Here is a 72089-nt window from a genome sequence, read left to right as displayed (position 1 = left end):
GAGAGCTATTTTAGCCAACTTTTGGCTTGTGCCTATGCGGATGGTCATTTTGCTTGCGCCCTCATTGCGTATGGTGACGATTTATGCATGATTGGTTCTTGGTTTGGTAGAGGGTTATGCGTTTCATGCGATGCTTGCCATAGTTTTGGTGGTCGGTGTTGATCAACTGGTTTTCTTTTGCATTGTGTGGACAATGCATTTTACATTGTGTGGGATGATCCATAGACTCATTTTGCACTCAAATAAGGCATCTTGCACTGGCAGTTTGTCATTGGTTACACAGGTTGGTGCATCAGGAAGATCTCAGAGGTGCATACATGTGGTTTGTTGGCATTGTGGTAGGCTAGGGCACATGAGGAGACATTGTTTCAGGCATTGGAGACAACAGAGGATTCCATTGGCTGTTGTTGAGAGTACAAGTGTGGTAGAAAATCCTACTTCTACAGGTTCACCTAGAAATGCATGGACTTTGTCTCATGGTTGGAAGCTAGACAACAGTGCTTACGTCATGTTACTCCTTGCAGAGAGTGGTTTAACACGTTTTTTGCTCTGAGATACAATGGTGTTCATGGCGTGGGTGGCATTCCTTTGCATTTTGTCAATGGGATGATGCTTGTGCTCCATGATGTTTAATATGTACATGGTACTCATAGAGTTTGATCTCCATCTCGTAGCTTAAAGATCATGGATGTCATGCTCAATTGAATGAAAAATCTTACTTGATGAGGATAGGTTTTCTTGTGATAGCATGAGGTCATCGTGGTACTTGTTTGACTCTTCTCTACATTCTTGGTGTCAGATATGCCATAGTCTCTGTGCTTATGTTGCCATGTAGACGTTTGCAATCTAGCCGAGTACACTTTACCAATGAGTAGTGTGACAGTTCGCTCATTCTGCATGCAGGGTTTGAGGACAGACATGTAGAGTAGGAGAGCTCTTTGATGCACAACTATAGCATACATTGGTGGTGGTGATAGATTTTGATTGTTTCCAAGTCAGGGAGTAGAGCAGTGAGTCTATGTACGAGACGATGCAGTCTTAGTGACTTTGTAGACATGTACTCCTGTGGATGAACTCCAGAGTGTTGTGCATGACATGTCTATAGATGCAGAGTTAGAGCAGACATGCTCTAACGAGACACAGTGGATTGATCCTCTTAGGACAAAGATGCTTCCTACTACGGAGATGAGTGATATGGAGTTCTTTGACATGCTCATGCTAGAGGCTGATATGGTGATGCTAGGACTATAAGACCTAGGAGACTGAGATGTCGGATCCACCGCCCTACCACCCTATATATAGACCGGCTCCTAGCCCTAGCCATAATACGGATCCTGAGTCCACACTTGTCCAGTACGAGCAGCTGGCTCAGGTCCCTGACCCCCTAGGTCGAGCCTTGCTCCTTAGGATCCTTGTCCTTACATTACTCCCCCCTTGGAGAAGCGTTTTTGTCCTCGAAAACAAGAGTGGTGATACACTAATATTTTCCACCATGGCATCCTTCATGGATCCAATTGTTCGCTTGATCGAAATACGGTTTTAGTAGGAGGTTCAATGAAACCAAGAATAACATCTAGATTTTCCACATTGTTGTCCATTTGCAACCATCATGTGTTACAGGCTCCTATCTTACATAGTGTGTAGACTCCATTTAGAACACATCCAAGCATGCTAAACGAGTTATCACAACAAAGATGTACCCAAAAGAGTACCTCTTTTCACTTTCCATGAAAGTAACTAGCTGATGTAACTTATCAGCAAAATATAAGTCATTGACTTGTTCTCAATTTTATCAGTAAACAACCCCACCATAACTAGTTTTCAAGGTTGAGAACCTGAATTATACATGAAGAGACTAAACCTAGTCGCAAACATGCTTTAACTTATGGTAAGAAAACTCCAGCTAGAGCAATACATGCTTTCTAATTGAATTGCTTGATGCTAACGTACGCAATCACATATCCTTTAGCACAAGATTACACTTTGTAATTTGTCTATCCTATGTGGAAGCATTAACAATATTGAGGTGTGTTTCCTCGTCGCGGTTTACAAACAGTCTTCCCAAATGACTCGTAATCGAGGATCACAATGTCATACAACATTACTGAGGAAATGCAACAATGTTGTGAATAACCATCTTGGTTAACTTGAAAGATCCACAAGCACCCAAACTGAGCCATGACCTCTATTGGTGAATGGTAGATTCAAAAGCAATCTCATAGAGATATACACATAGAGTGAAAAATGCTTCATAAGCAACTACTATGATGAATACGCATGCCACTCCAAATTAGCCTTTGCTAAACGCTAGGGCCCATAACACCTAGTGTGCATGCATTTAGCAAAAAAAAATTTGAACCTGCATATCCATGATCATACTATGGTGAATGTGATGCTCCTAGCACACATTAAAGAGTAGTGTAAAGAGTTTTGACAAGAAACTAAATACTTTTGGCTGCAATCATTTGCAAGCCTTGTTGAAATGTTTGAACCATAATAGAAGGTGAAACATTAATCACTTCTAGGTACAAACAATGAAACCTTTTCATAACAACTCGTATCTTTCCTATATGCACAAACAACCATCCATTAATGTTGTTTAGCCACTCTTGTAACCTTAACAAGTCGTTCTACGTATCCAGCAATTTCTAGCCACTGAAATTGTTCCTGATACGACGTGCTGAAAATGGCCTAGAAAACAGATTCGACCAGCACCTACCAGCACCTAGGGACATCTTCGTGACACATAATTGAAGTAGCAGTGCCAATGTCAATCCCAGAGACTCATATTCTCCACAAGTGGAATATGTCTCAACTAAGGATGTCTAGAAAAAGATATCCTTCAAATACGAGATGTACTAGTGTGGAGAGGTAACTGCAAACATGTGCGACGTGCGTGAGAGGGACCCTCATGAATCTTGCTCCATACTGGCTAAACCAAAATCCTTGAGTTCCTAGACCATGTTGTATCCCATGTGACAACATGTGCCAAATCAAACCCTACAAGTGGGTCCATAATTGCGTAATGTAGAAATTTATTTTGGACATTACAACCCAAATTTCTTGGCTCTTACATGACCTTGTCATCTCGCTGAAGAGCAAAAATGGATGAAAACATAGAAGTTTATGCGTCCTACTTGGAAAAGGAAACAAAAACATAGAAACAAAACCAAATCAGATGTGTACCCGGAGGTTGAACATAGCGTTCACTTATTTGTAGTGAAAGGCACCTGCCCACATTTCCCGCATGCAAAGGCCTAGAAACACTAATTGAGAATTAGTGAAATGCAAGTAGTATTGTACATGTAACCTTGGGTGTGGCCTTTGCAAGCCAAACCCTTGGTTAAAATGGACATTGTCAAACCCCTTGGTTAAACTTTGTAGGAAAACTGCTCAACTAGTAGCCGACCCTTGGCCTATGTCCATGAACCCCCTTGGGTTTGTCCTTGGCATTACATTACTTTTGAATTTGAAATTGTCCACTACCCCTTGGCAGTTTGTGGACTTCTTTCCTTAAAAGTGCAAGTGTGAAGGTTTCAAGAATTGACCATCAACCCTTAATAAGTGATGTAGTAATCACGAGCCAGGTCGTACCCCAAAACTGTACTCATATAGACACTCTCAGTGCTATAGATAAATTAGGAGATCCACTAAGTCAGAATCATATTCACAACTAGATCGTTTCTAGTTCCAAAAATCCATAATCTTGGGTTTTTGTGAACAATCGTGCTTTCTGAAACTATGGCTTCATCTATACACCTTGGTAGAGATAAGCCCTTACGAGTTTAAGACGTTGAAAAACTCAACTTGACTTTCACACTTAAAGTGTGTAGTAGTGGTAAAATAATGCCAAAAAATTGTTAATGGCAAGACTCTTGCTTGTCCATTATAATCGATGGGTACTCAACTAAATAGACTTATTCAATCTTGAAAGCAATCACCAATGGATTACAAATAGATGGCGCTTAGACCTTTGTGTTGGCTCTTAGCCCTTCCTATTATCGTATTGACATAGAAAGATGTCAATCAAATCATGCCTAGTTTCACCTTCATAGAAGTTGGAGAGAGAGAGAGAGAGAGAGAGAGAGAGAGAGAGAGAGAGAGAGAGAGAGAGAGAGAGAGAGAGAGAGAGAATGTTGGCCTGAGGAGAACTCCTTATTTGAATGTGTCCACGCTTTCGTAGAGAGAGGTACCATAAGTCCCATCTTGACCCACCTACCTTGTATATGGTCATCGTGATGGTACCAGAGTGACTTGAGTATGGCAGTTTGCCTGTGAATAAACATAAATAAAAAATTTTTGTAGGCATCAATAACTTACCGTGTCCTTGACAGGGTAGTTGGCAATATAGCAAAAATGTAAACAGTACTGAGGTAAGATTTTATCTACCTCATTGGCATGCCATGCATGCAAAGGTGTTTCCCTTGGCGACGATGACAACCCTATAGATTGAGTCGATACCATAAGTGCCTTACACAATCGGGCATGGATACATCACAATCCATCGTTGTCATATGTGAGTTGTGAGCTTATATCCTTATTTTGCCAAATTCTTAAACATGTGTACCAATGCCCTTGATGCCCAGTCAATGGGCAATATCTTAGCCCAAGATAGAAGCCTTGCTTCAAGTGAGACCATCAAAGCATTTTGCATTGCACGATAGGCAATCCTTGCCAACTTAAAGGTTAAAATGTTGGAAAAACAAGAAAGCTTGAAATTGTCTAACTTGGTTGCTCTGCTATGGCAAGTTGTCTCGAGTCTCCGAAATAAAAACTTGCTTGAATTTGGCTCATAGCCATATCTGATGTGCGAAAGAACGTCGTTATAGGCACCATATACGCCCTCATGTGACGTAAAAACCTGCAAACACCTTGGCAAATTTTCCCAAGGTCGTATGCTAGTAGCATATTCCAAACTTTGGAAACCGCAAGGTCGTATGCTAGTAGCATATTCCAAACTTTGGCAACCGTGATGCCAAGTGCCGAAGTGGAAGCCTTGCTTCACATAAGTACTCATGGAGTTCTAATGTTCATAGTGAATAGATACTTTTGCCAATTTACAATGTCATAGCAAAAGAAAGTTGACCTTGTTGATCATTCACAGATAATCAACCTTCTCGAACATCTTTAGTTGAAATTTGCTATTAGTGCCACATAATAAGTATTCACCGCTGAATTTTGTGTCAAATAAACGGTCATGCCGAGAAGCTTTGCACCCTTTGTGAAGTCTAGCAGCAGACCATGCCGCTCTCCTTGAGAGTTTTACGCATTGTTGTTTGGCCGTGCCTTTGCATCAAAGCGTAACCTCTGATGAGCATGCACTATCGAGGTATTGAGGAGAAGCCATGCTTCTTATCAAGACTTTTTTGTACTCAAGCCATGCTTGACTGTGGTTGTCAAGCCAACCTGGGTTCTTTGTGAGCAATGTTTTTAACAAGCTTTGATGCTTATGATAAATGTCACAAGCCGTGCATGTGTGCTCTGAGTACGTAGAGTGCACACATTTCCGTTGCATGCCATATCTCAACAAAAAATGAAAAATTGACTACGTACCTTATGAATTCCTCATGCCATCTTGCCTTTGCATTACAAGTCCTCTGACATGTTTGACTTGCTTTTACTGCTAGGCATCCTTGTGTTTGCCTATCATAGCTAAGAGTAAGCTCTGACTTTGTAGCCTACTTTGGGGAACATAAACACATGCCTTGCATGTATGCAAACCACGAACATGTCGACATTGGGTTTTTCCTCAATATGGAATGATTCATTATGTGTGCCATAATCAAAGTTTAAAGAAATTTTTCTAGCCAGTCCTTGTCTTTTTCCTTCGTCATTTTCGATTTCCAAGAGACTGCATCTTTGATTTCAAAATCATAGCCTTGCTAATTTTTGACCGTATCTATTCCCAAATTCTCGGCTTGTAGGCATGTGGAGAAAAAGACGATCAAATGTTTACAATTATCATTGATAGTTTCAAACAACTTGTGAAATACCAGAAATTATGCAGCTCTATTACTACAACGATTCTCTGCCTTCACTTTCTATGCAAAAACAGTGACAAACCTTGCTGCTCGGACGCCTGTCCATTCCTACATGGGTCTCGGCCCTTAATAGGGGAGGGTGCCCAAAACGAGGGCGCCCAACTATAACTTGGAATTGAAAAACATGTGACCCAAAGGTTGGACATTGCGAACGTCTGTGCAGAACAACAACGCTGAGGAAATGCAACTCCTAGCAACCTATCAAGTGCTCGAATCAAGAGGCTGCAAAAACGGTTTTTCATCCTTGGGCCATGGAAAAACTAGAGAGAGAGAGAAATTTTGCTTTCATGTAGATCAACTTCAATCGCCTCATGTATATAAGGGTGCTTACTCGTGCGCTTCGGCCGTGAGATTCTCGACGAGCAGACTCAGCCCATCCCAGAGATGGTTCCCGCATGTGTGTTGCCTTGAAGACCTCGACAAGCTTGAGGGAGAAAAACCCACTCGAGCAACCATGCCTCTTCCATGCTTCATATGAGAGAGAGAGAGAGAGAGAGAGAGAGAGAGAGAGAGAGAGAGAGAGAGAGAGAGAGAGAGAGAGAGAGAGAGAGAGAGAGAGAGAGAGAGAGAGAGCACATGCAAAGCCATGCAAAGTAGGTTTATCTCCTCCATAGATCTCCCTTCCCTTGAGCTTTGATACCAATATAAGACCTAGGAGACTGAGATATCGGATCCACCGTCCTACCACCCTATATATAGGCCGACTCCTAGCCCTAGCCATAATACGGATCCCCAATCCACACTGGTCTAGTCCGAGCCCCTGGCTCAAGTCCCTGACCCCCTAGGTTGAGCCTTGCTCCTTAGTATCCTTGTCCTGGAAGGACATGAGGATACAGACCCTATGGATGATGAGGGAGTGACAACTACCTTGAAGCCACGATTGACGCATCCATATGCAACTAGTTCTGGTGGTGATGCAGTGAGGTTGAGATACTAGCTATGGATAGATTGGCAGAGGTCATTGCACATGGATTTGATGGGATTTTCACGGTTATGCTAGCAAAGATTACACATTTGTCACCAGCCTTCAGGACTCTCATGTAGTGTCGAGACCCGACATAGCAGTTGTAGTGGGGTTGTCAATCATGCGATGACTGACACTAGCATGATGCATCATGGAGTGGTGCAAGTCATTACATGATACTTGCACGGTATGCATGTTGATTCTAGCAAGGATATACGCTTCTCGACACCACTAGAGCCTACATGATGGATTGCACTTGCTTTGAGAGAGACAATGGGCATAGGAGGGGCATAGGTTGAGACAAGTTTCCTCCCTTACATATTGTACATACTGCTAGGTCTTATAGTAGTACCACTTATCGGCACATTCATCTTTAAGTATGAGATTGTTGGGGTAAAGGCGGTGTACCTCTTACCCCGGTCAGACACACCAGAGACATCCAACCCCCCATTACTTGTACACACCTTATTATTTAAATGATAGAATAATAAGGGGCTCTCTCACACACATAGTGTTGAGCTACTCCACTCACATCCTGTGTTCTCTCTCTCTCTCTCTCTCTCTCTCTCTCTCTCTCTCTCTCTCTCTCTCTCTCTCTCTCTCTCTCCCCCCCCCCCCCCCCCCCCCCCCCCCCCCCCCCTTCTCATTCATCGCATTCATAGTGGATCTATAATAAACACAACTTGTTCACAATTCTATGGAAGAATACATGTTTCCCTATCATCTATCCACACCTGCCTAGAATAATTCCTCCTATCTTTGCACACAGTTTCATTGGGACCATTAGCAATAACCTTGAACCACTTCACATAAAAAAAGAAAATGTCAAACTTTCTAAAGCTAATTTTCAAGATGTGTTGGATATAGCCAAAGTATTCAAGTTGGCCAACTGTGTATTGTCATCCCTGGTCCTACTTCAAATTTCTTGAACAAAGCTTTCCCTGACACCAGACTGTCAAAGGTGACCCTTTGTTTGTCTAACCTTTGCACTCTGAAGTCTCACCCATGTGACCACAAAAGCTCCGTATTTGTGATACTAGTGGCACATAAAACAATTTTAGACTCACATTGCATATATTTTCATGTGGTTAAAAAATTGTAGGTACAATATATACATGCCAATAGCATCCCATCAACATCTCTTCCTCCTCTTCACTGATCAATACTCCGTTTTGCTTTGCCTCCAAGATTGTTGCATCGAGTCAGTGTCCAGTAAGAAAGTCTAGCATTTTTTGAAGGTGATTTGGAAAGGGAAGATTTCTAATGATACGATTGTGATTGAATCGCACCCGATCAGCCAAACATTGTTGCTTTTCCACTTCATATTTTTCAATCCACTTTTGCATGACTTCTAAGTTGAGAAGGAAAAATCTCATAGCCTTTTCACGCATTTTGACATCCATCTTCCTTATGATGCCCTGTCCTTGTGGCTCCTCCCCAGTTACCTTGGCATTTGTCTCAAAAGTCCACAATGAGGGAATCCTTGGGTCAATTGAACCCAAGAACTCATTGATAAAAAAAAGAGTCTCCACAACACAAGACATCTTTTGGCTTTGCTACCCTTAAGGCGAGCCCTTTGACAAATGAACCCTTTTAATGTCTTCATGAATGTTTACCATAAGAACATATACTTGTAATGGACCGTTCCAGCTACTACAACTTCATCAACCACATGCACAAGTAAATGCATTTGGATGGTAAGAATAATGGTTGGAAAATACTTCTCCATCATACACACTGTCTATATAGCATTTAAGTGAGCTGCATCTATGTTGTCTCTCTTGATCTCTTTTGATGAGATCCAACACACTAACTCACTAATATTGTAAATTGTGTTTCTTATGTCATCTGTCAGGCAGTCTTTGATGATAAATAGTAAGATAAACTATAAAAATTTGTGCCAATCATGAGATTTAAGACCACTTAGCTTGTCATCTTTAGTGAAAGTTGTTTTCAAGCATAGCATGCTCTTAGTAGGAGTTTTGATGACTTTCTTTACTTGTTGCTCCTCTGTCTTTCTCAAAACCCATGGAGATTTTGGAATAGCATAATTTCCATTGGGTTTAAGATGAGGCCACATCTCTGGCATTTGACCCACGACTTGTAGGTCGTCTCTTTGCACCTTGCTATCCCTTTTTCTAGTAATGATCTTCTACAGGATCTTTCCCATAAATTTTAAAATATACATTGGGTCAAGCAAATGTTTGATAAGCAATTCATTCAAATATGGAAGGTCATGAAAAATAGAGAGTCTTTTCATCCTAGGTGGCATAAACTCTCCTAATTCTTGCCACATGTTCTTCCAGTCACTCGCCTTTAATGGGTGCATGTTGTGTTTGCATATATTTGGTCCACGCAGCTCATGACCTTCAGGCAAAAATTGTCCATGCTCTTCATACACTGTCTTGCCCAAATAATTAGAGCGACGGAAGCCAAGTCAAGGATCACATAGTAGACATGCATGGTTGCCCGAGTAGCTCAAACCTTTAAACTAGAAAGAAAGAACAAAAAAAGATCAAGCATTGAACTAGCAAAGAGAATGTAAATAGATATGGGTTTTAAATTACTTATCTGAACACTCAGCGAAGCCTTGCTAATTGTGTATGGTCCACATGAGAATTCCTTGCACGTGGGCATGTTGTCAACCAACCAGTTGGGGCATGTCAACCACATCAATTCATGTCCACAAGATTTGAAGCTCTTCTATATATGGTTCCAGATAATGATCCATGTTCATTTCCTTGTACTTCCCTAGAATAAATAGTGACAATAGCAGATGGCCCTTCTTGATATCCAACCATGGTGGAAGATTATAGTTTACAAAGAAAAAAGGCCATGTGCTCCATGAGGAACTCCGAATTCCAAATGAGTTTACTCTGCCCATTGCCAAACCAAAACAAACACAACAAGGTCCTTCTTTAAATGTAGACCATCATTCCTCTATATGCTTCCATGCAAGAGAATCAGCATGCACCCGCATCACATCATCTATGAATCTAGTGTTTTGATGTCATGTCATCAAAGTTGTTGTAGACTTGCATGTGAACATACTCTTTATCTTTGGAATGATTGGAAAGTGTCATAGAATCTTTGCAGGACAAATTTTTCTTGTGTGTCTAAAAAGTTCTATAACACTTATGTCGGAACATCCATAAATAGATTGTAGGTTAAGCATTGCCAAAGCTGTACGAAGAACATAAATTTTTGCACCAGTGTAAAGCGGCATGTGGGCAAGCCTTTTCATCATCTCTCCTTCCTCTTTGTCATTCTCATGCCATCGTTGTGGATGGGATGATTGAGGTTGAGAGGTAGTGTTGCCTTGACTACTGGCACTTTCTCCACCTTGGCTTTCAATAATGGGGTCCATGTCAAAGAATACATCCAACATCTGTTCCATCTCAACTTCTTGAAAAGTAGCATCGATGGTTGATGGGATAGACTTTACCAATATTGTTTCATTTGGTGTTGAGTCTTGTGTTGAGATTGAGTATGACCATGAGATATTCTCTCTTGACCTATTGTCTCTAGACCATGAGATTGATAATGCTGCTCTATAAGGAAAAGGCCATTGTTGCATATATGTTGATCACAAATCTTTAGTTTTTGAAAGATTTGATACTTACATAGCATACAAGGTAATGCCATTCTATCATCCATAATTAATCTAAAGTTGCAAAACAAATTAACAAGTAATAGTGAGTGCACACGACCTGACTATTATTAGAGCGTATAACATGAGCTAATAGATAAATTTGGATAAATGGCTAGCTAGCCCTAAGCAGACCATAAACGTCTTTGCACAGCTAACCATGATGGCCAAACCAAAAGCCGCTATCCCTAATTGGCCAAACCATAAGCGTCTTCGCATGACTAATCGGCCAAACCATTTGTCGCTAGCCCTAATCGGCCAAACCAACAGCGTCTTTGCATGACTAGCCTTAATTAGCCAAACCAAAAGCAGATAACAATGTAACTTAACTACCTCACTATCTCTAGCCATTCTTGATCCCCGCACACCTCGATCTAGAGGTACACGAAGATCAGGACCACCAGGTATTACTTTCATCTTTATTGGTCAATGCCTATATTCATGGTCCAACATAAGTACACACCCACATCTACATGACATTGCCTGTAGATTGAGGAAAAACCCTAATACATAACAGTCTATCCTAAAACTCTTATCGGTCAAACCGTCCAAACATGGCCATCTATTAGCGGCCAAGTCAAAAGCTGCTAACCCTAAGTAGCTAGCCCTAAACATATTGAAATGGCCAAACATTGTCCTAATCCAATTTAGAGTGGCTTAGCCTAAGTGGTCTTACACATCGTACCCTAACCATCCGAACATGACAAGCCATCTATTAGCGGCCAAACCAAAATCCGCTAATCCTAAGTGGCTAGCCCTAAGTGAACTAAAATAGCCAAACACTACACTAATCCAATTTGGAGCAACCAAACCTAAGTGTCTTTACAAGGCCTACCCTAATGCTCCAAATACGGTGATCTATTAGTGGCCAAACCAAAAGTCGCTAACCCTAAGCAGAATGAAATGGCAAAATGCTTCCATAAATCCAATTTATAGCAGCTTAACCTAAGCGCCTTTACACAACATACCCTAACCGTTTGAACATGGCGCGCCATCTATTAGCAGTCAAACCAAAAGCAGCTAACCCTAAGTGGCTAGCCCTAAGAAGATTGAAATGACCAAAAGCAGCTAAGCATAAGTGGCTAGTCCTAAGCAGACTGAAATGGCCAAACGCTACACTAATCTGATTTGGAGTGTTGGGTTAAAGGCCCGTGTGCCCGGCTGCCCGTTGTTCAGCCGCCCATGTACAGCCATTCATTTACTCATTCATAATAACTATACTTACAACTACACATTGTAGTGTGAGTACCGCCCCGCCACACACTGTGTCTATCTCCTTCTTCGTGCTAGCTCTCTGTGTGTGTGCTCTTCGATCCCAACAAGTGGTATCAGAGCTTGGTAGTGAGAGCATTGAGAGCTTCATCATCATTGTTGAGTGTGTTGAAAATTGCTGCTATTTCATTGCCGTTTTTCGGTTTCGCGTACACGCGCATTTCTAAAGAGCATAAGGTTTTTCTGAGCTTGGTATTGGAAGGTTCAGCACTCCGCGAGTATTTTTAGCAGGTGTCCTGCAGTTTAACCCCCCTTTCGGAGCCATTCGTGCCATTAGAAATCCCATCCGAGCTACAAACTAGGAGCTGCGTTTTTCAGCTCTCTTTGGTAGTTTTCTGCTGCCAGAGCTTCCATAGCCATTACAGGTGCATTGTTGTAGTGTCTTCCACTTACGTGAGCCCACAGCTCATTTGAGAGTGTGTAGCCTCTTCTTGGAGTGGCCTCATACACACAAATAGAGTGGGAGTTTGGCGACATTGTCTTCTTCGACTACAGGTACAGGTACAGGTACGGGTACAGGTTACACAGGGAGCTTTCGATACAGGTTTCTTCTGTGGTTACAAAACATGTATATTGACTGTGGGACAGCCATGTATATGGTTGTGGTTTGAGTGGGAGCTTCTACTCTTCTGGGCAGTCTGTTTATGCGTGTTCTTGAGCTACAGGTTTACATCATCTATGTATGTTGATGGATGTGGATATGGCAGTTTGACAGACACTCTTTATGCATGATATTGTGGAGATTTGGTTCACTTATACATAGAGCGGGTTTGCTCTTGCTTGCAGTGTTGCGGTTTGAGTACGGACAGGTACTTGGTTGACAGTAGAGATTGGACTTCGTTGAGCTTGTGCATTGGTTATATGCTCACTTGGATCCATTTATGCTCACGGATTTGTGTAAGCTTGGTCAGCTTATGTCTCTATTGTGGTTATTCAGACATGGAGTATGTTTATGCCTCTATGACAGCTCATTTTTGATGCATTTTGTGGCACAGTTTGCCTAGGCCGGTTGAGTTACAGGTGTCACGGGTTTATGCATTTGTTTGTGGATTTCTACGTACGTTTTTTGACCATATTATGGGCTGATTTATACTATGTGCGTTTGCTCTTTGATTGAGCAGCAGCTGTTGTCAGATTTGCAACACTACTTTGTTGTGGCAGTTTGTTGGTTGGTTACAGGTTTCTCATTGTTGCATTCTTGTTGTAATGGGCACTAAAGAGGACACAGTTTTCAATATTGAGAAATTGGATGGTGCTAATTTCTCATATTGGAAAGATCAGATTTGGGATGTCTTGGTGCAGAAGAAATAGATTCGACCTCTAAAGTTGCAGGGAGTTAAGCCAGAGAACATGGAGAGGGATGATTGGGAGGAGTTGGATGAGATGTGCAGGTCTACCATTAGCCTTTCCCTTTTAAAGTCTGTTTATTACAATGTGAAAGATGCACAGGGTGGAGCTTATGAGCTATGGCAACGGATTTGCGATATGTATGATAAGCATTCGGCTGCTTCTATGGTGTATTGGATTAAAAAGCTTCTTGATTTGCGAATGGAGGAAGGTGCTTCCATGAATGCGCATTTGAATGAGTTCAATACAATTTTCAGCCAACTTGCTACGCAGAAAATTACGTTTGAGGACAATGTAAAAGCCATGTTTTTACTTGTCACGTTGCCTGAGTCATGGGACACATTTAGGACAGCCATAAGTAACTCGGTTCTTGCGGATGAGTTGACAAGTACTAATGTGGAGTCTAGTCTTCTCACGGAAGAGATTAATCGAAAGAATAATGCAGGTAGTAAGTCTTCTAGTGCAATGGTTGTCAGAGGCAGGACTATGGACAAGTATAAGTCCAATCTAGAAGCAAGTCCCGTGCAGGCACAATTAAAAAGGATGTGGAATGTTTTCATTGTGGTAGAAAAGGCCATTTCAAAAAGGATTGCTACAAGTGGAAAAGGGAAAATGGAGATGGGAAGAAGAAAGACCATGATGCTAAGGACAAGCCTACGTCCAATGTCAAGATTGAGGAGTTAAATGCAACACAGGGAGAGTGTAGCTCTCAAGATGACCATGTATGTGCTCCGACTAGTGCTACTAGTGAAGAGCTTGGTGATGTGTTGCTTGCATCCTATTTTGATGACGCTTTTCTTCTCACTCATGAGAGTAGTATGCCTATGGATTGGGTCATTGACAGTGGTGCTTCTTTTCACGTTACACCTCATAGGTCGTGGTTTCATGACTATGATGCTTCGAGCACAGGTACTGTCAGGATTGCCGATGGGCGTTCTATGCAGATTCATGGCATTGGGGATATTCATTTGGCTATGCCAAACTCTACTACGTTTGTCTTTCAGCGTGTGCATCATGTGCCGGCTCTTGCAAAAAGCTTGATTAGTGTGGGTCAGTTGGATTCACTTGGTTTCAATGTATCTTTTGGTGATGGAGGTTGGAAAATCACTAAGGGCAGCCTTGTTTTGGTTAAAGGTGCTAAGAGGAATACGTTGTATTCCCTTTGTGTAGCTAGTGTGGCTGATCACATTGTGGGGATCACTGAGCAACCTCCTGCTTCTTTATGGCATCAGCGTTTTGGGCATATGTCACTGAAAGGTTTGAAGTTTTTGGCACGTGCGGATTACATTCCCGTTTCAGATTTTGGTGGTTTTGAGTTTTGTGAGCATTGCCTTTATGGTCGACATGCTCGGTCTTCTCATAAGAAAAGTGTTCCACACAGATCTTTGGAAAAGCTAGCTTTGGTGCATAGTGATGTATGTGGGCCGATGCCCAATGCTTCTCTTGGAGGTGCTATGTACTTTGTTACGTTCATTGATGATGCTAGCAGGAAGGTATGGGCATACCCCATTCGTAAGAAGGATATGGTGTTTGATATATTTAAGCAATGGTTGGCTCTTGTTGAGAACCAATCAGGTTGTAAGTTGAAGTGCTTACGTACGGACAATGGGGGTGAATTTATGTCTCATGCTTTCACAACATTATGTGTTGAGAAGGGTATATGGTGCGAGCTTAGTGCTCCCTATACACCTCCTCAAAATGGTGTGGCAGAGCGCATGAACAGGACAATACAAGAAAAAGTCCGTAGTATGCTTTCTATGGCTGGTTTGTCAAATGGATTTTGGGCTGAAGCTGTTGCCACTTCTGTGCATTTGATAAATCGTTCACCTAGTGTTCCTTTGGGCTTCAAAGTGCCTGAAGAGGTATGGACAGGTTTGCCACCTTCGTATGGTCACCTTCGTGTTTTTGGCTGTGAAGCTTATGTACATGTACCTAAGGCAAAACGCAGCAAATTGGATCCAAAGAGCAAGAGATGTATCTTCTTGGGTTATGGTAGCTCTGGTGAGATGGGTTATCGATCGTGGGATCCTATTGACAGGAAGATTGTGCGCAGCCATGATGTTGTTTTTCATGAGGACTCTATGTATAGAGCATCACCGCGAACGGTTGAGGTTCGGCGTGTGATATTTGAGGAGGATGGTCATCGGTATGATGGTCCCATGGCTGCTCTTGGGCAGCCCATTGACCCTCAAGTGGGAGATCAGCCCTTGTTGGGAGATCATGTAGATGTTGGACAGCCAGATGCACCTCCTGCACAGTCTTTGAGGCGTTCAGAGCGGTGTGCAAGACAGCCTCAGCGTTTTGTGGCTTCTATGTATTATGTATTGTTGACTGATTGCGGGGAGCCATCATGTTATGATGAGGCCATGTCTAGTGTTGACAAGCTCAAGTGGGAGCAGGCTATGCAGTCAGAGATGGATTCGTTGATCCAAAATGAAACGTGGGAGCTTACTTCATTGCCAAAGGGTAAGAAGGCACTACCATGCAAGTGGGTTTACAAGATAAAATTGTGTTCAATGGATGCAAAGCCTAGGTACAAAGCAAGGCTTGTGGCTAAAGGATTCAAGCAACAGAAGGGCATTGATTTTGACGAGATCTTCTCCCCAGTGGTGAAGATGTCTACTTTGCGTATGTTGTTTGCTTTGGTAGCTACAGAAGACATGGAGTTGAAGCAAATGGATGTAAAGACAGCTTTCTTACATCCGGACTTGCACGAGGATTTGTACATGGAGCAACCAAGTGGGTTTGTTATTCATGGTTCAAAGAAGATGGTATGCTGGCTTCTTAAGACCTTGTATGGGCTGAAGCAATCATCTCGTGAATGGTATCGTAAGTTTGATGCATTCATGAGTTCATTGGGCTATGTACGCAGTTATGAGGACCCATGCCTCTATACTCGCAAGGCTGCAGATGGTAGTCTTATTGTTTTGGTTTTGTATGTGGATGACATGCTGATCGCAGGGAAGTGTATTTCTGAATTGGATGCCTTGAAACATAGGCTACATGAGACCTTTGCCATGAAGGATCTTGGGGATGCCAGTCATATTTTGGGTATGCGGATCACTCGTGATCGTTCTCTCAAGATGCTCTTTCTTAGTCAGAAAGAGTACATTGACAAGGTGCTTGAGCGTTTTCATATGGAAGGGGGGAAGGCCATTAGTACCCCGTTGCCTCCATATGTAAAACTCAGCCATGATGACTGCCCTCAGACAGATTTGGAGACTACAGAGATGTCTCAGATTCCCTATGCGTCAGTTGTTGGTTCCTTGATGTATGCCATGGTGGCTACGCATCCAGACCTTGCTCATGCAGTTGGTGTGGTTAGCAGGTACATGTCTAACCCGGGCAAGCGTCATTGGGATGTAGTGAGAGGTATTCTCAGATACTTGAGAGGGACTTCAGAGTTGTCCCTATGTTATGGCGAGAAGGATATGTATGTTTGTGGATATACAGATTCAGACTATGCAGGGTCAGTGGACTCAAGGAAGTCTACTAGCGGCTATGTGTTCACAGTTGCAGGTGGACCGGTTTCGTGGGCATCACGTTTACAGCCATGCGTTGCTTTGAGCACTACAGAGGCTGAATATATGGCTGCCACTGAGGCTGCCAAGGAGGCCGTATGGCTCTCACGACTAGTGGGAGATCTTGGTATGGCTGGTGATGCTCCGATTCTACATTGTGATAGCCAGAGTGCCATAGCGTTGGCACGGAATCCTGTCTTCCATGCAAAGACAAAGCACATTGAGGTGAGGTATCACTTCATACGAGAGGTGCTAGAGGACAAGCGCATAGAGCTTGTCAAGGTACACACTGACGATAACCCTGCTGATCTACTCACGAAGTCGTTAGCCTCACACCGGTTTGCACACTGTAGATCGCTGATGGGTATGGCTTGACTTCTTTTGCTGTACTTTGGCCACTTTAAAGGCACACTGCCTTTAAGTGGGAGATTGTTGGGTTAAAGGCCTGTGTGCCCGGCTGCCCGTTGTTCAGCCGCCCATGTACAGCCATTCATTTACTCATTCATAATAACTATACTTACAACTACACATTGTAGTGTGAGTACCGCCCCGCCACACACTGTGTCTATCTCCTTCTTCGTGCTGGTTCTCTGTGTGTGTGCTCTTCGATCCCAACATGGAGTTAAGCGGCTTTACATGGCGCATCCTAACGCTCCAGAGTCCAAATACGGCTATCAATTAGCGGCGAAACCAAAAGTCGCTAACCCTAAGCCACTAACTCTAAGCTGCTAATCCTTAACGGCTAGCCCTAAGTAGATTGAAATGGCCAAATTCTCTCCTAATCCGATTTAGAGTGGCTTAACCTAAGCGACTTTACACAACACACCCTAATCGTTCAAACACGATGCCCATCTATTAGCATCCAAACCAAAAGCTGCTAACCCTAAGTGGCTAGCCCTAAGCAGGCTGAAATGGTGAAATGCTAAGCCAATGTGATTTAGAGCGGCCAAACCTAAGCGGTTTTACATGGCCTACCATAACACTCCAAATACAACTATCTATTAGCAGCCATACCAAAAGTCGCTAACCCTAAGCGGCTAGCCCTAAGTGGATTGAAATGGCTAAACGCTACCTTAATCCAATTTGGAGCGGCCTAACCTAAGCGGCTTTACACATCCTACCTTAACTATCTAAACGCTACCATCTATTAGCGATCAAACTCTAAGCTGCTGACCCTAAGCAGCTAGCTCGACCCTAAGCAGACCGAAATGGCCAAATGCTATCCTAACCCAATTTAGAGCCGCTAAACCTAAGCGACTTACATGGCCTTCCCTAACCATCCAAACACGTACATCGGCCAAACTAGAAGCCGCTAACCCTAGCGACTAGCCCTAAGCGGATTGAAATCACAAAAATTTACCCTAATCCAATTTAGAGCGGCCTAACCGAAGCGGATTTACACAACCTACCCTAATTGTTCGAACACGACCATCTATTAGCGATCAAACCCTAAGTCGCTAACCCTAAGCATGTTTACATGACCTATCCTAACCGTCCAAACACAACCATATATCCAAAAGCAGTAACTCTAAGCGGATAGCTCTAAACGAAGTAAAACGGCCCTAAACGGATTGAAACGGTCAAATGCTAAGTTTAAGCAGACTAAAACATGTAGCTAGCCAATCCTAAGTGACAAGTTCTAAACTAATTAAAATGGCCAAACCCTAACAATTTAACCTAAGCATTTATGATATAGGTCTATAAGGATTAAAATGGTCAAACATATTAAACAAACTAAGTTTTACTTTAAACATGAACAAAGTAAAAAGATAAATTTGTTTAAGTATAAATTGATTAAAATCAAATCAAAATAACTCACGAATGATTCTTTTTCAAACTTCTTCGTATTATCATTTTTTTAAATTGAAAATTTTGAATGATAATATTTAATCAAAATTTGAAAATAACGAATTTAGTTTTAAATTTTTTTAATTTTTTATTTAATATAATTATTTTAACTTCTTTGTGTGTGTGTGTGTGTGTGTGTGCACACGCACACACAATTATGCATGTGCACACATAATTGTGTGTGTGTGTGCACACGCACAATTATGTGCATCTTTATTATTTACGTGTTTTTGTGCACGTGTGTGTGTGTGTGCACGCGTGCATGTGTGTGTATATGCAAGAAATGAAAGGGTAGTGCACTCACAAGTGGTCTAAGTGAGCACAAATGCAAGAAAACACACACACACACACACACACACACACACACACACACACACACACACACACAAACAAACAAACAAAAAAACCTACCATAAATATATAAAATAATCTCACCTTCTTGTTGTTGATGAGTGTATGAGTGCAGATCTGAAGCTCAGTAAGACCCACAACAGCAAATCTGAAGCAAGGGAGAAGAGGAGAGCAAGAGACTTTTGAAAAAATGGGGTGAAGCAGGCTCGGGGCGTCCACTAGGAAATATGTAAGATAGCTCGTGCGAACAAAACAAGGGATTTGTTATTAGGTATATTTACAAAAAAACTGTACTTACATAAAAGGTTTTCAATTGAGAAAGTGAAAATTCTCAAACATAAGGGCTAGTTTTTTTTACAAAAATGCAAACATAAGGGTACATATAATACTTGTAAATATACAAGTAAGGGATTATTTATATACCTCTTCTTTGCACGTTGGTGCAGCCAAACATTGTCGACCATGGAGAAAGCCTGAAGCAGGTACATGGAAGATACCAAGTGGGTGGTACAGTTGGTTGGCCAGCTGTTTGATGTGAGATATGGCAAGTATTGCCAAGATGTGTATGCAAGATACGGCGTGTTGCAGGTCAATGATGGTTTTATGCTATGCTCGTTGGAATGTTTAGCGATGCTTAAAATGTAGACGTCGATGAGCTTTGTGGTTCGGACTTTACGGCTTCACCTTTGAATATCTTGAGAGGAATTCAAGCGCAGTGCATCGCCGGTGAACCATCATTTGTAGGTGATGGACGCTTTTGGTTGTCCAGTGCGGTCGTCATCCGTGATCGTGTGCAAGGGGGCCAAGCCCAAAAGCTTTTTAAAAGCTCTTAATATAAAAAAAACCGTATTGCAATTGTCTGCAGTCGATGAGCATGCAAGAAAAAGGGAAGGAGGCAACATCTGGGGTTGTGCATGGTGAGAGGCGGCCACTTACAGACTGGAGGGCCGTCAGTGCATGAAGAGGAGCGCATGGAGGGCTGCCTGAAGAAGAACGCAGCCACTTGGAGCTTGCATGAGGAGGGGCCACCATGGAAGGTGTGAGGCTTGGAAGGATCGTCAGTTGAGGAAGGCGTGCTTGGGAGCATCGCAGGAGAGCCACGGGGTTGGCCATCCACAGGGAGGGGGCATGCCGTGAGGGCTGCAGCCCTAGGGCATGGAAGGAGGCTTTTGAAGAAGGGGCCATGGGCTATGGGGGGATGACACCGAGAGGGGTGGCACCAAATGGTGAGGCCGAGAATTGCTGAGGGTAACCAGTAGTGCTACAGACGAGGGGGCCTGAAGGGGCTGCCAGTTGAGATGGCAGGAAGAAGAGGGTTGCAGACAAGGGGACCGACCTTATGGGCGGCTGAATACGACAGGAGGTGAGGTGACGGGCTGGCCTAGGCCGAGAGCTACAATGGTGAAGCTCTTGGGAGCGCTAACTGAAGGGCTGGAGATCACGGTGGTGTGTCACACGCAGTAGCCGAGAACAGAGGCCAAGGAGGAGAGTGCTGTAAAGGAGGCCATCGAGTGGTTGTTTTCAGAGCAAGAGGCGGCCTGTCAGTTGCAAGATAATAAGGGTGTGCTATGAGGATACCAAAATCAAGAAAGGCCAAGAGCAATAGTTGAAGTCAGTGGCAAGGCGGCACGTTGCAGCAAATCGAAAAAGCATTGAACAAGGAGTATCAGTAACATCTTTGCAGTGCCACCATTGCGGATCCCTTATCGGGACATTTTATCAGGATATTGTGCTGGTCGTTTCCCAAACCGATGTTAGCTTTCTCTCTTGTTTCTGTGTTCAAAGGTGCATCAATGCATGTGTACTTCTAGTCAATGTTGCTTGAGGAAGTGCTTCCCATATGGTTGTGGTAGATATCTTGAGTATGATGGTTAGCGGGAAAGCTCGAGTCTACCAATAGTTTTGAGGTGTTTGAAGGGATCGAGATTGCTTGTCATGATTGCTTATTTGTAGGTGTATGGTGCTCTAAGGGATCAAACAGATTGCATGATGGGTGGCTGGGTATGGGCAGTTGAGTGTGTTCGAGTCTGAGCTTGGTCAGTAGTCTATTGCGGATTGTGTATCTGGATGTGTGTTTGCTAGGGGATAGGGGTGTTGTGAGATCACTGAGCTATATAGAGGCATCGAGTTTATGTGCTGGTGGTTTTCCCATTTCCCCCTTTCCATCTTGTGGTGCCCCCACTGAGGACCCACTGATTGCTTCCTAACAAGGTCTTCTTGAGTCAAGATGAAGCAGGACTTTGGGTCGGTGTTCAAAGGAGATGAGGATGCAGATGATTGGGTTGCCGATTTTGAGTTGTTTATGCTCTCAGTATTGCAGATGCCAGGTGATGAAGCGAAGCTCCAAACTCTACCTTTGGTGCTGCGAGGTAAAGCAAAAGGTTGGTTTGATGGCTTAGAATATGTACACAAGCAGACTTGGATCGGATTTCGAGAGCAGTTTCTACGAAGGTATCGAAAGGTGGTGTCGGCTTCGGAAGCAGATACAAAGCTCAAAGCCTTGCAGTAGGAATTAAGTGAAAATTTCGATGCTTTTGTTGATAATTTTGAAGCCTGTTGGGGGGATTTTGTGGCTGCGACCCAAGCAACCAATGCGGGATTCTTTAAGCGGGAAAAGTTTCTATCATGCTTGCATCCCTATGTTCGTGAGAGAGTGGAGTATGAAGATCCAAGCACTTATGACGAAGCGGTCAAAATTGCTAGAGCAAAGAGCCGAAAGATGAAGAAGAAGATGGAGGCAGGTTTGCTACAGTCGGCAGTCACGGTAGCCAGTGGACCTAAGTCCAGACAGATTGAAGAGCATCAAGAGGTAAAAGCTCCTTTTGTTGATATGAATGTGATCAAAGCACGTGAAGTTGATGCCAGGCTAGAAGAGCTAGAAGCAGAAGCGGAGGTATGTTCAGTTGATTTGTCTATGCAACTAGGTGAAAAGCCTCAGCCGGTCTATATAGCAAATGATTTAGAGCCTGAAGAAGAAGAACGGCTAACACAACTTCTCAAGAAGTATAAAGATGTGTTTGCATGGTCCTATAAAGACCTCAAAGGAGTTGATCCATCAATATGCCAACATACAATTCCTTTGAAATCGGATGCAAAACCTAGCAAACAACGTCCTTATACATATAATGACACATTTGCTAAACGAATCAAAAGAGGAGATTGACAAGCTCATGGAAGCTGAATTCATCTATGAAATCGAACATACAGATTGGGTGTCACCCATTGTGGTAGTCCCCAAAAAGAACGAAAAACTGCGAGTGTGTGTAAACCTCAAAAAGGTAAATGCAGCCACCATAAGGGATAATTATCCCTTGCCAATCACAAAACATGTACTTGAGCGGGTGGTCGGGAAATGGGCTTATTCCTTTCTAGACGGGTTTTCAGGATACAACCAACTGGCAATTGCAAGGGAGGATCAACACAAAACAGCGTTTGCCACAGAATGGGGAATTTATGCGTATCGAGTTATGCCGTTTGGCTTAACTAATGCCCCAGCTACCTTCCAAAGGTTAATGACGCACGCGTTCAAAGAATACTTGAGAATATTCTTAGAAATATACATGGATGATCTTTGTGTACACTCTCTTCTACGAGAGGAACATATTGACCATTTACAAAAGGTATTTGAAAAATGCAGGACATATCGAATCTGTCTTAACCCAGAAAAGTGTATTTTTATGGTTAGGCAAGGCCGCATCTTAGGACACATTGTCTCAAGAAATGGCATAACCACTGACCTAGACAAAGTCAAAGTCATAGTAGACCTACCCAGGCCTACTAATGCGAAACAGGTGCAATCCTTCATGGGATACTGCGGAGATTATCGAAGATTCATATATATGTATGCAGTCATTGCACAACCTCTGTATCGTTTGCTAGTCAACTTCGATTGGACTGAGGAGTGTGAAACTTCATTCCAAAAGCTGAAGGAAAACCTTGTATCAACACCTGTACTTAAAGCACCAGATTGGGAAAAGATATTCCATGTTCACATCGATGCTTCTGCATATGCAATCGGGAGTATTATGGCTCAACCTGGAGACGGAACAATGGATTTTCCAGTTTGTTATGCAAGCCGATAGTTAAACGGTGCGGAAAAGAACTACACAACCACCGAAAGTGAGGGGTTAGGAATGATTTATGCTGTAATTTTTTTTTGGCATGATTTGCTCGCAAACAAATTTGTGTTCTTCACAGATCATCAAGCTCTTTTGTATCTGGTAAATAAACCATGCAATACAGGGAGAATTGTACGCTGATATATTATATTGCTAGAGTTTGATTTCACAGTGGTGGTCAAAAAGGGTAAAACCCATCTACGAGCGGATCATCTTTCAAGGATACACAACGAGGAAGCTCCTGAAGGAGTAGATGATGACATACTAGATGCTTATCTTTTCAATATTGAAATGATACCCAAACGGTCTCATGAAATTGTTAGCCTTCTTTCCTTTGGAAGTAGGTTTGATAATACGGAATACGGATCCAAACAAAAAACTTCCAGTTGATTGCAGGACGGCTGTATCATGTAGGATCGGACCAAATTCTACGATTATGTATCAATCCGGAAGAATTCGAGTGTTACCTTGAAGAAGCATATATCCAGGATTGTGCATTTCATTGCTCAACAGTGAAAACACACCAGCGATTGAGACAATTAGGGGTTTATTGGCCAACTATGTATGCGGACACACATTCTTATGTGACCAATTGTACTATATGTAGTGCCAAACGACCAATGGATCACGCGACATTGTTTCAGGTAAACATTGCACTTGCATGGAGTCAATATATCATTGATTTCTTAACCACCAGGACGTTTCCTGAAAACATAACAAGAGCAAGGAAAAGGGCTATAGAGCTGGAGGCTCGCGACTTTCAGTTAATTGGAAACCAACTCTATAAGCGAGGAAAGGACAATCAACTTAGAATTTGTGTAAGTGAAAGTGAATACCTGCTGATTCTAGAACATGCACATAGCGGAATAAGTGGAGGACATTTTTCGAGCAATAAGACGGCAAAAATTGTCTTAACCGCAGGAATATGGTGGCCTACATTGCACATGGATGATGAAGAGTTTGTAAAGCGTTGTGACGTATGTCAGCGCACCAAGGTGCCGATAAAGAGAGATGAGATGCCACTACAGCCAATGATGGGAGCAAGGCATTTGCAAAATGGGGCATTGATTTTGTGGGATCTATTTCACCCCCTGCATATCTCACCCAACCCAATATATCATTGTGGCTACAGACTATCTCACAAAATGGGTGGAAACCAAGGCAACGCAGAAAACAGATGCACGGACCACTGCACAATTTTTGTATGAGAATGTTTTTGTACGATACGGTTTACCAATAGAAATTGTCAGCGATCGTGGAACACATTTTCTTAATGAAGTCATTGAACATCTGCTAGAGGAATTCATGGTCATACATAGGAAATCTGCTCCATACCATCCACAGGCAAATGGACAAGCTGAGGCCACAAATAAAACACTATGCACGGTTCTCACTAAAATTGTGTCAGAGTCAAGAACAGATTGGGATCAGCAGCTACACTCAACACTATGGGCATACAGGGTAGTTTACAAAACATCGATAGGAAGGACACCGTACAACATGGTGTTTGGCCTAAATGCTATATTACCCATAGAGTTTTTAATTCCAACTATACGAGTAGAAAAATGCTTAGAATGGACAGGGCATGAGCTCTCTTCAAGAATAGATGATCTTGAAAAGCTAGATGAACTCCGCTTGAGAGTTGTAGCTTCGATCTATGCTAAAAAAAGAAGACAAAAAGAGTTTTTTGACAAGCATGTGCGCACGAAAGAGTTCAAAACAGGTGATTATGTACTTGTTTATACTTTGAAGCAACATGCCAAGAAACTTAAAAAGCAAGGGATGGGACCCTTTGTGATTAGTGATCTATCACAAAGCGGAGCTGTCAAGCTTGCTACATTAGCAGGTGAAGAAATGCCCAATTGGATTAGTGGATGTCAATTGAAGATATATCATTTACCACTAACACAGGATATGCTTCAACAAATCCATCAAGGAAAACAATGAATGAAGGAGAAACAGAGAGTACGAGAAGAAGCCAAGTAGAAGCAAAAGAACGCATTGCAAAACAAAGACTTCTGCGACGACAACAACAAGGTGAGCACCATTGCAAATCAATGCCATTCGACTAATGACGTTGGATGAAGACACAGTGGAGCCAATAATTGCAGTCAAAGTGGGTAGCAATCAAGTTGAATTGACGGCATTGCTGGATTCTGGAGCTCAAGCAAATTTGATCTCTTACAGATTATACCAACAGCTCAAGTCCATAAGTCAACTTCATCCTACTCCACAAGTGCTAGAAAGTAGTACATCACATTCTCTGAAAACATGGGGCTGGAATGCATGTACAAGTACATCAATATATTTACCCACACAAATTTTATGTAGCCGAGGATGAAAGCACACAACACCTAATGTTGTTGAGACAACCTCGGCAAAAAGAGTACAATGTGCAGATAGATTGGAATGCGAATGCAGTCAAAATTCAACATGCACAAGAACAACAGGTAATAGCCTTTGCTCAACAATACCGGAATAATCAGCTGCCAGCACTGCAATCACTGGAAAAAGAGCCAAAAGCAAGAGTGCCACTAAAGAACAACATGATACCCAAGGCTAACAAACAGGTAAAAGCCAACCATGCTAACTACATACATACGAAGTCACCGACCGTAGTGCAAAGATCTAGGTTACCAAAACAAGGGAAACAAGTATGGATGCGGAAGGATAGAAATGACATGGCAGACCAAAAACAATACAACGGAAGAATTCAAAAGAAGCCGTTAGTTCAACCAAAAAACAAGGGCATAAAACAGATATGGATCCCAAAGAAAATGCTTAGCAATAACCCAAAGGTTACTCGCATTTGTATACCGAAACAAAAGCAAAAGGAACTCCCTTCAGTACAAGTAACATCGAAAGGCAGACAGCTGCATTTGCAACATGCAAACCAACTTATGTGGATTCCAATAAACAACCAAACAATGGAAACAAAGGTAGTAGCAAAATACCTACAACAAGCGGCAAAAACAAGCTACCAATGGAAACCAAAAGAGATATGGTCTACGGCCATTCCGGCCAAGCCAATCCTCTCCAAAGAGACAACTACGGCCATATCAATAGTAGTGGCAAAGCAAGCGACTTTTGCCCGAAAGACAATTAAACAGAGAGCAGTAGAGTTACAGATGTTACTTGCAAAGAAAACAAGAAACCTTGACGACGACTGCCAATAAGCATCTTGCTTATACCCTTCTCTTGCACAGCATTAATTTTTCCATGCATTGACCGAGTATGCATAAAATAGGGCCACATTAATCGGCCAAGCATTAGCACAACTTTTTTTAACCTATGCACGGCAAATACTCCGAGGTGATACCTTGTCGTCGGGGAGGACTCCGGCTAGGAGGGGGGGAGGCATTCTCAAATGCGGAACCAATAGCAGAAAGAGCAAGGGCATGATTTTCGACTATTTTTAAGGGTTGTTTGACCCAAATCTAGTCTCTAAGACATCGTATGCGTATGATATCTTCTGGCTCAGATTTCATTGATATTTCTACTCAAGGTACTCCTTGGTGCATACAACAAGAATATGTGATCACAACAAATTTTGGATGTCAAAATTTCTCAAAATGACTACTTTTTCACCTTTACCTTCTTGGATCTGCAAAAATTTGTTTAAATGCAAAAGTATTGTCCAAATGAGATGAAATTTTGCAAGCAAGCTTAATTCATCAGTCCCAAACCTCCTATATGTGTGGTCAAAAATGCAATTGGACCTTCAGATCTTGCCTTGAGACATCATACGCATATGATGTATCTCTGCTCAGAATTGGATGAAATTTGTTCTATAAGCTTGTTTTATGGTGTTAAACACGTTGGTAAGCTCAAATGTCAATTCTGGTCCCTAAGAATGCCCTTTAGACATCATACACATATGATGTCTAACTGGTTATTTTGAAGTGAAATTCACTCCAGAGGCCCCTCACTACACTGGCAACCCACAACAACTTTCAGGATTGAAATCGAGCACTTTTTGTGCAAGTTATGATCACTTCAAGCAATCAACTCTCCTAGATCTATCTTTTGGCCTTTACCATGCCAAAAATGCTTCAAATTGAATGGAATTTGTCCAATCTGCTTCCTTAATGCTCTAGATCACAAGGGTTCACTCGAATGTAACTTTTGACCTCAAATATGGACTCTAAGACATCATACGTGTATGATGTCTAGGTGTTCAGAATGGACTTTTGCTTCTACACGAGGTGCCCCTTGGTATGTAGATCCTGATTATGTGTTCACAACAAATTTTGGATATCAAAATTGCACAAAATCATCACTTTAATCTCCTAAAAGAGTAAAATCCTCCCAATTCTCAATCTATTTGTCCAACTGAAATGAAACTTGGTGTATGTGTGCAAGCAGAAGATGGGTGTAAAGTCAAAAGTTTAAATTTGCTACCAGAAGACATCATACGGGTATGATGTCTGCTCATGAATTTTTGGACAGAATTCATCTCTAACACTGATTTTCAAACACTTCTACCAATTTTCATGCAAAAATGTGCTCAGAATCACAAGTTTTTTTTCTTCCGTTTTCGACACTCCGTCTTTTGTCTTTTGGGTGTCAAGAGTTGGTCAAAACTCTAGTCTCAATATGTACCTAGGGTAAAACCCCCCTTCTGAACAGTCTAGTACAGTTAGATTTTTCAAATCTGGTCTCCAAATGCCTCTTGAGACATCATATGCGTATGATGTCCAATTTTAAAGAATTTTAGTTTTTCTTCACAGAACCCTTGCACATGCTCTCTTATATGCACATCACCAACCAATCATGCAAAAATGTCAACAGAAACTTTTTTACTGTATGTTTATCCTCAAAATCAACTTTTTCAAGATCATGAATGCAAAAAAGCACTTTAGCAAACAATTTAGTGATGAATAGCTCTAGATCACAATCAAATCCCTTACCTAAAGCTACTCCTACACATTATATGGGGTTTTCATTTATGAGTAGAAAAATGCGTCACTGCCACACACGGACTCGCAAACACTTTTATCACCTCACAAATCACTTGACCACCAACAGCTACTCTAATCTACAGCTAAGACTACAAATCCTAACTAAATCTACCTAGTCTGCGCAAACCCTCGGCAAGACACACGCTTCTTGGTTGTCCACTTGATATTTAAATATCCTCTTCCAAATCCACGTGAGAAAAATGATCTCTTTAGCCAAAACTAAAGCAAGCAACCATCACACAACTGCTAGTAGGATTACCTACTCAAGTCCTTGTGTCCCCGGCAACGGTGCCAATGTTGTGGGAGCGAATCACACCACCCATAAAGTGCATGCAACACTACCTAGATCAACATAATGTCAATCAAGGACACAGATGACACGATAGGTGCACGGAGGCAATCTCTTTAGCTTGTCAGGATGAGACCATCCCACAAATACAACACTCTAGAAGGATAACTAAACCACAACCCAGAATCTCACTGCTCTCAGCTACACCACCCAACCCACATACACACAAACAGAAGGAAACTCACCAAACCATGCCAGAATCATATGAAACTTAAGGAACACCATCTCCTCACTAGGATACACCTGTCCCAAATCCCCTACACTCAAAACCCTCACCTGCAGAAAATGCATATGAAGACATAGAAAATTTTTGGAAGTGCTAGAAACTGAAATCTATGAGTACTTATGTGTAGCTTATGTCACCATGATTCTAATGACTACTTGCATGCAAAAACCAGACATCATTTGATACATTTATGGCCACAAATAACTCGTAGATGCGTTAGCGTGCGTGCTCCGTCTCACGTGGAATGCTTGGCATTGATGCAAAGCTCTTGCCGTGCCTATCGTGATGGTGTTGTCAGCCAGATCTCCAATGTGATTATCGAGTGGGGAGTAGCACCAAGATGAAGGCTCATGCTCTCTCTCTTTCTCTCTCACACACAGTCGACGACAACTTAAAACTTGATTATGATAAAAGTTTTTTCTATAAAATGAACTAGGTACCTTATATACTAAGGCTACCATAGGTTAAACCTAAAATAGAGTTCAAGGGGTAATATGGCTTTGTATTTACAATTTGGAAGCGCCATTGCACCCCAGCTTCTGCAACTAGAATAACTACTCATTGAAATAACTATAATCTGTAGCATTTTATAACTCGGCAAAAATAAAGGCTATGTTGAGTTATGTCGTATTGTTGACCCACGGGTCAACATAAGCCTTTAGCAATTGGTGGACTCCACAAACCTTCAGTATGCAAGGAACCAAGAATATTTTGACTCCTAAGTTATTGCTTTAGAATGAATCTACTTTTATTTAGGTTCCCAAAAATAAAGTCACGAATTAAACAAAATTATAGCATCATCAAAAGGTAGTACACTACTAACCAAATTTCCAAGAAAATCAAAGACCATTGAGAATGCACACCTAAAAATTGATGCCTGTCAATTTTTTGCATATAGCGCCTCCACAACCCAAAACACAATGGATTTGGCTGCTAAAGCAAAAGCACCACCATCTACAAGTCTACTTGAAAGAATGACCAAGAGTCAAATGGTATGGAAGGTCAAAGAACCTTGCAAAGTATTCAAGAAAAAATCTACCTTACCACAACTAGCATAGGCATGGAATCCAAGGTTCGCAGTCACTCAGAACCTTTAAATGGACTCTTCATCAACAAAAGGGCTTTACAATTGAAAAAATTGCTCTTTAAAATGCCATTAACTCAGCAGGAAGCTACAACATTGATAATCCTTGAGCACATTTCTCAAGACCCACTTCTTGTACCACATATTGTTATAAATTGCATTGCGATCAAAGTCATGCTAGGGCCACCTTACAAGGCCATGCATAGGCACGTCTTATTAACCCATGCATTGCACTCCACCCTTACAACCATGTCATCTAGGAGAACTCCACTTAGGAGCAGGGAGGCACACATGCAAATCAAGGCATATGAAGAATAAATAAGTGCTTGGATGTGTAGATATTGTAAAAAGCACGTATTTAATGAGTTATTGTCATTTTTCTCTTATTTTTGGCATAATAATGTGCCAATCATGCTAGATCTCTACCATCATGAGGTTTAGTGAGAGTTTGAGTGATTAAAGTTTTAGTTAATTTTTGGGTCAGTAAAAATATTTTTGATTTTAATTTTCTCGTTTATTGGCTAGTAATAATTAAAACACGAAAATTTGATAGATATCACCAAGAAAGTCAGAATCAACATTTGGAAGCAAATGCTAAATTTTCAAAGCAAGTACTTTGAGTATGTCCAATATGAATAAATTTGAAAGAAGTCAAATTTTGGGCCTGGGCCAAATCTAGCACAAAAGGTCAAATGCACCGTAACCATTAATTATCAAAAACACGGATCGTTCTGGGTGCAAGTAATGTAAATAGGGCAATGGAGCCAATAGAGTAAAAAATGTGGGTCAACCATTGGGAAAATAGGGGAATTTAGGCTCATTTTCACAATCACATGATGAGAGAGAGAGAGAGAGAGAGAGAGAGAGAGAGAGAGAGAGAGAGAGAGAGAGAGAGAGAGAGAGAGAGAGAGAGAGAGAGAGAGAGAGAGAGAGAGAGAGAGAGAGAGAGAGAGAGAGAGAGAGAGAGAGAGATATTTTGTGGACATTTTTTGCCTGCACACGTTTTCACACCATCATTGAGCCATCATGGACACCATCACCCATGAGATTTGATAGGTATGATCCTCTTAAGTAACTCAAGGCTTATGTATGCTCGTTTACCACATGCACTAGCAGTACGTAGGGACCACATGAAGCATGGGCCGATTGTGGAAAATCCTAAGTGTTAAGTGATGCATGAAAAGCTTAGATCTCTCCAAACTAGAAATGGTTTCTACCAGAGACTCCCCTTAACAACACCTATAAGGCTAGAGGGTTAAACCTTGCATAGGTGGAGGAAGATGAATCGGGATCCATGTACCTCACCATAGTAGAGTTAGCATAGACCCTAAGTAGTCTTATCAAGGAATGTACAAAGCCACCCTTCTATGAAAATCTTACAAGAAACTCTACCAGCAAGGCAAAAACACCAGATTTAGGGGGTTGCAATCGAGAAATGGGCAAGTGATTGACCCAACCTCTCAAAATTAGGAAATGCAGTCATAAGATGACCTACAGCCTATGAAGATAACATGGAATAAATCTTGGGGTCAATCTTAGAAGTCAATGGATCATGATCCATGCACCTTGAGATATGTAGTATTGGTCTGTTCTTTCTATACAATTTTCCATCTCACCCTACATAATGTGCATCAGAATTGTGTGTGTCACACAATGCTAATGACGTTTCTTTTTATGTATCCCTTGAATTCATAGAAAATTGCAACTACTTGCAGTGGATGTAGAATCGTTTGCAAACCTAACACTCTTTGTGACATTCAATGATAGCAAAGTACTCTGACTAAATTCACCGCATGAATTTGTTGTCTTGTGGTTTGAGTTATAATCTTTCAAATGTTTATGCATTCTCATGTAGATTCTAAACTTGCAATGCTTTTACTAGAATTTCTAATGGTAATGTGGAAGATTTGAATGCACCAAAAACGATGGGTTAGATGCATTTACATCAAAATTCACATCTTCAGTTTGCTTTATGCTTTACTTTGCAGTTGATATGTCCTTGTTGTTGTCTGGGTTTTTGGGACAATCCTCTGGAAAATTTCCTCCTTTTTTTCCACAATCTGAATACTATATCATTACAGATGGCACTTTAATCTGCTTGTTCATAGCAAGTTCTTGTTGAGAAGTTTCTACTTCTGTGTTGACCAAGTTGTCAGTGTCGTCTTTCATAACACTTAGCATTAGGCTTTAGACTGCTCCATCTTGACCTTTATACTATCTTTGGCTTGGTTCTTTGATAAGGCTTGCTTCTTTTGATTGATCTATTGGATTTTCTAATTGTGGCTCTCGGTTGTAGAATCTTCCACTATAGTCCATGTACAAAGATCCTGATTGCATATATACCAACTGTATGGTTTGCTAACTTGTACAAATCTTTGGATAGAAACTTGGATCAATTTCTTGAACCTCTATTTGCACCTTGTCTTTGAGCTTACAATACCTAGCTTCACTAAAATCTGTAAACATTTGGGAGTTCCCTAGATCAAAGTTCACTCTAATCAGTAGGATCTTGGATCCTATGTTGCTAGTTTTATTGCTTATCAAATATGTACGATCTTCTAAATCAGCATACAAAAACTTGTCTCCATTGTAACCATAGATCTGTAAGATTTGCTCTACTCTATGGCTATTACTACTCATTGGCTCTAGTACTCTTAAATTATTTTCTTGGATTTAGTCCATGCTATGTTTGGTATGTAACATTTTTGGCAGATTTTGATGTTGCTCCATCGTATTCCTCATTCATGGGTAGACAAATTTCTTTGTAGTTATTCTTCCTGTGGATGACTGATTGTGTGTTGGCTAATAACAGCTCCAACAATCTTCTAGTTACTTCAACTCACAATGTGTGTCAGGCTCTGAATAGCTGGATTTGCACTAATTGGTCCTATGCATCATTAGTGGTAGACAAAATCTTTGATCCACTTTTTAAGCCAACAAATTTTCCTTTCAAAATCTAGCTTGAGCTTTTAGGTCAAAATTTACCCTAAGCTACTCATTAATAGGTTTCTTCAAGTTCAACTCAAAATCTAGCCTAAATTGGCTCTTGAGACTTCGATAATGGCCAAGATTACCTGAAAAATGGTTTTTGTATTGGACTTTTGAGGGATCTTTTTTGCCTTTGATAGGTTGTGATGAGTTTTTTCATTGCTCTGTTTTCAGTTGATTCGCTTCCATCCTTAAATTTCAATCAAGTCATGGCTCGACTTAGTCATGCTTTTTTATGGCTTTTCTTTGCTTATAGTAACCTCAATGAATTATTATTATTAGTACTATTTTGGTATTTTTATATTTCTCACTTTTTGTGATTTTTTAGAGATTTTATGATTTTTAATTGATTTTTGTGGTTTTCTTTTTCCAAATTTTCTAGTTCTTTATGCTTTTAATTATTTTTCTATTATTTTGGTTTTATCTTATTTTCTTTTTGTGAATGTTTTGATATTTTTCTAGTTTTTATTTGATTTTTTCTTTTTTGGGTAATTTTCTACTCTTTTGCTCTGATTTTTTGTCTATTTTTTCGGTTTTAATGGGTTTCTTTTATGACTTTTTAAACCATTTTTGGCTGGTGAGTTTTCGTTTTTTAATAATAAATCAAGTTTAAAAAAATAAATCAAATAAATCCAACACTAAAAAAATAAAAGTACAGTAAAGTAAAAAAAGGTCAGACACCTTACCTGGGCTGGTGTGTTGACAACACTGATGATGTGCAGGCGAAGGAGAGGGAGATGGCAAGGTTGGCATGCACAGCAAGGAACAGAGAGCGAGAGAAGGTGTATATGTGAGTGTGTGTGTGTGGGTGTGTGTGTGGGAGGGGTGGGGGATATGAGTGGTGACCAGAGCCCACAAGCGACAGGTCGGTAGGACAAGCTGGGAGGTGAGTTATTAAGGGCTTGGCATGCCTGATGTGGCAACAAGGTTTGCCAACATTGTGTGCATGCCCATGTTCAAGGCAAGATATGAATGCATGCTCAGGGGTGGCATCAAGAGGCGGGAGAATGGGGCACGTAGGCAACGTCTTTGGGTGTGTAGGTTGATGGAAGGCAGCTCTCAGCAAGAGGGAAGGTGTGTATGCACCTTTGTGGCAAGTCAACAACCGAAAGAAAAGGGGTGGGTGATGAGTGTGTTTAGCCAGATTGAAGGAAGTGTTTAAGTTGTGTGGTTTGCAGGTGTAGGGGGTTGCAAGGTTTTACAGTTTTATGATCTGAGCTCCTTGCAAAGCATGAGGATCACCATCTAAGGACCCGAGGGTAGGAGGATCGCAGTGGAGTTGTGAGTGGCGGGTAGCAACAGGGCCTGCTCTACGAACAGGTAGTGATGGCTACACGGCATTGCTCATCGGGGTTCTGAGGTGCGAAGGGGTGGGATGTTTCTCGCAGTCTGCTTTGCATTCGAGCCCAGCCCCAGCCTATGTCTTTTTCTTGTTATTGAGCGTGCGGCCATCTCCTCATTATTATCTTGTTGGCAATTCTTGTCTAAGAGACCAAGCTACGATTATTATCTTACTGACGATTATTGTCTAAGAGACCAAGCTACGATTATTAGCTAGCTGTCAAAGCAATTATTATGTCCTTGAAGTTCTTTTTGGCCCTTTAGGTCTTGAATCTATTAACTCTTTAAAGCCTTTTTGCCCTTAAAAGTCTTGAGGTTAATCAAGTATTGTTGGTCTGCGTCATTTAGCAATGGAACATGACGCTCTGGTCGTAAGTGAAGACATTGTCAAATTTTCACAAATGTAGCGGTGGGTAAAATACCCGAAATGGAGGTAGCTGTGCCGATGGATGAAGGCGACAACTCGGCCTTGGGACCGGCGTATGATGCGAAAATGTTGAGCCCCACTTCACCAAAGGTTTCAACCGTGAAAGAGGACAAAACTGTCTCAATTAAAAAAGTTCGTTCTAAGGAAACAAGAGAGAAATTGGGCTTAGCTCAAGGGTTCAAATTCAAGGTAAAAACTTTCAAAGACGGGATTCCTCAGGGTCCCATCCGTAAATAAGGTGTCAAGTGCATCTGCAACTCGCAGGTCAAGCATCTCCTTTGCTAGCATACTCAAGGGGCCTAACTCTAAGGTTTATGGAAAAGGCTCATCAGAGGGATGCCAAGTGAAGTAGATATCAAAAAACTGCAGAATACAAGAGCCAGACTTCAGCAAGAGCTCAAGGAAGCCAACAAAATGATTGAGTCCGGCCCCAACAACAACAAAAGAACTTGCTCCCAAACAGATTATAGTGGGCTGGTTGAAGACGAGTTGGCAGATCGGGCCTTTTCTGCTTTAAAAAAGTCTTTGCCATAGCAAGTGGAGGTTGCCGAGGCTATCACTGTAGCAATTCCACCAACACTTATCAAAAAACAGTTAGCCAAGCAAGCTAAGCTAATGCTTGTATTTGGGTTCAGTGAAAGAATCCCAAACAGGTTTGAGATGATTCAATGGCTTCAGGGCCCTCAAATTCTTGGTCATGATAGCAGTTGATAGTACTTTTTACCTAGCTAAAAGTTTTTGTTTTGTGAGATTCAAAGAGGCCTCCGATGTGGAAAAGATCCTTGACAAAGGCCCCCTACTAATTAATAGGACTACGGTTTGTGTGGTGACTTGGGAGCCAGTGTTTGACTCAACTGAATCTCTACAAGGGTTTCATCCGTTCTGGGTTGAGTTTGTGGGACTGCCTAGCTGGTTGTGGGATAATCTCAGGATGCTTGCTAGTCAACTGGGCACTCCCTTATTTATACCTAGCAAGAGAGGGTTTGACAGAACCTCAAACAGGGTTTGTATAGGCTAGGATGTGTCTAAAACGCCACCTAAGAGCATGGTAATCAATGTCGAAGATGGGCTTGTTACTATTCCGCTCAACTTTGGAACATACTTTGGAGCATGTTTTGAATGCAACAGTTTTGGACACTTTTCCAAGGATTGCCCCTTGAAGTCTAATGGCACTGCAGCTCCGACAGCACAGGTCCCCAGTGAAATGGAAACCCTGATAGAAGGGCTGGAGAAGCAAGGAGGCAGTAACAAAGGGGCAAATGCAGGGAAGGATAAAGAAGGTATGATGGATGTAAAAATGCAAGAAAATATTGGGGAGAAATTGATTCCCATACAACAAATTTCCGAAAATGCATGCAATAATAATATGATCACTACTCCCGCTGCTTCCCCAAAATTTATGACAGTGACAATGGTGACGGCTGTTCAAGTCCCTGGTCTGAAAAGAGCCAAAATGGTGAAGGCAGTGGCAAGAGATTCCAAAGTGCTTCTAGTAGTGAGAACACATGAGGTGAAAGGTTCTAACCGTCCTCCACCCCTTCGAAAGGAGGGGGTTCACTGTCCCATTGCACAATCCATTTGCAGCACTGCAAGAAAAGAAATCCCCTGACTTGGAACCCTCGAATTCTCCTAAGACCAAGGAGAGGGGGGGGCAGGGGGGGGGGGGGGAATGATTTGGATGATGCTGAAAAATTCATTCCTCTCTCTCAATGAGCCCCTCATTAATGATGGAGTCTCTCACTATCCAATCTCGGAACGTAAAGGGGTTGAAAACTTATAAGAAGAGTACCCTATTCTGGGAGGAAATAAAAAAGGAGAAGGCAGTCAATTGTTGGGCCATCCAGTAACACCACTTAGAAGCCCATAACAAGAGAAAGCAGGTCCTAGGAAAGAAAGTAGTATTCTATGGAGAAGGAAGTAAAGGTTTCAGTGGCGTCCTCAGGATTGCGGACATAGAATTGGAGCCAAAGGTGGTTCTAAACCACCCATCCGACAGAATCCTGGGGATTAGAATTAGATGGGAAGGGCATCTCTTCACCATTGTGAAGGTGTACGGCCCTTGCAATGCAAAAGAGAGAGCTAAACTATGGATGCATCTTAGAGATACTCCTATTGAAGGTGAGTGGTTGTTGGTTGGCGATTTCAATATGGTAGAAAGAGCAGGATCCTCCAGGATGCTGGCTGACTCAGAAAGGTCTAAATGGAAAAGTTTGTGCAAAAAGTGGGTGATGATCGACTTATGGGAAGTTGGTCCATGGAACAGCACGCTTGGTTTCACCTACACAAGCCTACAGTATGCCCGCACCGCCTCCAGGCTGGACAAATGTTGTTTCTCTTACCAAGCTTACTGGATACCATTGTTGATGGAGATGAAGATAGTCCCAACAAAAATCCTTTCTGATCACATACCTCTGCATATACATTTTAAGAAGAATATAGGGGAGGAGCAGACCCAAAGAGGTGGAAAAAAGCTGTTAGTGACTGTAAGGTCCCTCCCTAAACCCTAGGGCCATTTAGAACTTTTTTCAGCGTAGAAAATAATTTAGAAAAAGCAAGACCGACAAAGAAGTCATGCGGACAACGAGACTTTACTCCAGAATGAAAAGACAAGGATATTTTGGATAAGAAATTACGTCATCCCTATATTTTTCCAAAAAGATTAAAGAAGATCCACGTAGAAACTAATCTAGATCGGGAATTGGGAGAAAAAGGGACTAACTTGATTGAAAGATAAAGTTAAGAGATAAGAACTAAGAATAAATTGGGGTCCAATAGGAATTAAGAAGAGAATTGGGGTCCAATAGCATTTGAGAAGAGAAATAGGGTAGCATTTGAGAAGAGAATTTGGGGTCCATTAGGAATTGAGAAGAAAATTGGGGTCCAATAGGAATTGAGAAGATAATTGGGGTCCAATAGGAATTGAGAAGATAATTTCACCCACCATTTCCTATATAAACACCCCCTCTCCTTTGTATTTTTACACACATATATTGCTAAGCTACTTGCATACTTGCCATGCTCAAGACTATGCTTAAGTAAATCAAGGTTTCCATTAAACTTTGCTCTTGCTCTCTCCCTCTCTTGAAGGCCAAACCCTCAACTCTCTTCCTCTCTTGAAGGCCAAACCCTTGAGGGTTTTGTGAAGAAGCTCCTCTCTCCTTCCTTTTCACCACAAATCCCTTCCTTCCTCCTTGAGCCTCACATCTCTTCAAGAAGGACTTCAACCCCACTTCGCTCTTGTTTGGAGGAGGTAATCTTCATTTCTAGTAGGATTAATGAATCCATGTGTTTTAATACTAGGAAGGTTTATGTGCATTATTTTAAGTTTAAGTTTTAATTGTAACCTTGGAATTAGGGTTAAGTTTTAATGGTAGCTATGCATCATAAGTTAAGCTTCAAGGGTAAATTTACTCTCGTAAGCTAAGCTTTAATGGTAACTTGCACTTAGGTGTAAGCTTTAGTGACTACCTTGTATTTTTAGGTTTTAAGCTTTAATGGAAACCTCGCAATTAGGTTAAGTGCTAAGAGTATCTATACATCATTAAGTTAAGTTTCAAAGGTAAATTTGCACTCATAAGCTAAGCTTTAATGGTAATTTTGCACTTAGGTGTAAGCTTTAGTGACTACCTTGCATTTTTAAGTTTAAGCTTTAATGGAAACCTCGCATGAGGTTAAGTGATAAGAGTATCTATACATCATTAAGTTAAGTTTCAAAGGTAGATTTGCACTCATAAGCTAAGCTTTAATGGTAACTTTGAACTTAGGTGTAAGCTTTAGTAGCTCCCTTGTATTTTAGAATTTAAGCTTTAATGGAAAAGTGATAAGAGTATCTATGCATCATAAAGTTAAACTTCAAAGGTAGATTTGCTCTCGTAAGCTAAGCTTTAATGGTAACTTTGCACTTAGGTGTAAGCTTTAGTGACTACCTTGTTTTTTTAGGTTTAAGCTTTAATGGAAACCTTGCAATTAGGGTCAAGTGATAAGGAGTATCTATGCATCATAAAGTTAAGCTTCAAAGGTAGATTTTCTCTCTTAAGCTAAGCATTAATGGTATCTTTGCGCTTATGTGTAAGCTTTAGTGACTACCTTCTATTTTAGGTTTAAGCTTTAATGGAAAGCTCGAAAACTCATAAATTATAGGATGCCCTGCTACCTTCTTAAAATGGAAAGCTAGGTACCATAAGAAAAGAGTAGTTGTCTAAGCTCGATAGATATAAGTAGTTTAATTTTTGGTATTGAAGAGTATTTCTAAAGTTTTCAATTTCAAGTTTGTTTGCAAATACGGGATGGGGGGATAGGGGATAACTTCGCGGAATTGATCTCCATGTTGTTTGAACCGAAAACTCTACAAGCTTCCATGGAGATGCCCATGGATGGCAAAGGATTGCAAAAACCTGGGAATCGACAAAACGGGGATTGAACTTAAAAAAAGTTAGCATTTTCGAAGAGACATTAACCATCAAATGCCTATGGCAAAAACTCGCTTGTATTTTCTAAATAAACTTGGTTGGTAGATAATTAATGAAAGTAGGAATTAAGGTTGATAAATGAATGGACCTAGAAATTACCAACTAGGAGTTAAAAAGGAATCTCGAGAGGTGATAGGGATAGCCCATTGCAAAACATAGATTTAACTAGGAGTTTTGAAGAGTGTCTGGAAGTGACCGGGAACCAAGCTGGATCTTCTTGGAGTCATTTGATTGAAAGCCCGGCCCATTGAAAGGATTCTCTTGGGGAACTTGTCGGAGATTGGCCCTTTTCGGGTAGGGCAGCATCACCGGCAAGTTGTTATACCTAGGTCATTCATGCCCGAGGGATAAGGGATGAATGGGTTTGTTTTATTTTTTTGCCCGACCGGGTGAAGTACCCGCGGTATCTTATTGTGGAAATCGGCCATAATCCGGGTATGGCCTGATGGCAATAGTTGGATGAGAAGGTTATTATCAGGGAGGATGATGTGAATTTAATTAAGAAAATTTGTTCGACTTGGTTGCTTAAAAAAGAACTAGAAACGCTAAGAATATAGGGGCTATCCTGTGCATCTGTCACCAGATGGTGCTATACCTCTCGAAATAAAAATGCTTAGAAAGGAATGATTAAATTACTTGATGAGCCTTTCCCAAACACTTAATTCTGGGAAATATTGTGAAGGTGCTGCCATTTTGATGGCTTGTAATCGATTATCTTGACCTGAATGGGGAGGCAAGATGAATTGGTTGAAACTAAATGTGTGACATGAATAGTAATAAAACTAGTTACAAGCTAATTATAGCAGATAAAGGAAAGAAAATGAATTAAAAGTTTTTAAATAAAGATCTTGTGGGAACAACCAGATGAAGTTCCCTGAACGAGGGTATGCAATAGATTGCATCTTGCTTGTTGTTTGATGATGTCTGATAGACTGCTGTCTTCCTGATTTTGTAGTAGTTAAGTACTACCTCGGGAAGGGATTTTCATGAAATGGTTCGGTGGGTGGGCAGATCCGAAGGGTCAGATGGCTGGATGTTGATTTAAAAATTTTAGGTTAAACGATAGGACTACATGGGATAAAAATGGGTAATCGAGGATGAGCAAGACCAGGTAGGATTGCAAGATCCCTCTTCTTAGGGGAAAGTGATAACTACCATGCCTGCTTGTCAGGAAAAAGGGGTTATCGCCATAAACCAAGGGAGAACAAGAAAGCAAGAGCAAATCCTCAAGTTAAAGATCAAGAGAATCAAGACTAAGGACCACGATTTTGGGTGCTCAAGGACAGATTGATTATGAGAAGCGGATAGAATCATTGAATGAAGGGATGTACCCCCTTGGGTTGGCATTCGAAATAGGCCGGAGTCCTGTCTGAATATCGGTCCCAAGTGGGAGGGATACCTGCAGATAGATCTACGTCACTCCCTGGAACTGTGAGTAGGGTCGAGTTTGGGTATGGCCCTCACAAGTGATATCAGAGCCTAATTCTGAATCTTGGACCTTGGAATTTAGAATTTTGGATTTAAGATTAATGCATGAGAGAAAAACAACTCAATCTAGCACCCAAATTTCAATTATATTAGAAAATGAAGTCTTGATGTTCCAATAAATTATTCAAAAATTTTCAAGATGGCTGGGGATCTGTCAGACGAAATTCAACGGATTACCTGTGAGAGGATGGAAATTGCGATGCTAGAGGGAAGGCTCGCTATGCTGGAGCATTTTAGGAAGCTCATAAATGAGAGATTTATGGGAGAAAAAGGGACTAACTTGATTGAGAGATAAAGTTAAGAGATAAAACTAAGAAGAAAATTGGGATCCAATAGGAATTAAGAAGAGAATTGGGGTCCAATAGCATTTGAGAAGAGAAATAGGGTAGCATTTGAGAAGAGAATTTGGGGTCCAATAGGAATTGAGAAGAGAATTGTGGTCCAATAGGAATTGAGAAGATAATTCCACCCACCATTTCTTATATAAACACCCCCTCTCCTTTGTATTTTTACACACATATATTGCTAAGCTACTTGCATACTTTCCATGCTCAAGACTATGCCTAACTAAATCAAGGTTTCCATTAAACTTTGCTCTTGCTCTCTTTCTCTCTTGAAGGCCAAACCCTTGAGGGTTTTGTGAAGAAGCTCCTCTCTCTTTCCTCTTCACCACAAATCCCTTCCTTCCTCCTTGAGCCTCACATCTCTTCAAGAAGGACTTCAACCCCACTCCCCTCTTGTTTGGAGGAGGTAATCTTCATTTCTAGTAGGATTAATCAATCCATGTGTTTTAATACTAGGAAGGTTTATGTGCATCATTTTAAGTTTAAGCTTTAATTGTAACCTTGGAATTAGGTTTAAGTATTAATGGTAGCTATGCATCATAAAGTTAAGCTTCAAAGATAGATTTACTCTCGTAAGCTAAGCTTAATGGTAACTTTGCACTTAAGTGTAAGCTTTAGTGACTACCTTGTATTTTTAAATTTTAAGCTTTAATGGAAACCTCGTAATTAGGTTAAGTGCTAAGAGTATCTATACATCATTAAGTTAAGTTTCAAAGGTAGATTTGCACTCATATGCTAAGCTTTAATGGTAATTTTGCACTTAGGTGTAAGCTTTAGTGACTACCTTGCATTTTTAGGTTAAGCTTTAATGAAAAATTTGCAATTAGGTTAAGTACTAAGAGTATCTATACATCATTAAGTTAAGTTTCAAAGATAGATTTGCACTCATAAGCTAAGCTTTAATGGTAACTTTGCACTTAGGTGTAAGCTTTAGTGACTACCTTGTATTTTAGAATTTAAGCTTTAATGGAAACCTTGCAATTAGGATCAAGTGATAAGAGTATCTATGCATCATAAAGCTAAACTTCAAAGGTAGATTTGCTCTCGTAAGTTAAGCTTTAATGGTAACTTTGCACTTATGTGTAAGCTTTAGTGACTACCTTGTTTTTCTAGGTTTAAGCTTTAATGGAAACCTTGCAATTAGGGTCAAGTGATAAAGAGTATCTATGCATCATAAAATTAAGCTTCAAAGGTAGATTTTCTCTCTTAAGCTAAGCATTAATGGTAACTTTGCGCTTATGTGTAAGCTTTAGTGACTACCTTGTATTTCTAGGTTTAAGCTTTAATGGAAACCTTGCAATTAGGGTCAAGTGATAAAGAGTATCTATGCATCATAAAGTTAAGCTTCAAAGGTAGATTTGCTCTCTTAAGCTAAGCATTAATAGTAACTTTGCACTTATGTGTAAGCTTTAGTGACTACCTTGTATTTTAGGGTTAAGCTTTAATGGAAAGCTCGAAAACTCATAAATTATAGGATGACCTTCTAGCTTCCTAAAATGGAAAGCTAGGTACCATAAGAAAATAGTAGTTGTCTAATCTCGATAGAAGTAGTTCAATTTTTGGTATTGAAGAGTATTTCTAAAGTTTTCAATTTCAACTTTGTTTGCAAATACGGGATGGGGGAGATAGGGGATAACTTCGCGGAATTGATCTCCGTGTTGTTTGAACCAAAAACTCTACAAGCTTCCATGGAGATGCCCCGTGGATGGCAAAGGATTGCAAAAACCTGAGAATCAATAAAACGAGGATTGAACTTAAAAAAAAGTTAGCATTTTCGAAGAGACATTAACCATCAAATGCCTATGGCAAAAACTAGCTTGTATTTTCTAAATAAACTTGTCTGGTAGATAATTAAAAGTAGGAATTAAAGTTGATAAATGAATGAACCTGGAAATTACCAACTAGGAGTTAAAAAGGAATCTCGAGAGGTGATAGGGATAGCCCATTGCAAAACATAGATTTAACTAGGAGTTTTGAAGATTGTCTGGAAATGACCGGGAACCAAGATGGATCTTCTTGGGGTCAATTTGATTGCAAGGCCGGCCCATTGAGAGTATTCTCTTGGGGAACTTGTCGGAGATTGGCCCTTTTCGGCTAGGGCAGCGTGACCGGCAAGTTGTTATACCTAGGTCATTCATGCCCGAGGGATAAGGGATGAATGGGTTTGTTTTATTTTTTGCCTGGCCGGGTAAAGTACCCGCGTCGGACATAATCCGGGTATGGCGTGATGCCAATAGTTGGATGAGAAGGTTATTATCAGGGAGGATGATGTGAATTTAATTAAGGAAATTTGTTCGACTTGGTTGCTTAAAAAGGAACTGGAAAGGCTAGAAATATAGGGGCTATCCTGTGCATCTGTCACCAGTTGGTGCTATAGCTCTTGAAATATAAATGCTTAGAAAGGAATGATTAAATTACTTGATGAGCCTTTTGCAAACACTTAATTCTGGGAAAGATTGTGAAGGTGCTGCCATTTTGATTGCTTATAACCGATTACCTTGACCTAAATGGGGAGGCAAGATGAATTGGTTGAAACTAAATGTGTTGCATGATTAGTAAATAAACTAGTTACAAGCTAATTATAGCAGATAAAGGAAAGAAAATGATTTAAAAGTTTCTGAATAAAAATCTAGTGGGAACAACCAGATGAATTTCTCTGAACGAGGGTATGCAACAGATTGCATGCTGCTTGTTGTTTGATGATGTCTGATAGACTGCTGTCTTCCTGATTTTGTAGTAGTTAAGTACTACCTCGGGAAGGGATTTTCATGAAGTGGTTCGGTGGGTGGGTGGATCCGAAGGATCCCATGGCCGGATGTTGACTTAAAAATTTTAGGTTAAACTCTAGGACTACGTGGGATAAAAATGTGTAACCGAAGATGAGCGAGACCAGGTAGAATTGCAAGATTCCTCTTCTTAAGGGAAAGTGATAATTGTCGTGCCTACTTGTCAGGAAAAAGGGGTTATCAGCATGAACCAAGGGAGAACAAGAAAGCAAGAGCAAATCCTCAACTTAAAGATCAAGAGAATCAAGACTAAGGACCACGATTTTGGGTGCGGAAAGTTGTCAAGGACAGATTGATTATGAGAAGTGGATAGAATCATTGAATGAAGGGATGTACCCCCTTGGGTTGGCATTCGAGATAGGCCGGAGTCCTGTCTGAATATCGGTCCCAAGTGGGAGGGATACCTACAAATAGATCTACATCACTCCCTGGAATTGTTTGGAGGACAGAGGGAGGTGAGTAGGGTCGAGAGTCTCTGGGTATGGCCCTCACAGTGACAGGGGCACACCTATTCAAAGAACCTCTATTCAAGAATCTAACCAAGAAAGCAATGGGAAGATGTCGACCTCTACAAACACAATGCGTGGGACCTCTTTGCTCGGAGCATCTGGAAAGCAAGCAAAGCCTCGGGCCCCCAAATCAAGAAAGTTAGGGAGGTACATCTTTTGCATCTTACAGCAGAGGTGTAATGTACCCAACATTTATCCATATAAGTCATTTCAGTTATTTTGCAAAGTAATTGAGATTCTCAATTTTGTGAGTCATTATAAGTTTATCAGAGCAATCAAATTGAAATCGGGTTCAAAATCTATTTCTGATCTTTCTTTATGTGGGACAATAGGTTTATGTGGGAACTTAGTCTATGTGTGAAGAAAAAGCTTAGAGATAGTATTTTTAGGAAAGAAAGAGAGGTGAGTCAAAATTAGGATACTTCTTTCTTTCTCTCTCTCAAGATAAAATGGGAACTTGTAAGTATAGAGCTTTCTAAAAATCGCGCATAGGATTCGTGAACGCAAATAATAATAATAATAATAATAATTTTATTTTTTTTAGAGCCGCGAGGACGTGCGAGCTTTTTATTCTCCTATACTTGAAACCTCTCAGTATTCTTAGCACCCCCCTAGGGCCTATATAAAGGACCCTTCTCCTCTCACTTTTGACACACACATCTACGGAAGCGAAAGCTCTCTCGCAATGACGCACCGGAGGAAGCCTCTCTCCCTTAACCTCTCACCTTCAAGCCATCTCCATCTCCAATCGTCGACGTGCCATCACCCGATTTCTGAACACTCTCTCTCTCTCTCTCTCTCTCTCTCTCCCTCTCTCTCTCTCTCTCTCTCTTTCTCTCTCTCTCTCTCTCTCTCTCTCTCTCCCTCCAACAACGCGCTTTTCTTTTCTCCATTCCGAAGCTATGGCTCCGAAGCGTGTAACGCGAAGTTCTAAGGATGCCCATGCCGTTGCACCACAAAGGAAGGTGGGAAGAAAGGTGTCTACTCCGAACATATCTCCTGCGGAAGCATCAATCGAAGAAGAAGTCGAAGCCGTCGAACCTCCAGCACTGGAGTTTGCCGCACATGCTCCAAATCCGGTAAGACAAATTAATAATTCTGCATTGCTATTCATGTTTGACTTGGGAAGCTAAGCATAGGGAACCCCTTAAACCGTCCGAGAAATGTGATTCTATTACATGAAACAAGCATATGTTTTCATAGATTAGTGAAAGAACTGTTTGATAAATTGTTACTGTTGTTGAATTGTTATTGTTTGATAAGTGGGTTTTGATTGATATGAAGAATTGGTTGATCATGTTTGATGAATCATTTAATGAGAAGAATTGTTGAAAGAATATATTTTGTTCCTCGCGGGTAGTGAGATGATTCCGCGGTTAGCGGAGATTAAGCTTGGGTTATTGGCTCTCTTTTGTTCCTCGCGGTTAGCGGGATGCCTCGCAGGTAACGGGATGCCTGGTGGTTAGCAAGATGCCTCGCGGGTAGCAGGATGCCTCGTGGTTAGCGAGATGGGAAGGTTGCGCAATTCGCGGTTAGCGAATAAATCCTTTGCAAAGGCTCTGTTGGTTAGACAGAGGAAGTCCGCGGATAGCGGCAAACTCATGAGCATTTGGAAAAGTTGTTTTTGTTGAAATATAGGGTTGTCTTCATTAGGCTTTGTTTGAATTGTTTTGGTATTGTTTGAAGGACTGTATAAAAGAACCCGTGTTTGGAATTAATTAAGGAACACTATTTGTATATGTAAAATAGTGTGGTAAAAAGTGTGCGTGTGGGGTGGAAAGTGGGGACTGGCTCAGGTTGCTAGTCAAGGATGGGTGGTCTCGATTAGTCGAGAAACTCTCCACTCTCTCTTATTAAGAGAAGTGAAATTAGAGGCTCATTGTGCTAAGAGTCGAGATGGCCCAAATCTACGTAAAACAAGATTACTATTTAGTTTAGACTAAGTCTCATATCATATTTATGGTTTATAGATGGCGGCCGTGCCTCTTAAACGTGGGGAAAAAGGAGTTGTTTATGGATTCTAAATATGTCAATGGGATTTTGTTTTTATGTTAGAAAACAACTTCATTGGATTCCTAGATTTATCGACCTGGCTTGTGGCGTATGACCCTTATAACCACGTAAACGATGGATAGAGGATTTCCTCTCTTCTATTGCTCGTATCTCTACTTTGTGGAAACAGAGTAGGGTGTCGTCAATGGAAAAGGAGAATAACGGAAGGCCATCTATCAAAGTCGCCCCAATCTTCTCGGGGTTGGGGACCTCACAAGAGGTACATTTGCTTACCTCCAAAGAAAGCCAATGGGCTTGCTACTGAGGATGAGCACAAACGATGGCTTGAAGCCAAATCTAACCTTGCTAATGAGCAGTTAGAAGATATCAGAAAGGCAAGGCTTCTCTCCAAGGAGACATTCCTGCAACCTCAAGCCTCTAATCAAGCTCAATTTTTTAGGGCTTTAAAAATCAAGAAGAGCCGGGGCCACATTCGCTCGCTATATGATGAGAAAGGGATAGCAGTTCATAACCAAAATGAGATGACGAGTCTGATGTTGAGCTATCTTAGTCAAATCATTGGACGGCCAGAGATCTAGTCCCAAGAAGTGGGAGAAGCCAGAGGGACCTTACTTCAGAGTATCAAGAAGAAGATTCCCCACTCTGAAGCTAATAGCTTGGAAAGGGCATTTTCCAAAGACGAATGTTCACAAGCATTGCAAGCCCTTGGCAAGGAAAAATCCCTGGGTTGGGATGAGATGACGGTGGAATTCTATAGAGAATTTTGGGATGATCTCAAGGTCCCAATCACAAGAATGGCCAATAAATCCATTGTCAAAGGGTCGTTGGAGATAAGTGTTAAGAGAGGGCTTATCAAACCCATCCCAAAATAGATCTGTTGTTCTCAACTGAAACATTGGCACCCTATAACAATGATGTCAGTGGCCTACAAAATTATTTCTAAAGCAGTAGCCCTTAGACTAGCCCCCTTTCTCACCAAGGTTATCTCTCCCCATCAACATGGGTTCATCAAAGGAAGGTCCATTTATGATAAGATCTTGGCAGCAATGGTGGGCATCGAATACGCAAGTGTCACAAAGCAAGAGTGCATTCTGCTACAATTGGACCTGGATAAGTCTTATGACAGAATAACATGGACATATATAGAAGCTGTCATGGAAGATCTGGGCTTTGGGCCTCGCCTATGTCGTCTGGTACGTGTAATGGGGGCTCGAAGCCAGTTAGAGCTTCTATTCAGTTATAGAATTGTGGGCTCTTTTGAGGTCAAAAGGTCTATTAAGCAGGGATCTCCTCTGCCCCCCCTAATTTCTACCATAGGATCACATCTGTTAATATCAAAGCTAGTGCGGAAAAAGGGGAGTTGCAAGGCCTGGCCTTACCTGGAAATAGCCAACTCCTAGCAAAACTTTTTGCAGACGATTCTCTCCTCTTCCTGAAGGCGTGCCCCCAAGTCATCAAGAAAGCTTTGGAAATTGTACAAACATTCTCAATAGCTTCGGGGTCCCAGTGTAATATAGAGAAATCAAGGCTGATCTCCCTATCGAAAAATGACTCATTTGACCCTTCTGACTGGTTGGGGGAGATTGTCACAAAAGGGAATATCTTCAGACATCTGGGAACCCCCTTGGGGGTGGACATAACTCACAAGCAAAGATTTGAGTGGGTGTTTGAAAAAATCAAAACAAAAATGAGTAGGTGGGAGTATGCTCTACTCCCATTCCCAAGTCGGATAAAAGTGATAAATGCCTTTATCATTCCTTATATTTCCTTCACTAGCCCGCTTCTCAAGATGGCTAAGTGTCACTGGAAAGAGTTCTTAAAACCAATAAAAAGGCTTTTGTGGAAAAACAACACGAAATCCTCTAGGCCATGGAAATGGGCCATTGGAAATCAGTTGCTCGGCCGGTAAATCAAGGCCTCAGAATTCTCGACCTTGTGGCCCATGCAGAAGCTTGTTGCACCAAATTTGTTGTTTCCCTGGGTAAACAGGATCAAGTTTGGGCTGTAAAGATCAAAGATATGATAGAAGCAGCTCAACTTGGCTCGAAAGGTGGAAAGTGGAGAGGAGTGGAGTTTCATGACAAACTGTTTGCCCCGACGTGGTCTACCCTAAGACTGGGGGGCAGCTTAGGAGAATTGGTAAGAAAATGCAATAGAGCAGTAGGAGTCTTAAAGTGGGGGGAAGAAACCAGATAATTCAAGAACTCCATTTTGCATTGGTCTCCCTAGCTTTCCAAAGTTGTAGATCCGCCACAAATTCCCTATTGGATAGAGACAGCCATGAAGCTGAATAATAAGGGTATGAATCGACTTGGGCACTTTTGGGACAGTGACAACAAGAGTCGGAAAACCATTGATCTTCTGGTTACCCAGTACCACCTTAATAGCTTGGAGGTCTTGCTTGTCCACAAAGTGATGAAAGAGCTTGACAATATACTGATGCCAATTTGTGATTTAGAGTTTGTTTGGAATACTTGGAAATGGCCCGGAAGCAGTCTCTTATGGAAACCCCATCCTAAAGACATTTATCATACATTGATGCATAAGAAGAATTGGTCTAGTCCCCTTAACAAGATATGGAAAAAACAATGGCCGGAGGAAAGGTAGGAGCAAGTAATGGAGAACATCTGGAAGCCAAAGGTTTTGCAACACATGAAGGTATCTCTATGGAAGGTAATTTGGGGTTCTCTTCCGACAGGGGTGAATATTCAAGAGAGAGGGATTGGGTCAGATCGATGCTTGGGGTGCAGGTTGGCTAGTGAAGATCTGGGCCACCTATTCATGGATTGCCCAACTATCAAAGGCCTCGCAGGGAAAATATGCAAGTGGGTCCAAAGAACATGGAAAATTGGTTTCTTCAAGAATGATCTATTCCTTGGAGGGAATAATTCAGGTAGTCCTGCCCTCCTCATCAGCACCCAAATCGTCAAGTACTTCTTCTTGCATAATGTATGGCAGACAAGGAACCACCGTGTGTTTGAAGGAGGTTTTGAGGTGGCAAGCTTTGCAAAAATTATACAAAAAAGCAAAGTGCTAATATGGACACTCGGGCGCAAGCAATACTTGGAGGATTGGTCTAGGACTACTTGTGCCTTGTTGTCAGCACATGGCATACCTAGGACGGGGGAAAATCTTGGCCATCGGTAATTAAAAGATCTCCTAAGAACATGATAATGGACCTTGTCTATCAAGGATAAGGGGGCGCGTTGGTAGGGGTGGCTGCCCTAATAGCTGATGTAATTATGGTCCCTGGATGACGTCATGGCTCAACACCAGCATGACAAGACCTTGTAATTTTTTGGGTTGATCAATATAATTCACTCACAATTGTGAGTTTTGCTATTAAAAAAAAAAAGTTGTGTGGGTCTTTATTAAAGCACCAAAACTCAAGTGAGAGAAGAAGAAGAAGAAGAGAGAGAGAGAGAGAGAGAGAGAGAGAGAGAGAGAGAGAGAGAGAGAGAGAGAGAGAGAGAGAGAGAGAGAGAGAGGGATAGGGGAGAGAGAAAAAGGAGGTAGAGAGAGAATGGATGGGGAAGAGCGATAGTGGAGAGAGAGAGAGAGAGAGAGAGAGAGAGAGAGAGAGAGAGAGAGAGAGAGAGAGAGAGAGAGAGAGAGAGAGACAAAGAGACCGCAAGCGGTTTGAAAAAAAAAATTACTTGTTGGAGTCAAAAAAGAAATCACCATTGAGTTTGTCTAAGCATCATTGAAGGGTACCGTGAATCTCGTAGAGTCTTTGCCAGTTCTCGCTAAGACAAGCTCAAAATGTTGGCAGGATTATGCAAATTGAATAGGTTAAAAATGCCAACTTCAACTTTGCAGACAGTATAAGTGCAAGAAGCAAAATTTGTGCCGGTGTCATCCAAGATACTAGTGCCAGTACGAGTGCACACCTCAAACAAAAAAATTCCAAAATTAGCCCAAAATTTCAAAAAATCGTCCAAAAATCATCCAAAAAATCCCAAAATTTGTAGAAAACTCAAGAAAATATTGGCAATCAGATTTGTGCACATCGGACATGTACAAGCATGCCAAAAATTAGCAAATCTCACCAAAAAATGCCAATAAAATCATCAAATTGGTCCTCAAAAATAGCGAGATGCACAAAACTCAATCAATAAAGGCACAAAAGTACTCCAAACCATACCATAATTATGAATCCAAAATAGCTCATCAAGATCATAAATTATCAATTTTTTATGGAATAAGAAATTAGTGTAATAATTAGCAAAGAATTGCCAAAAATTGCAAAACTTAGCCAAAAGATACCCAATTTTTGAAAAAAATTCCACACACATAGATCAATGGTGCAAGCCATATAAAATCTCAATTTGCATATCACCTCACCTACCAATTGACTTCATCAATGAAAATCAAGACTAGGCAATTTGTGAAGTTAGAGTGTGTAAATCTCTATTTTGAGCCCAAACTTACATCAATGAACCATTATAAACATCAATTTGCAATCACAAATTCACTTAAGCAAGCAGGCACATTAATCACTTTTCATGCACAAACATATTAATAATGGACAGTCCTTTACCAATTTCTAGGTGCACATACAAAAGCGTTAATCTTGTCAAATTTGCACTTTAAGCACACATATGTCCAATTGACAAAGTCCATACCACAAATCATCAACCACATTTTCCAAATGCCTAATATCACATTGATTTTTAGGGCACACAAAATGGCAAATTTAGTGTGCACACCCCTAAAATTAAGCATACATACACTTAATTAGAGTGCACACACACACTTTCTTAGTGCACAAAATTGCGATTGAACCATACAAGCACACATTTAGCAAGTCAAAAATGAAAATTACCTAATGGAATCGACAATTCATGTACAACCAATTATAGGAGAAATCCGGCATTATGATGGCATGCAAACACACAAATCAAAAGCCCATAATCATAAAATTGACTACAACCTTGCATGCTGTACATGTCTGGATTCCATAGGCACCACTCATTTGTCAATTGCTTGATGCGTAGGTTGATTTTGCTGACACTTCAAAGGTCTATTCTTGCACTTCAAAAGAAACATATGGTTATGTGATTAGCACAAATCAACCTTGTTAGAATGAAATTGAAGCCTCTAATGCAACAAATATCAAAGGTCAAACACGCAAAAAAGTAGTTTACTTTAGAAAATATCAAAGTTTAAAAAATTAGTTGCTACAAAATACACAAAATTATGGTTGGAAACAAAAAATTGTGATTTAACGTATGTTTTTCTAATCCAAATTTGCAATAAACTTCACCAATAGGCTTAAATAGTGTCTAGATACAGGTGTATGAGTCCCATCTAAAGATTCCAAAAATGATGAATTGAGATTCCATGTTCTTTCTCAAAAGTAGATTTTGACCACACATACTTGCTCAAAATGCATTGTTGAGCATATGAATAGAACAATCCAAGAGAGTGTCATAGTTGTATTTTATATGGTGAAGTTACCTCTAGTTTTAGGGAGAGGCCATTATGACCACAGTTTACATCATTAATCGATCGCCTAGTACATATTGAACTATAAGATTCTGTAGGAGATGTGGACTAGCGAGAAGCCAAACTATGACAGATTACATGTATTTGGGTGTGAGGCATTCTCACATGTCCCTAAAGCTCTATGCAAGAAGCTAGACCTCAAATCACACAAATGCATCTTCATTGGATATGGTGCAGATGGAGAGATGGGCTATTATCTCTAGCACCTGGAATTTAGAAAAGTCATTTGCAACTTACAAGTTATCTTCAATGAGTCAATGATGCACATTCATCCTACCAAAGAGGTTGAGTATCACAAGGCCAAATTTGAGGACGTAGTTGACATCAAATAAATAGCTCAGTCTCCTAGTGACATTCCTCCCACTAGTAGTGCTCCAAAGAGAGCAAAGTTCAGCTGTCAAGCAATGAGGAGATCTGCATGAGTCCCTCATGCCCTTGAGTATTTTCAATCAGGGTTAGACTATTTTTTGGCCATCATCAAATGAAAAAGGCATATCTGCTACCAAGAGGCTATCCAAATGGAAGACATCATGAAGTGGGAGTAGGCAATCCAATTGGAGTATAGCTCAGAATATGAGACTTGGGAGGTGAAAAAGTTGCCAAATGGCAAACAAGCCTTGCCTTGCAAATGAATGTATAAGAAGAAATACACATAAAAATATCTTGAGCCTAAGTATAAGGCTAGATTGGTTGCTAAGGGTTTCGAGCACAAGAAAAGTGTGTACTTTGATGAGATTTTCTATCGAGTAGTCAAGATTCAAACTACATTGCATCTTGTGTTGGACCAGTAGTCACTGAGGACATGGAAGTTATCCAGATGGATGTAAAGATGGATTTCCTTCACAAGGATCTACAAGAAGACGTCTATATGAAATAGCAAGAGGGTCTTGAATTTAAGTGTGAAAAGCCTACAAGGGAAAAACTGATGTGGAGACTGTGCACGGTATTGTATGGCCTATAGCAAGTCTAAACGCAATGGTACCATAAATTTGACAAGTACATGCAAACCCAACTTTATGTACAGAGCTTAGAAGCTCACTTTTTGTATACCTGAGAGTTGAATGATGGTTCACTTATCATCTTGATACTTTATGGTGTTGATATGCTCATTAGTGGGAAGACTAAAGCCAAGATTTTCATCTTGAAGAAGTCACTTAGCATGCAATTTTATATGAAGATTTGGGAGATGCAAGTCACTTTCTTGGTATGTGTATCAAGAGGGATAGAAAACGTGGCTAATTGGAGTTATCTCAGGAAACATATATCCACAAGGTCTTGCAACGTTTGAAATGCACGAGGAGAAGGCTACATTGAGTACCCAATGCAAGCATATGAAAAAATTAGCAAGAAAGCTACTCCAAAATTTGATGATGAGAAAACCAAAATGGGAAAGGTGCCATATTCTTCAGTAGTAGGTAGTCTGTGCATCATGGTAGCCACCATACTAAACATTATAGTTGCAGTGGGAGTAATTAGTAGATTTATGGCAAATCTTGGGAGGAGCACTAAGAAGAAGTGAAGCACATTCTAAGATGGGCACAACAAGAAGGTGCTTACATTTTGGGAAACTGATGCATCTATAGCGTGTTACATGGATGCGGACGATGAGGGTTGTGTGGATAGTTGAAGATCCACATCTAGCTGTGTATTTCTATTTATTGGAGTAGCCATGTCATGGAGATCATGTCTCTAGGATTGCACTTTGTCTTCCACCATAGAGGCAAAGTATGTTGGAGTTTTTGATTCTAGCAGGAATCTATATGGTTAGCTCGTCTAGTGGGAGACCTTGGCATTTATTAGACTCCAGTGATGCATTGTGATAGTTAGGGTGCTATTGTATTAGCGAAGAACCCTGTGTTTCACTCCAAGTCAAAACTCATAGAGGCCATGTAGATGCTCTCACAAAAAGTCTAACCTCAGAGCGATTTACACTTTACATTGAGATGATGGGTGTAGGGTGAATCCACTTGAATGTTTCAGGGTTGTAAAGGTTATACATACATAGGCCACTTGGGCCACGTGGCCTTCAAGTGGGAGATTGTTAGGGCTCAGGCCAACTGGTTGGATGCCCATTATTAACTCACTTATTGTTTACTTGGGTATAGAACAAGGAGCCTAAGAGGATATCTATCATACTAAGCTCCATGTACATTGTGTGTCTGCTCCTCTCCTCCCTCACACTTTGCACACACTACACACTCTTCATGGGGTAGGTGGCATCGGGCCATAAGGCAAAGGAGATACATAGGCTTGCCACGCTACCGATGTGAGACTTTTTGCCAGTCATGCTCTCTCTCTCTCTCTCTCTCTCTCTCTCTCTCTCTCTCTCTCTCTCTCTCTCTCTCTCTCTCTCTCTCTCTCTCTCTCTCTCTCGTACACACTGCGCACTCTTCATGGGGTAGTAAGCATCAGGCCATAAGGCAAAGGAGATGCATAGGCTTACCACGCTACCAATGTGAGACTTGTTGCCAGCCATGCTCTGTGTGTGTGTGTGTGTGTGTGTGCTGCAAATATTTAGCCTTGATTGCAGGGAGAGAGAAGAAGAAGAATATGCTTGTTAGCGGGTCGCCGCGACGGACGTCTGCAGCATAGATTTCTGGCACTAACATAATGTCAATACTCAGGGAAAGTGACTCGAATGAGGCACGGAGACTCTATGAGATCATCAATCTCACGAAGTGAACCTTAACAAGTAAACACACTAGCTCAACAAGAAAACCAACACTCAATGATCAGGGAAATATGCCTATGTCCTTTCTCACAGCTCTAGGTCATCACACCATTATGGCACTCGAACAGACTCAAAATGCAACAAAACTTTAGGAGGAGGTCTAGGACACCTAGGGGCACTATCCTAGCAAGTCTGGTCGCAATCCAACAAGGTACCAAAAACACAATCCATCATGAAAAAGGTCCTGAAAACTGTAACAAAACATGCCAAAAAATGTCGTCCTATGGTCTAAGAACACTCTCCTATGATCAAAACGACTAAAAACAATGATTTAAGCACTCAAATCTGCAATTTATACCTCACAGACGCACATTCATGAACCACATAAAAATTGACAATGCTTACACTAGAATGAAAGAGTAAAGAAAGAGGAACACAATGCAAGTTTCGGAATTGAAAACAGATTACCAAATCATTAGTTGCGTCGATTACAAGTTCGGAGCAGCTCGTAGCTTGAGCGTACGTTTTTTGAGCTCCCTGCTTCTTCTCAAAATAAGCCCCCCCTTTCACATTAAGGTTATTGACCTTTATACCTAGGGCATTCTAAATGGCCACCAGCGGCCGGTTCACATGGACCTTTACAATTGTCATGACAGTATTACAACTCATGGAATTGACCAGCTACTTTGGATTGGGATTTACACAGAGTATTACTACACTAGCTCGGAAAAATAATAAACTATAAATTCATTTCCGGCTACGTGTCCGACCAGTTGGGTGTACGTCTGATCTGTCCTCAAACATTCCCCCGTTCCTAATTCGTGTCGTCCCTTGACACGACCTTGTACAGTCTTGTCATAGGGTTGTCTTCAGCTTTGTCTTCAAGGTTGGTCTTCAGCTTGGGAAGTGCTTTGTTGTTGATGACGCTCCCCCTTCCTTGAGTGATTCATATCTTTCGTGTTGTCGATACGTGATTTAAGCTTGATTGTTCAGCCAACTTATCTTCTTGTTGCGCCTTCTCCTCTTTGTTGCCAGTCTTCACCGCTGTGAAGAGGGATGTTGATGTGCTTAAAGTTGAGAGAACTGATTCCTTTTGTGGCGTGGACTTTATGTTGGCTTTGTTTTCCATGTCCACTGCAATTTGAGTTTTTGCAATAGGTCACCAATGTTGAAGCATTGTGTGAGCTACTTTTGATTGTTATGGATAGCTCGCTTGCTGAATTTTTCATTGCTTATCGTTGTAGGCCATTCTTAGACCTGCCATTGTCTGATGGAGCATCGTTGTCACCCTTGAAGATAAAAGATGCTCTTGATAAGTATATGCAGATCTTTAATTTTTGCTCCAAGTTGTTGCCGATTGATTTGGGTAGCGATTTCCTTATGGTTGATGTAAAAGGAATATATACAAGAAGTCGATGATGAGGGTTTCTAGATTAGGGTCTTAAAACTTGGATGACCAAAGGGAAAAACCCAGTGGAAAAAAAGTGCCTTTGGTATACGCTCTTATTGGAGTTGAGAAAATCCACTTGAAGTACCTGTCGTGCAAGATGAGTTCTTGGGAAAAACAAAGGAAGGGTGTCCAATGCAAGTGCCAATTGTGGGACACTCTATATGCAAATGAGAAATTTTCAAACAAAAGCATGCAGCGTAAAAGATGGAGTTGATGGGTGCTTGCTTCAAGGAACAAATGTAGCACATGTGACATCAAAAGATGTCTCAATAGCTTCCACGTTTCCAAGAAGGGTTTGTGATGTAGAAGCTTCTCCACTCATTCCTCATTATGCTAAGTGTGTGAGTATCTTTTGGACTTCCTCCTTCACTTACCACTATGCTACAATTACTTCAACTCTTATGCTCACCTATATCAGCATGAGCAACACAACGTAATTATACTCAACTCTTCTAGATTGAGCAGTACCTAGAATAACTAAGACGCTTAGACCACAGAGAATATTACATGAAGGTTTGGGACTAACGCCTCGCTCATTTAGTGGCTTAGCTGCCCGACTCTGACTTTGATGCCATGTATATTTAATGGCAACTTGGACTTACCTGTTCAAGGCCAGAAACCCAATTCCATAAGTTCTTGAAATTTAGGCCTCTTCCATTGTGTTGGTCTTTGGATGCCACCATTTTGTTGAGTAGACTGGCATACTTTGGCTCCTCTTGACTTGCTTGTTGTATGTTGATACTTCTTTGTAAAACAAGTCCTTCAGCTTTGGTAGGGCTTGATGTAGCCTTTGCGTTAATTTCCATGAGAAGCAATTGTCGAGATGTGTGGGTTCTCTGTGATTGAGTTTCCACTAGCCATTTTGGAACCCATCTTGTTTTTGGTCCTTGTGTGATCGTCTTTGGCATTTTATCTTCTTCTATAATTTGATTGACACTAGGCTTCAGTATCCAAATCTGATGATTGCCGTTGTAAAAGCCTTGCTTTTGTAATTGGTGACAAGGTATCCATCTGTAGATGGTAGTAGCCTTGGTTGTAATTGGCTTCTGTAGGCTTTTGGTTGTCATTGCTTGCTTTGCGGTAGAAGCTTGTGCTGCTTGATTTCTCTTCGTTGTTCCAGATTGAGCTACAATTTTTGGTAACCATATTGGAGTGTTACCTTCATAAAATCCTTGTGCTTCAAGTAGCTTAACTGGAATAATCCACTGCTGCATCTGTTTGTGTTGGGTAGCTTCGTTGAAGTTTGACTTTGGTACCCATTCTTGTTGTGCTGTTTTCTTGGAAGGTCTTTTCTTATGTCCTTTTTTGTGGTTCTTTCTCCTACTTGAGTTGTTTTTATTCCATTGATAGCTTGTCTTGTTCCTTGTAGAAATCATTGGTTGAGATGGGTAGGTCCAGGCTGTTACTTTAGGCTTTTTGGCCCAAAAATTAGTGTTTCCTTAGAAGTAGCCCTGAGCAGTGATTGACTCATTTGATGCTACCCACCCTATCACCTTTTGTTGATGTTGAACTTGTGCTTCATGTATCCAAACTAGGTCTTTGACTTTGATGTGCTCTTTGGATACCAACACTTGGTTGACATTCTTTGGCTTCTTCCTAATGCTTTGATGCAATGGAAACTTTGGTTGATAGACCTTTTTGTCTTGGTTTCCATTGCATTGTCGATGGTTTGGCTCTTGATGTAGAGGCTTTGCGGAAAATTTGATGTAGGCTCGTTGAAGATAAAGTCATCTTGCGAGGTTGATATACTTCAGTGACTTTTGCTTTACTTTTTTTCGTGATGGTTGGTTGCTCCTTTTTGGCATTAACTTGAGGTGCTTTTGGGATTTTTGATGGTGTTATTACTGAAGCTTTTCCTTGTGGTTGAAAGAAGATGTTCCTCCAGCTTTCTGTCAGGATCAGACTCTCTTTGATTTGATGGGAGTCAATTATGTGGAAAGTATCTTTATACTCCCCGGTACTCAATTTGAGTACAGCTTCTACCACTCCAAAGCTAGGAATCGGCATTTTTGAACTTGTGTACATGATATCCTCTAGCTCAACAATTGGTGGATTTCCCATCATGATCCACGTTCCATAAGTCATTATATTCTTTCTTGCTTCTGGATCTATCACACCTGAACATGTGATTTTGAGTCCTGTTTCTCCGCTTATGCTAAATTTGATCATCGTAGGAGACAATCGATCTTCTTCTTTGTCCATGTTCTTCTTTTGATCTTGCCTCTGGAAAAGGTTCTGGTACATATACTTCATCTTCTACTGAGCGCTCTAGGATGCAATCTTCCTTTCTAAGGCTTCCACTCGCTTTGCTTTCCAAATCAGTTGTGGAGTTTAAGTCTTCCCCCGGGGTTCGCACTACATCTTTATAACTATGATCCTTGACACTGATTTTTGTTGTGACCTCTTTGTGTCTCAAGTAGATATAGTCATAGCCCCAGTCTTGTACCATTTTGAGCTGGCGCATGAATGGTCTGCCCAATATGATGTCAAAGTTGTTGCTCTTGTCAAAATTCATTATGGCAAAGGTGTGCTCATACTCGATGTCACACGAGGATACAATGATTTGTTCTAATATTCCAATCGGTTTCTCCGTGTATCCATCCGCTAATTGCAGTTTCATTCGAGTTTTCCTAAGAGCAGGCTTTCCCCATTTTTTCCATATCTCTTTGGTTGCAATGGCAATTCCTACCCCACTATCTAATATAGCAACCGTGTTTACTCCTTTGTACTCAAGTGGTAAGGTGGTGTTTCCTTCGTCTCCTTCACCGTAGTCACCCACCTTATTTACTGGTACTCGCTTTGTCTGTCGCTTCTTCGGTGAGGTGTCATCCATGTTTTTGTCCGCAAGTTAGTCATGAGAAGGGATTTTCAACCCCATGTTTTCCAAGTGTTTGACCATTTGGCCCCATAGATGCGGTTTAATTTTTAAGAGCTCTGAGAGATAAAGTGTGCATTGTATAGAAGAAGACATCAATTCATGCAAGCTCTTGGTATCCATCATTTTTGGTGTGGCTTTCCACTGAGAAGGTACCATTTTAACCTCCGATTTTGTTTCAAGTTCTCCTATGAAAGATGGCAATGTCTGTAGAGAGCGTGGTTTACTCTCTTCAGATGCGACAGACCCGACATCCCCATATAAAGATCTTATATCCCCTAGGAAGAATTCATGATCCATGTTTATCTCAGGGATAGGTGCTGACTGTAAAGTAGCACTACCATCTTTTCGGTTTCTGATCGATTCCCATAAGGATTGTGGCCATGGTTCTTCTACCTCCGGAATAGGCATCACTGCTTGTTAGCCCACCCCATCTGTGGTATTGGCTACCTCCCTTGTATCTAAAGGTGTCTCAACTCTTGGCTCTTCCCGGTCTCTATTTGCAATACCCTGGCTCTCCAATTCTTGGACTTTATTGCGGATTAGCACCTCCGTTTTTGGAGCATCTGGAACATGTGGTTCCATAAGAGCTTGGGCCTTTTGGATGAGCTCCTTGCACATTTGCAACCTCTCTTTTTCATACCCTGGATGAGGATATGTCAGCCATCTATCCTCCTGGGTTTGGTTGGGTTTTAGCCTAGCTTCATAGGTCTTCAAAATTGCATCTAAAGGTTCATTGAGTTTTTCCACTAAGACTGAACCTCCCGAGTTAGTCTTTGACTCTTTAGGTCCCTTTGCATTTTTGTTCCTTTCTTGCTCTTGTCTAAGTTGCTCTCTTGTTTGATTCAATTTGGTTTCCAAAGCAGCTTTCTTCTTCAGCCTCTTCGCTTTCATTTTGTCTCGTTTGGCTTTCCACGATTTTCTTCCTGTTCTCACCGATATGTTCTCAATTTCTGTTTGAACAGGCAATGTGGACTTCTTCAGCTGATTTGTTTTTGGCAGCTTCTTGAGCTTGAGCTCGAGTCATCACATTTAAAGGAATGGTGGGTTCTACCTCGGATCCACTTGAAGAAGGCATCGTGCCTACAACATTCATTGTTGCTTTCCCTTTGTAGTCTAGATTTTTAGCACAGTGTTGGCGTAGATGGTCTATACCACAACGTTCACAGAATACAAATAATCCAATTTGTGGACCCTTGTTTGGACAACTTCGTGCCCAATGATCCCTCCACACTCATAGCATGGCCCTTCTTGTTTCACAGCTGGTGATCCAGCTAATGGTTGTTCTTGCCTTGTGAGGATGTTCTTTGAACCATACTCTTGATGATTGGCTATGAACATGAGCGTATTCACATCGGAGTACCGGTTTCTTGTAGGTTGTGGCACATGTGTTGATTGAGTGTAGTTGACTACCTCTACCATCATTCAAAAGATGTGGTTCTTGCCCTATCATACGTTGTGGTCTTGGCTTAGTTCTACACCATGGAGTGGGATTATCCCCTCCACAAATATTACATCTCCTCAATTGAGGATGTCGTACATTTATGTTTTGCTTGTAGCCTTGGTTTATTCTTTTAATCACCCCCTCGACCACTTGATCAATGATTGTTCCCAAGGAGTTTTAACATCTTGCTTTGTGATGGGTTTGCTCTTTAGAGAAGAGGCACTACTAGTCGTGTTGTCTGTATCTTCAGTCACCTCTCCATAGGCCTTGCAATTGTCAACTAGATATAGAGCTTCTCTAGTGACTTGCTCAAACGTCGTGCATCCTTTTAAATGCAGGTCCTTTTTGAGAGTTTCATTCCTCAAGCCCTCTATGAAGAGAACTGATAATCTCTCATCTTGAGGTAGCTCTCTCACAGGACATCTCTCAATGTATTGTTTAAAGCGAAGCAAATCTTCCTTCACTCTTTCGTTCACTTTCTGTTTGAAAGCGTAGATTTGGGACACTGTGTTATGTTTGATTCCCCTTTTTGAGAATTCCTCTACAAACTCTTGTAAGAGTTGTGCTATGTTTGGAAAATCATCTCTGTTTAGAGATTGGAACCACGTCAAAGTTGTTCCTTCCAATGTCAATCCAAATCCCTCATATTGAGTATAGAATCTGCAATTCGTTCAGCTCTCAACACTTGTTTGAAGAGTGAGACATGAGCATATGGATCCCTTGACCCACTGTACTTTGTCTTGACACATTTAGCCACTTGATATGGTCTTAAACGTTGGGGTTCGGTCACCAATTTAACCAATTCGTGGTCTCTTGGAAAAACGTCTCTTGCTCTCTCCTCTCATCTTAGAGAGAATCCCGGTGGAATCCTCTCTGATGTGTACTCTGGCATCGTTTTTGGTCGAAAGTAAGTAGAGATTGGAGTATCCCTGTACGTATATCTCTCTAGGTCAATTGGATCAACAAGTGTGTACTCACGTCTATACTTATCTACCATCAAAACTTGCACTCCGTGGAAATCTGTATATGTGAATGCATAGAGGTTCTTATGGGTGGTCAACTCTCTAGCATAGGGCTCTACACACTTGTAGAAGAAATATGGATCCCCGTTTGTGAATCTATACAAGCCCTCATAAGTGTAATCTATAAGAACTCTCATGGATTCATTTACTTTGATGAGTCTCACGTTCAGTTTGTTGATCAGATGATGCCCCTCCTCTATGTATTCTCTCAATCCCTCTGTTGAAGGCATTGCAGCGTTTCTTGCGTTTTTCATGTCTCCGAGTGGAGTAGACAACCCTGGTGGCGAATGATTTGTCATGGTTAACACCCACTCAAGATTATCAAGATAGTACTTGACAAGCCAAACTTGGCTTAGTGGAACTTATCCCTTTTTGCTCCTGATCAGGTCTCTCAAAAGTCAAGAATTTGTGACTTTTTTGGTTTCTGAAAACTAGTTTTGGGTACCCTAAAAGTTTGGATTTAGGAAACCTAGTAAAATTCAGCTCGAAAACCAAAACCCACAAGCTTGGGTGTGCTATTGCCCACAAAGCTTTCTTCTTAGCTATACCTGACTCAATTTGGAGTTGTCTATCAAAAGTTAGAGCACTTTTAGTGAACTGCACTTGAAACAACACTCAAAACAGTTCTAAGACCAGAACACAAGGACTTTGGCTTGTATCTTGATCTCCAGAAGGTATTTTTAGCCCAAACTTGAGATTTGGGATGTACTCAAGTATGTCTATAAGATCACCAAGTCAGATACCCCCACTATGCTGAGAGGTACATGGATCGGGATCCATGTTCCCTATCAGATTTTTTTCTCCAAATTTTAATTGTGTGTAGACAAGGTCATGTGCATGCTATATACCAATTTTCATTAAATTCTGAGGTGGAGGTACATGGATCGCGATCCATGTTCAACCACATTAGGACTTGTCCTCTTAGGAGTTTGTTCCTGACTATGTCCACAAGCTAAATCTCAAATATTTTTGGATTTGGATTTGTTTTGACAGGTCAAATAGCCAATACTAGGTCTACAAAGCAGTTCTCAATCTGTCACCTGTTTTTTTCCCTTTTGACCTAGATTTGCTCAATTTTTCCAAAACTGGACTTGGGGATATGTTTCCTTGTATATGCACTACTGATCTGAAAAGTTTCAAGTCAAGCTGTCACTATGGGTACATGGATCGCGATCCATGTTTGGAGCCCAAATTAACTTTTTTTGGTATCATCAGATTCACCATGCTTAGGAGGTTCTATTGTATCAATTTTTTTGAAAATGGACCTCTGGATTGAAAGTTAGGTCAGTTCTGGCACTTCCATAGAGTACTTGGCAGTTCTGGGCTTTTGGATAGGTTTTTGGTATACAAATTCACTTTTGAAAAGACCACTAGACTCCTTATGATGGGCTCTAGCTATGGTGCCAATATGGTTTCAGTCTGTGTCAGATTGCACTTAAACTTGACCTATGTGTCAGATTGCACTTAAACTTGACACACAGCTTCCCCTTGGTCTTCTAATGCTAGCTATGTGGTTTTTGTATGATTTGGACTTGTTTAGGTCAGGCAAAAGTCAATCCCCAGGTACGTTTCAGGGTTTTCACCTTGAACTGCTTTTGGCTCTTTTCACCCAATTTTTGAACTTTTTTGACAAAAATTCTTTGGGGACTTTTGTTCACAAGGGTCTTTGCTATAGGCTGGAGAAGTTTCTGTCCAAAAATTTCTCAGGGGTACATGGATCGCGATCCATGTTCCACCACTTTTGGATCTAAATTTTTGGTGTGCTAATAGCTTGTGATGTTTGTAGCTTGCTCACCAAGAATTTTTGGATTTGGATCAGTTTTGCCCAACCAAAATTGACTTCTATAGTCTGCCGTGACAGTTTAGAGAATGTTCTGTTTTTAGCTCTTTTGACCACTTTTTACTACTTTTTTGCATTTGGTTCTTTTGGGAAAAGTGTTTGTCTATGTCTCAGCTACCTATTGCTAAAATCTCAGCCAAAAAAATTTCCAAAAATTTTCATGAGGTACATGGATCGCGATCCATGTTTGACCACATTTTGACATGAAACTTGGTCAGCTTGTAGTCCATGTTATGGTGACACTATTCCCCAAATCTTTTTGAATTTGGATAACTTTTTCCTAGTCAAAAGTGAGTTTTTTTGTCTACCCTGCGGTTTTTGACTAGTTTCTGTATTTGGCTATTTTGACCAACTTTTTTCAATTTTTTGACATGGTCCCTTTTGGCAAAGTTTTTCCAAATGATATCAGGAACATACTTGCCAAATATTAGCCCCAAATGTCAAAAAGGTACATGGATCGCGATCCATGTTTGACATCATTTTTTCACAAATTTTGTTCTGCTGGTTCTTTATGCCCTCTAGAAGCCAAATCTCACCCCTTTTTGAATTTGGATCCCCAAATCTCAAGATTTGCCCAATTTTGTGTTTGAATCCTTGTTTTGGCTGTTTTGCCCCTAAAAGTCAATTCTGATGTGATTTTTGATTTTTTCTTTCAAGCAAACTTGACCAGAGCAGTTTTCCAATGATGCTCATTGTAACTGGTAACTTTTCACCAAAAATGGTCTCTGGGGTACATGGATTGCGATCCATGTTCCTCCACAGATTCTTGCAAAACTTCTCAGTTTGCTTCTAGAGAGTTTATTGATGCCCTAGATCCACAAATTTTTGAATTTGGATCACTTTTGAGGTCTCTACCATCAAATTTTCAAATTTTTAGAGTTATGGTTATTTTTGCCAAAATATGGTTTTCACCCTTTTTCCCTCATCTTTAGCCCAAATTTGATGGTGGTAGTTTCTACTTACCCTACTCCTAAGTACTGAAATGAAACATGAAACAAAACCAAACACAACTGTACAAAATAAAGTCGCAACGAAAAACGGTACAGCACTCTGAAAGCATAGAGAAAAATCGGAGAATGAAATGTTGTGCGCTCCTTGCCGCACTGTTAAAGCAAGGTACTTGCCTAACACTGTGTGCGAGCCACAGACGGCTCCAAGCACACAACTAGCTTAACTAGTAAGCTCAAAAGAGGGCAATGGTGTGTCACTCACCGCTCTATGCTCCTGCCGTGGAGGATTCCTCGCCGCGAAGAAGAAGGAGACGCCGCTACGTCGCGCTCAACCGCTTCACCGCCGTCGTGCCGCCGCAATGCTCGATCACTCACACACACACACACTCTCTCTCTCTCTCTCTCTCTCTCTCTCTCTCTCTCTCTCTCTCTCTCTCTCTCAAGTACACACAGACACACACTAGTACACAAGGAGATGGAGAAGGGGATGGAGCAAGAGCACTCTTCTTGCATTGCACAAATGAGAGAATGATACATTTTAGGTTTAGAATGACTTTTATATGGGCTTGCCCCATTCACACTTGGGCGCCCATGCTTAGCAAACTAATCCCTTGAATGTCCCAGTTAGAGTACGCCTCTCATCGGCGATCACTCTTACCCTTTTCCTATTGGACCGACAAGCCCGGTACCTGACTCTACCAAATAAATAATAATATTTCCGTTGTAGGTTACAACGTCCGTCGTAGGTAATAGGGTGTCCGTGAGCCGTGAGGGTTAACATGCCCCCCTTCCTGATGTAGATTCCATCCTCGGAAGCTATTGAGTTGAAGCTCGTTCGTCGAGGTGGAAGAGCATTTGAGATGAATGTCCTTAGCCCTCTTCAGTCACTGCAACATCAAACAACATTGGCACAGTAATTGCATTTTAAGCGATTAAAAAGCATATGCAGTTTTAGGCAGACAAATCAATTGGTAACAGAAATTTAAACAATTTGTCAGCAAATAAACATTAAATTGCAATATAATCAAATGCATAAACAGATGTAAAGGTAAAAAATTAAACAAGTCTGGGGTCGCTAATTTAACGATCGAAAGGCACTAGAGATCGACTATTTATACCATGGGTAAGCTTCTTAATTTTCTCTGGTTAATTAAGTTGTTTAATCGCGAGAGCCAAGTATTTCATGTTTGAGGGCTGACTAGAGGCTATACCTAGAGGACCTTGTAGTTAAGCTACGATAAAAGGAATTTCTCAAGAAATCATCGCCTTACTGATTACCTTTGCTTTGACCCCCCAAAGTCTTTTTACAGTGATTCAATTTTGATGTGTGTGCTTATTTTGTATGCCTTGGGCTTTTTGCTTTTCAAGGAAAAGCGCCCACACTGGGAACCTCTAGGGCTCTAGTACCATAGGCGATACATGTGAGTGGAGTACCAATTTAAGCAGGGATTTCTCTTCCAGCTTAAAATTTTACATTGTGGCACTTTGATTTTTTTTATTTTTTTTTCATCATTTTAATTTTGTAGCTTTGGGGGGTCATATAATCTGATACACCTCCCCAGGCTCATCACACTAGTAAACTCCCTTTATAATACTTAAGCTAAAGGTCAATAGGGTCAAGCCCACTAGAAAGCCCTAGTACATTTCACACAATGCTGCCTAAATCGGATTAAGAACCTAAGTAACCATTGCTTATTAGGAAGGCATTCCCCATGGTATTAAGAGAAGATTTCTAACACCTAGCTTAATCAAACTAGCTTAGTCGGACTGCTTGATTTTTAAACCTAGACAAGTGATTATGACAAAAAATTACATTGAATTAAATGTTTGATACTAAGCAAATGCGGTGAATATTAGGCAACCAATCACAATTAAAGCAGACAAACATGGATGCAAAATAGATAGGGGCAATGCTAATGGACAAAAAACACATGTTTGTGTCGATGGTCGCGCTTGATCTGAAGTGTGAACGAGAGAAAGGTTCCATGAAGGTCCAAATCCTATCAATAGCAACACGCTCCTGTACACACTCGAAAACAAAAGGAATACCTCCAGGAGGCACATTAGTGGGAAAAGGTACCAACACTTATTGAACACAACAAAAAACATAAGGAACCCTAACCTAATTATTTGCACTCCCCCTAGAGAGTCAAGGGAATAGGATATTGTAGAGGTTGGGGGGAAACCTTAAGGCTAAACCCCTATCCTCGTCGTCAAGATAAACAAAGTCATCATCCATGAGACCATATGTGCCAGCCGTGTAGTCCTGTAAATTTTCTTCTTCATCATAGGTGCCCATGTTTACGAACAAGGTTACTAGACGCCTATAGTCATCTTGGTCAAAAGGGTAGGCTTGTGCAATGGGAGAAACGCTCTCTACTAAGTATGGATCAGCCGTGGTCAAGAGACGTATCAGCCATTCTAACTCCTCAAAATTCTTGTCACATGCTAGCATACCTATTGAGCGGCATAAAATGGTAACCATCTTTTTGCAACATTTCTCAGCCTACTCAACGTCCTCTTCCTCATATGTGTATATATTTTTCTACGCTATTAAGTTATCTAGAGTAAATTCCCCCTCTTCGTTTAACCTTTGTGGCGACACATACATTGTACTCTTCCCAAAAATGTCACCTTAGTCATATATTTATATTACCACCCTTTTCTTTTTGCTTTGTAAATAAAAGTAAACATACAATAACCAACTATCTACCCCCAAACTTTCTTACCTCTTGTGAATTAGTAGTAGAAAAATAATATATCCATCTTCCATCCCATATAGATAAATTACCATGGAAATCAGCTCTCCACTTGTCTTTACCAAAGATTATTGTCCATCTCTACAAGTCTTCTATGCCCCCTACATAGGTGGCCCAATATCTCTTAAGAATATACATATAGTTTTTCTCCTTTCAAAAAGACTCCAATTGTATATTCTTTTCACAAGCAAATAATATTGGGCCCTCCTCTATTTGTTTAAGCATCATAGCCTTTTGAAAAAGCATGATTCCCCTTGGATGCATACAAGCAAAGGGCCCATACAAGAAGACTTGGAAGCAAAAGGTTCCCTAGCCTAGTGTGAACCTTCCAAACCGAATTCCTTGGTTCATGGGCGTGAAGAATAGTCCAAATTCATATCAAACATGTTGAGAAAGTCAAATTTGCCTTTTGAAGCATGTCATTCCGAGCTACAAGTAAAAAGTTATGGTCAAAATAGTGTAAATATGTCAGATTCGAAGCAAAAGGGAACTGTAAATCAAGTAAATCAAGAGAGTGAGATCTTATTTTTCCCCTACTCATCTTCTAGAAGAGCAATGAGTGTTCAAGGTCACTTGCATGTGATGGGACCAACCTAAAGATGCTTTCTAAATGCCAAGACAGACAAGTTGAGATACCCCGCAGGAGCCACCCGTAGGGCCTCATGGTGGGGCCCACCTACATTATGCACCCCTATGGAGCCTTCACTGTCTAAAATGATATTTTTGGTGAAAAAATAGTCCCTTTTATGTCCAATATTCAATGAGTGGTCAAAGGACACTTAATTAGGGCTAATCACTCACCCTAATTAAGTGTAGCATAATCCCACTCCTACACAACTATAAATAGCCCCTTGGAGAGACTCAAGGACACACACCTATATTTTCAACTTCATGTTGTTTCTTGATAAATAGTAGAGAAAACCCCAACTCTCCCTCTTTCACATCCTCCCTCCTAACCCTCCTCTTTGGAGGAAGTGCAAACTCTATTCTCCACTCTTTCCATTCTACAATCTCTTACTCCATCAACCCAATAAATCATTTGTAGCACCTCAATAACTTGTAAATACGTCATGATCTCTCTCATGGTTATGTTAATGATCATGAAATCATCTTCAAAACTTTCAAGTGTCGCAATTTGTGATGGTTAGCTAGCGTCTGTCCTCCCCTTAAAAGGTGTGCGAGAAATCAAGTAAGTGTTCTATTCTCAATTTACCATTGGTTTGTTTCTCCACACTTATTCAATTGGTCTAAAGAAATTTCTCACTCCAACTCTCTTTTGCTTCATTACATATGCATGTGGCTACCTCTCATGGTGAATTTATTTGTGTCACGGCATTGCATAGATGGAGATGAGCTCTCTATGCAAAGTGTTTTAGTTTGATGTAAGTGACTCTCTTGTGTGTTTGAGAGGCAAGTCTTGTGCGCATGATTTTTTGATGAGTGCTTGAGAGAGAAAGAGTTTGGATGTATTATGGGTATTTTTATGGGGAGAAGGTGAATGCTATTCCACAAATTGCATATTTCATTTTGATGCACGGCATTCGATTGCATAATCGTTGATGGTGTTCAAGTGTCCAAAGTGTATATAGAGTAAGGGGGTTTTCAAAGTGTGTTGCTTGAGTGGGTGAGTGCAAGTGTTATTTTGATTGGTTTCCTTCTCCACTCCCAAAAGAAGGTGGTGCCCCAAGTAGTGTGCATACCTCTTTACGAACATTTTGTGAGGGTAGGCCCATTGGTTTGGGTTTAGAGACCCCATTTCAAAAAGCTCGCCCTCACTATCAAATCCCATTCACATGCAAGCACTGGAAAGACCATGTGAAATATTTGTGAAAAGTAACGAGGGTACCTCTCACCCAAGGCATGAGTGGATGACTCTAGCGTACTAGCCATATCTGTACACGCAAATAGATGATGGTTAGAGTGCAAATATTACAAGGGTCGTGTTCTTGTGCATAATTTGTTTTTATGATTTTGTGTTATGGCTCTTGCTCTTTTACTTTTTTATCTTGTTTTTGTGAGTATAAGGCTTTATATATACATTCCCTAAGATTGGAGATTAAGAGGTCAGGGAGAAAGGTTGAGAGGGAAGCAAGTGAATAATGGATGTCCACAAACACTCCCCCCTTCCTTGGGTAGATCATACCGTTTGAAATGATGTCGTCACCCTTTGAAACCAGTTGTTCCAAGTTGTTATAGGTGAAGATTTTTGCCAGTAGTTTTCTATTACCTTAGGTGCCTCGTCGAGTTGCAAGGGTGATAAGGTTCTCTCCCAGGATCGAACTTGAAGTGGTTCATCAGGTGATTCTTGAACACTGGAAGGTGTGGATTCCTTTGTAGCTTCATGGAGGTCCACTATTGTAGGTGGAGGCTGTGTAGAAGCTTTTACCTCTATGGATGTATTACATGAGGAGCTACAAGCTTCATGGAACTCCCCCCTTCCTGAGCTAGGTGGAATAAATTGGTTTTGCCTTGGAGCCCAAACTAGCTCTGGACTAGGTGTGTAGCATTCTGTGATCTTTCCCTTCCCACGGTCTGCCATTGGCTTTAGCGTTACACTGTTTGACTCATATGGGTTTGTTGTCGATAGGGAAGGACACATTTTACGTTTAGGTACCCAAATTTGCTCATTTCCATCATAGTAGCCTTGGGCTTCTAATAGTCATTTTTGAATCCATCATGATTTGGTCTTGACTCTCCTAGAGCGCGCTCTTGGTTTTCCAGGGAAATTTTTTCTTGAAATGGATGGGAGGGTTGAGGTAGTTGGAAGTAAGGCCTTGGGGACCCATTGATATGTACTCTTAAGTCGTGCAGGTTGAGTACTTGCAATATTACTGCTTGCTGCAACTACAAGTGTTGAAGTGCTAGGTTCATGGGTAGCCGGCAAAGACGAGTTAACCACCTTGGCTTGTGAATGTTGGCTATCCTTCAACTTTGCTAGAGTTTGCAACGTAGGTGACTTTGCTTGAATGATAGGGGTAAGAGTCGGTGGTCGCGTCGTGACACTACCAATATCCCAATCAATAGTGCATTTGGTTGCCAACATCCACGTGTGTCCCAGGTTTACGTTGCCTTCCATAGCTCCCGCGGGCATGACTAGAAACCTCTGCACTATGCTTCCATTGTCATAGACAACAGGGGTCTGAAGGACTCCAAGAATAGCAGTTTTCTTTTTATTAATGCCCTTGACTATCATCGTACTTGGGGATAGGGTCGGTTTCCCTAATTGACACCAAACTCCATAGGATAACAAATTGTGTTTAGCTCCCGTATCTAATAAGGCATTGTATAGTACTTTCCCATAGGGGCTATTTAGCTCAATTGGGTATCATAGGGGTGGCTCAGATTCTAATGAGTCGTCATCTGTGTCCTCAAAAAATGCTTGCGTGATTCCCAGATTAGCCTCTCGTTGGTGTCTAAGACGTTGTTGTTGTTCTCAAGCCTCAACTCTTGCTTGGATTTTTCTAAGCTCTGCTTGTTCCTTGGCAGCCTTCTTTTGATGGATGGCTTGCAACTCTTCCTGGCTTAGAGGATCATAATATCTTTTGAATGTAGAAGAAGAGGCCAAACATTATCTGCTCAATGCCAACCAACTGTATAGGTAGGGAAAGGACAAACAACTATGGCTGTGTGCTACAAAAAGTGAATATTATGTTATCTTAGATCAAGCACACTCAAGACAGCCAGGGGGACATTTCTCTGCTGATAAAATGGCAAAGCGCGTGCTACACTTAGGCATATGGTGGCTAACCCTGTTTATGGATGCAGAGACATATGTCAAATGATGTGTTGAATGTCAACCCACAAAACCACCCCAACGGAGAGATGAAATGCCATTGAGGTCAATGATGGGGGTACGTGATTTTGCCAAATGGGGCATTGACTTCATTGGTTCTGCCATCATACCTCAAGGATATAGGACACACGCACAAAACATCATAGTAGCAACAAACTACATGACAAAATGGGCAGAAGTAAAGGCGACCCAAAAAATGATGCAAGAACTACAACTCGGTTCCTTTTCGAACACATCTTTACAAGATATGGACTACTTATCAAAATAGTGAGCGATAGGGGAACACACTTTTCAAAACATCTAGTAGGGTTCATCTAGATGATGCCTTGGTCCAAAAATTTTGGGATTTGGATCAATGGTTTAACACTTGGGCTAAATTTTGGAAATCTTTTGCAGACTTAGAGATATTTGGTATTTTGAAGTGGATTTTGGGATTCAAATGTCTTGAAACTCCATGGCTTGGCTTTCTTGAACATACTGGGTCAGATGGCATGGTTTTTGCTTTGATTGGGCAAAAAGGTACATAGATCGCGATCCATGTTGGATAGAATTTTGATATAGTTCTTTTGCACATATGTTTCTATAGGTTTTCCTAGTACACTGGTGAAATATTTTCAAGTTTGGACATGTTTTTCCTTAGTTTGCCCCATTTCCTAGTTTATGGCCATGTTTTTTCTGTTTTGACCATATCTGTTTCTTGCAACCATTTTTGGGCACATGTTTTGCCTGAGATCTATCATTGTCTTGATTCCCAATGATTTAGGTATGTAGTTCATAGCTTTGCCTGGCTCCCTGTCAAATTTCTTCAGAAATTGAATCCATTTGATGGGACAAATTGATTCCTGCAATTTTCCCCATTTTGCAAGTAATCCTTTGCTTGGTTTTGATCCTACAACCATCCTTAAGTTACATTTCCTTGTTAATATGCTCCGAGGAGAGTGTGGAGTCTTTCCATTGGCTTAAGTAGCATTTTGGAAACTTGTCAAGAACTCTGTCTTTAGCCCTTCTTCAGAAGTTTTTCTGGCATCCCAACACTTGACCTCTCCATGGGTTTTTTTCTATGATCCCACCTTTTTTCCTTTTGAAAATGACCAAAGGACCAAAGCATAAGTTGGGGCTGTACAAAAGTTGTTGTCATTCTCGAGCCTCAACTCTTGCTTGGATTTTTTTAAGCTCTGCTTGTTCCTTGGCAGCCTTCTTTTGATGGATGGCTTGCAACTCTTCCTGGCTTAGAGGATCATAATATCTTTTGAATTTACTCCCATTAAGGAATCCAATGGTTTCAACTCCATCTAGAGTCTCCACACGAATGGTACCTTGCGGGGTAATTTCACACACTCGATATGGTCCCTTACCAGCGTATTTCAATTTCTTCTTTTCATTACGTACCCCGTACATAAGAACTTTATCATCAACCTTGATGTCTTTATCCTTTAAATGGCTATCAAACCACTTCTTTCTCCTATCCTTCTCCACTAGAGCATTTCACACAGCTAATTGCCTCTCTTCATCTAGCCTTTCCAGGATATATAATCGCTCCACTAAGGGGTTACCATCCCAACCTTCTTGAGAAGCTACTCGAAGACTAGGAATGACAAACTCCCATGGCATAACTGCTTCTTGGCCATACACCATCTTAAACGGTGTGCAATTAATAGCAACTATATACGTAGTACGATAA

This window comes from Adiantum capillus-veneris, chromosome 27, assembly GCF_014529385.1.
Source record: "Adiantum capillus-veneris isolate H3 chromosome 27, ASM1452938v2, whole genome shotgun sequence".
Taxonomy (NCBI): Eukaryota; Viridiplantae; Streptophyta; class Polypodiopsida; order Polypodiales; family Pteridaceae; genus Adiantum; species Adiantum capillus-veneris.
This window is presented reverse-complemented; position numbering follows the sequence as displayed.